The sequence below is a fragment of the Xyrauchen texanus genome, chromosome 27, assembly GCF_025860055.1.
Source record: "Xyrauchen texanus isolate HMW12.3.18 chromosome 27, RBS_HiC_50CHRs, whole genome shotgun sequence".
NCBI classification, from domain to species: Eukaryota; Metazoa; Chordata; class Actinopteri; order Cypriniformes; family Catostomidae; genus Xyrauchen; species Xyrauchen texanus.
In genome coordinates, this window is record NC_068302.1 from 20851660 (window position 1) to 20923748 (window position 72089).

The 72089-nt window shown below is 37.5% G+C and overlaps 4 protein-coding genes and 1 pseudogene across 5 annotated transcripts in view; 3 read left to right on the forward strand and 2 right to left on the reverse strand.

Annotated features, from left to right (window-relative positions):
* Positions 1-431: 431 nt before the first annotated feature.
* Positions 432-16151, reverse strand: tspan36 (tetraspanin 36). The gene is made up of 7 exons (XM_052095147.1): positions 16004-16151; positions 13412-13603; positions 2276-2350; positions 2080-2175; positions 1835-1984; positions 1284-1367; positions 432-1154 (listed from the first exon to the last, which is right to left on the reverse strand). The coding sequence occupies exons 1-7, from the start codon at positions 16061-16063 to the stop codon at positions 1080-1082; spliced, it is 732 nt and encodes a 243-aa protein (XP_051951107.1). The 5' UTR covers positions 16064-16151; the 3' UTR covers positions 432-1079.
* Positions 16152-19754: 3603 nt separating this feature from the next.
* LOC127620662 (histone H1-like) lies at positions 19755-20493 on the forward strand (annotated as a pseudogene).
* Positions 20494-22519: 2026 nt separating this feature from the next.
* Positions 22520-25574, forward strand: mpeg1.1 (macrophage expressed 1, tandem duplicate 1). The gene is made up of 2 exons (XM_052094353.1): positions 22520-23021; positions 23488-25574. Exons 1-2 carry the CDS (start codon positions 22572-22574, stop codon positions 25204-25206), a joined length of 2169 nt encoding a protein of 722 aa, XP_051950313.1. The 5' UTR covers positions 22520-22571; the 3' UTR covers positions 25207-25574.
* A 15788-nt stretch (positions 25575-41362) lies between these two features.
* Positions 41363-54568, forward strand: prf1.5 (perforin 1.5). Of its 2 annotated transcripts, none has more exons than XM_052094569.1 (3): positions 41363-41617; positions 41965-42508; positions 52468-54568. In XM_052094569.1, exons 1-3 carry the CDS (start codon positions 41608-41610, stop codon positions 53489-53491), a joined length of 1578 nt encoding a protein of 525 aa, XP_051950529.1. In that variant the 5' UTR covers positions 41363-41607; the 3' UTR covers positions 53492-54568. The 2 variants fall into 2 exon arrangements, with proteins under 2 accessions (XP_051950529.1, XP_051950530.1); XM_052094570.1 differs by having other exon boundaries at positions 41363-41554.
* Positions 54569-56131: 1563 nt separating this feature from the next.
* The window catches only part of smarcad1a (SWI/SNF-related, matrix-associated actin-dependent regulator of chromatin, subfamily a, containing DEAD/H box 1 a), a 16759-nt gene continuing 801 nt past the window's right edge, over positions 56132-72089 (reverse strand). The window contains exons 2-23 of the mRNA XM_052094056.1: positions 72059-72089; positions 67894-68008; positions 67737-67803; positions 66437-66513; positions 64802-64924; positions 64635-64713; positions 63525-63991; positions 63241-63437; positions 63025-63115; positions 62807-62906; positions 62546-62605; positions 62287-62362; positions 61996-62131; positions 61621-61752; positions 61019-61114; positions 60548-60665; positions 60176-60291; positions 59680-59868; positions 59454-59572; positions 59189-59371; positions 56740-56846; positions 56132-56581 (exon numbers count right to left, since the gene is read on the reverse strand). The exon at positions 72059-72089 is cut by the window's right edge and continues 69 nt beyond it. Of these exons, the coding sequence (XP_051950016.1) occupies positions 56520-56581; positions 56740-56846; positions 59189-59371; positions 59454-59572; positions 59680-59868; positions 60176-60291; positions 60548-60665; positions 61019-61114; positions 61621-61752; positions 61996-62131; positions 62287-62362; positions 62546-62605; positions 62807-62906; positions 63025-63115; positions 63241-63437; positions 63525-63991; positions 64635-64713; positions 64802-64924; positions 66437-66513; positions 67737-67803; positions 67894-68008; positions 72059-72089 (2741 nt within the window). The 3' untranslated portion in view covers positions 56132-56519. The remainder of the gene's footprint in view (positions 56582-56739; positions 56847-59188; positions 59372-59453; positions 59573-59679; positions 59869-60175; positions 60292-60547; positions 60666-61018; positions 61115-61620; positions 61753-61995; positions 62132-62286; positions 62363-62545; positions 62606-62806; positions 62907-63024; positions 63116-63240; positions 63438-63524; positions 63992-64634; positions 64714-64801; positions 64925-66436; positions 66514-67736; positions 67804-67893; positions 68009-72058) is intronic.

Sequence of the window (72089 nt, forward strand, 5' to 3'; positions counted from 1 at the left end):
ACTCATCTTTTCCAAGAGCACTTAACTAGTCACTAACAAAAAAAAAATACTATACATTTTGAATACTATTCTGATGCTAGTGAATCTTTGTAATATGGCACTTTTGTACCACTGTCTCCTTAAGATGATTTGCTTATGTTTTCCTCTTTTGAAAGTCGCTTTGGATAAAAGTGTCTGCCAAATGATTAAAATGTAAATATAAAACATCCAATTTATCTAATGATTTGAGTTCTCTTGAAACATTTCAGAATAAATGAAGATTCAATATAAGGTGAGGCAATAGGACACTTCTGATAATGACAGTCCACACCACACTTTCATAAATGGTATCTTCACAAATGTGTCAGCAAGAGACAGATAACTTAAGTCAACACCTACACAAATTATCTAAATTCACATGTGTATTTCCTCAGAAAGTAACATACTGAAATGTTGATAAACAACAGTCACAGATTTATTCCTCTGCTAAACTAAGTAAATTTAATGGGTATAACAAACATACGTGATTGCATCACAGAAGACAATTTAACATTTAAAGTAAATAGCAATAAAGAATTTGAAAGGCAGAAAAAAGAAAACACTGAACGTAACATGGTGTACAAAGTTATGTGCCTATATCAACTTTAAATTTTGACCTAAAGAAGATTCCAACACATTTGGTAAAGCTCTGTTGTGCTAATCTTTCCTTAAACTTTGTGGGGTTGGGTAGATGGGGAGTATACAGTATTTTGTAGGGGTATTATCGACCTATTTGGCATGAAAACATTAACCATCAAAATTACAGAGGAAATATGAGATGCACTTAAGAGTGAAAAATTGATTCTTTAATTTGAAAAAGACAAATAAATAAAAATTCTTGACAACATACTTCTGTGGTTTCATGTCAGCATTTCTTGATGCATACAAGTTGAACAACAACTTTGCAAACCAAACCAAAGGCATTACAATATGTGGAATACTGGCATACTTCCAAAATATGCCTTTTGAAAACCTATTATCTTCATGGTGCCAATGAGGCTGTCTTTAGCTGCACAGTAAAGAGACAGTTCCAAGGGGATTCAGGAGACTTCATTTTACTCTCATGCATACAGAGGTTGGTAATCATTATTTTTGCTTCTGCAGGTGATGACACAGATGCTGAGCATCCCAAACAACTGCGAAAGGGAGAGAAACAAAACAAGTTTGAAATTCATTGTCTGATAAATAAGGCAAGCCTTAATAATGATTATGTTGGAATGAACATGCAAATCAGAAGAATAATTGAAAAATTAGAGTAGATATACCTTTATGATGGCAAATCCCAGGATGACCAATATTGCATAACTAAGAACATCCTGCAGCACCTGCTCCAGTTTAGATTCACATCCCTGTTGGAAGAGTACAGTGATCCATAAGGAAAATGTGCTTCAAAAATAAAATAAAAAATAATATATATATATATATATATATATATATAAAAACTAATGCTTTTATAATGTAAAAGCATTAGTTTTGGGTTACTGACGCCAATGTAAAAATGCGCTAGTCACAGCAAATCATTAATTTATTCCGTGAGTAAGTGTTTGATAATAGGTGGGTTACATTGATTATGTGATCAACAAATCGGCGCTCATGAGTTGACCCACTCAATGTAAAATAAAATAGCTTTAGGTCTATCAATATGACTGGAGTCTTCATTTCATGTACATGATTTTACTATTAATTTCATAAGGAGTTAAACTTTAAAAAAAAAAAAAACTTACTGAGTGCACTTTTAAAGACAGTTGATTTGGTGATGCTGATCTGAATTCAGTCATGCACAAAAGGTGAAATTAGAGAGTATTGCCGCTCATACCTGTGTGTTCAGAAGTTCTGGTTGGTTGAATAGCCCACTGCATTGTGTAGTGTTGGCTTTACAGCAGGAGTGTGGCACAGAGTTGTTATGTTGGCCATACCATGGTGTTGCTGTCCAGTCGGTGTAGTTCTGCACTCCACAGCACTGCAACTGGAAATGCAGAAGTGGAAAGCAATGTAAAAAGATACAACAGTGGAAGAATAAAGAGAATGAGAAGCCATTTGCAGAAACCTTTCAAGCCTTACCTGAGATTGCAAGTAATCCACTGCATGGGATTCAGTGTTGAGACCATCATACTTCTGGAAGACATCACTCATTGACTTTTCTAAGTCACCCTTAATCTGTAAACATGAAGAACATTGATAATGAATTTCTTCCTACATAAAACATTTTAATGAAAGTTAATCATCAACTAAATGGACTACAAAAAAAGTAACTTACTCTGCCCCTGTAGATGAAGCCAAACACAAAGGCAGTCACCTCAGCAGCGAAGATTACCATGATGATAAGAAGGAACTAAATACACATTTAGAAAATATGCTGAATGTGGGAAGCATTTAAAACATCAAAACTGAAAACATTTTCAAAAGTACAGAATGCAGAAACTGGTCAAACTACCATAAGCCCTTCATTCCATTTGCTAAAATACACTGAAACAAAGGCTTTCGCTATAAAACGTTAAAAGATACATTCAGAAGTGTATAGTAACAAAGTACAAATACTTGACTACGTCAAGAACAGTTTAATAATTTTTACTTTACTCAAGAATGAATTATTGTAATAACTCACTTTTAGTACACTACATTTTGATGAAAAAATGCAATGCTTTAACTGCAATACATTTCTCCAGACCCTTTCGTCACTTTTGCGACTGAACACCACGAAAACACACATCTGAAAATGTAAACTGCACGCAGTTCGGTGATCATGATGTCTGATTTGCAAACTAATCCTTTGACTAGAATAATAGAATAGAATAGAATGGATTTGATTCTTTTGAACCAGTGAAATTGATTCAAAAAGCTTTCAAGAACAATGTGTAGCGAATCGATTCACAAATCTGAATGAAATTTTTAAAAGGAACCGAACAACATGCTGTGTCTCCACTCAGTTAATGTACAGTTGAAGTCAGAAGTTTACATACACTTTAGAACCTTTCATACACAAGTCATTAAAACCACTCCACGGATTTCATATTAGCAAACTATCGTTTTGGCAAGTCATTAGGACATCTACTGTGTGCATGACAAGTATTTTTTCCAACAATTGTTTTGTCAGAAATTTACAATCACCAAGTTAACTGTGCCTTTAAGCAACATGGAAAATTCTAGAAAATTATGCCTTATCAAGCCTTTAGGCAATTAGCCAATTAGATTCTGACAGGCTAATTGGAGTCAATTTGAGGTGTACCTGTGGATGTATTTTAAGGCCTATCCTCAAACTCATTGCCTCTTTGCTTGACATCATGGGAAAATCAAAAGAAATCAGCCAAGACCTCAGAAAAAAATTGCGAACCTCCACTGTTCGCAAGTTCCTTGGGAGCAATTAAAAAATGCCTGAAGGTACCTCATTCATCTGGACAAACAATAGAAAGCAAGTATAAAACACAATGGGATCATACCGCTCAGGAAGGAGAATTTTGTGTGAAAAGTGCAAATCAATACCAGAACAACAGCAAAGGACCTTGTGAAGATGCAGGAGGAAACAGGTAGGCAAATATCTATAGCCACAGTAAAACAAGTCCTATATCGACAACAGCAAAGACGACGCAAATGCTCCAAAACCACCATAAAAAAAGCCAGACTACAGTTTGCAAGTGCACATGGGGACAAAGATCTTACTTTATGGAGAAATGTCCTCTGGTCTGATGAAACAAAAATGTTACCGTTTGGCCATAATGACCATTGTTATGTTTGGAGGAAAAAGGGTGAGGCTTGCAAGCCAAAGAACACCATCCTAACTGTGAAGATGGGGGTGGCAGAATCATGTTGTGGGGGTGTTTTGCTGCTGGAGGGACTGGTGCACTTCACAAAATGGATGGCATCATGAGGAAGGAAAAATATATGGATATACTGAAGCAACATCAAGACATCAGCCAGGAAGCAAATGGGTCTTCCAAATGGACAATGACCACAAGCACACCTCCAAAGTTGTGACCGCAAAGTCAAGGTATTTGAGTGGCCATCACAAAGCCTTGACTTCAATCCGATAGGAACTTTGTGGGCAGAACTGAAAAAGTGTGTGCGAGCAAGGAGTCCTACAAACCTGACTTAGTTACACCAGTTCTGTCTGGAGGAATGGGACAAAATTCCAGCAATTTATTATGAGAAGGCTACCCAAAATGTTTGACCCAAGTTAAACAATTAAAGGCAATGCTACCAAATGCAAACAAACTGCATGTAAACTTCGGACCCACTGGGAATGTGATGAAAGAAATAAAAGCTGAAATAAATAATTCTCTCTCACCTATTATTCTAACATTTCACATTCTTAAAATAAAGTTGAGATCCTAACTGACCTAAGACAGGGAATTTTTTCTACGATTAAATGTCAGGAATTGTGAAAAGTTTAAATGAATTTGGCTAAGGTGTATGTATAAAAGGCTCTCCAAAGAAACATTTATTGCAGGACTTTAATTATGATAAGCGTTGCAATTCCTTACCCTTCCTGTAGAAGGCATCATTGTGTTTGCTTTTGGCTGAGCCATTGTGTTATATGGAGAGGACTGCAGTGGTGCAGATGAAAGTTTTCTCTGCCTGTTATCTGAATGTTTGTTAGTGATTTGGTGGTTCAAAGTGTTAGTACATGACCATAAAGTAAGTTTTATTTGGTTTAAGTTTAAACTGTACTGGAAGTATTAGTTAACTTTATGCACTTTCTCGGACATGCCGCGATTCATGTATGATCGCTTGAACAATAACCATTCATTGGGAATTATGTATTATCACTCAATCTGTGATGGATACGGTGTTAAATATTACAGTTTACTTTGTGATCTGCCCATAACCTGTAACAATGATACTACAGAAAAGTGAATCTGTATTATATTCTGTTGGATGAGGTTTATTTGTACAAACAGTTTGTTTGTACATTGATTTGGGTTTATTGATAATAACATACCAATATTCGAGTCATTCCTTGGAAGAACCTATAATTCTGTGGACCTTTTAAATGGCAAATTCTGTTTGTAAATTGAGTTTTTTTTTTTTCCTGTTATTTAAATGTGAAGGTGAATATGATTGGATTTTGGACTGAACCTTGACAGTAATCAGAATGTGTACCATTTATACTTTATTTGAATGTAACATGTCTGAATGTTGTTTCAGACTGTGAATCTTCTGTGATTTAATACACTTTGGAAAGGAAGCTCCCATCTCCTCATTATTTGTGTCCTGACCGACACACAGGGGTGTTTACTGCTATAGAAGTATAAATGGAATTAGATGAAGAGAATAGGGGAGCAACCAGATACATTTGGGATCGCCAAATACAACCAGTTCAACTCCAGGATTATGAAGTGCAGCATGTCGTGGGCAGACCTGTGACTGGAAGACCAGTCTCCCTGGGAGACACCCAGCCATGTGACACCTCTCCAGTCATTATGGAACTATACTGACAATCTCCATGGCGATGTAGCTCATCACACAGACTCATGTGTAGCATCACCAAGCTTCAGCTATTCAGAGTACAGCAAACAAATACCTCAATCATTTTCCTCAGCCCAGTGGAACAGTTATCCTGCCCCTGAGCACCCTAATAATCTCCAAGCCATCCATAGAGAGAATACCAAACTGCTTCAGTCGCAGGAATCCTCCGTGCTGACCTGCTGGAGTTGAAAGAAATACGTACAGAGTTCAAAGAACTAGTTAAAGTTGCCCAAGCACTTCGAGCAGACCTTCGAACAGACCTTGATACCGCTAAAAGCCATACCACTTCTCCCTGCCACATCGACCAGTATGAGCCAGCTATATCAGCTGATGATAGAGTTTCCTGAACCTCCACCCTGGCCTGAATCCACGGCAGACCTTAGGAAGGGTATAGAGGCTCTAAAGTTATCAAACCCTGGTACTGCTACATACCATGAGGTATCAAGGAGAGACTCTCAAACTCAGTCTTCACTTGAATACCATCATTCTCAATATTACTCTCAGAACCCAAGCAGGCTTCCACCGCCTTCAACACCTGAAGAGCTCCAAGAGTTATTATCTCCAGCTGAGCAGCCCTCATATCAGAGACCTTCACAGGCCCAGATCCCAGCATATTATCCTCAACTTAGGTCTAGGCCTGCCCAGGCAAGTCGTACAGTCCCTGACTTAAAGTAAAGTTAAACACAGCACCTGTAGCACATACATTAGCCTCAGAACACGTGTACAGATGGCCTGAACCTACCATACCAAAGTCCAGTCGGCCAGATCCAAGTGAGTTTGCCAGACTCCGAATAGCCTTAGAGAACCTGCTTCCTTCAGATGGTACAGAACTTTTAAAATATCAGATATTGGTTGACCACTTAAAATTTGATGAGGCTAAGCTGATAGCAGACACCTATTTGAATTCTCACAGCCTCTTTACTGATACTATGGCCCTCCATGAGAAGTTTGGTCAACCTCATCAGCTTGCTCTAAGGAAAATTGCTAATGTCCTGGAAGGCCCAGATGTTAAGCATGGGGATACAGCTGCATTCCAGAAGTTTGCTCTTCAAGTACAGTTGCTAGTGGGCTTGATAAGAACTTTAGGACCTGAAGGTGACATTGAACTGAATTGCGGGTCCCATGTAGCACGCCTCTTGAGTAAGCTTCCTTCCGACCAACGAGCTGAGTTCCGCCACCACATGTTCCGACAACCTGGAATCGCACCTACTTTACATGACCTCTCTAACTGGCTCCGCTATGAATCCTTGTGCCATAGTTTTGATGTAGAGACTGCTTCAAGGAGTTCAAGACCGACAAACATCTAAGTCTGAACATAGTAAGAGGACTGTCACCATTCTTCATGCAGTTGGAGAAGCTCAAAATGTAGCTTCCCTGTCAACTCAAAAGGGTACTACCCACCAGACCAAGTCAGTCAAAGTGAAACGATTCTGTCCCTTCTGTGATAGTACAGAGCATTATTTGAGTCAATGCAACACATTTGCCAAACTCACCACTGATCAGCTCAAGGAATGGACCCGAAGCAACAACCGTTGCTGGCGTTGTGCCGGGTCCCATCATGCTGCACAGTGTGACCTAAAAAAACCTTGCAACCTGTGTCAGGGTAAACACCTTCGCCCTCTCCATGAGGTAAATGTCCAGCCATCACATGAGGACTCAGTCAGTGCTGAAAGGAGTTGTCTTACTAGTTCCTCTTCAGATAGATTTTACCTGGATAAACCTGTTGCTGGGAGCCGAGTCATGCTTAAAATAGTTCCTGTGCACATTCAGTATGAAGACCGCACTTTAGAAACCTTCGCCCTTATGGATGACGGCTCTGAAAGAACCATCCTGCTTCCAACTGCTGCCAAAGCCCTAGGCATACAGGGCAAGCCTGAAAATCTCCCATTGCGCACAGTGCAAGATGACATTAAGAGTAATTCATGGACTCTCTATATCCTTTAACGTTTTACTAACCCATAAGCCTCAGACCAGTTACAAGATTGAACATGCCTTTACAGCAGACTGTCTCAACTTTTCACGTCAGTCTTAACCTATGGATCAATTGCAAAGGAAGTATAGGGGAATTATCACACTACGTCACACTGACGTCACGCAGGTGCAACTGCGCATGTCGGATGCAGAAGCTGGCCGCTGAAACAAACCCGGGAAAATGTCGTGTTGTGCAGTGGGTTGCCAGAATCGAAAATCTGTAAACAAAGGTCTGAGGTTTTACCGAATACCATCAACTCACACTCCTTTTAACGCCAACCGCAGACGTCTTTGGTTACAAGCCCTCAGAAGAATCGACTGGAACGACAACCTAATTAAAAACGCCCGACTCTGCAGTTCTCACTTCATATCAGGTAAGTTGCGCTAAATCACCCACATCACTCGATTTAGTTTATAACAAAAACTCTGATGTATTAAGTACACTTATCTAACAATAGAATAACGAACAATGTATGAGTTTGAGACTAGCTAGCTTAAATTACTAGCTAACTTAACGTTACCTTTGTTCAGTTGCGTTACGTTGTCTTGCTAGGTAGTTAACCTGACAGTTAGCTAGCTAGTCTAGTATCTAGCAAGTGTACCTAGTATTTGGCTAATAACGCGGTTATAGCGAACTCAGACTAAATTTAACCGTAACACTAACAGACCTAACTTTTTGTACAGGAGAGGTGTCCATGGACTTCAGTAGTCCTGACTTTGTCCCGTCTGTTTTTTCCTACTCAACCCAGTGTGAAATAAACAAAGGCGATGCAAAACTTGAGGTAAATATTGTCACTTTCACCTCATTTAGTTGCTCACTGGGATCACATCATTACTCACCATCCATTCTCTGCATGCATTGAAGAGCAGGGAATGTATGGCCAGTAATTTAATGTCACATTATTTTTGCCAAGAGGATTTATTGGACCAGATCGTTTCTGTTATGTCTGCATTTTCTTGTTAAGTCCTTTGAGGGATTCTATGTGATTTACACTTGACTTCATTTGGGGAACTGATAGCCTCTGTGATCTACCAAGCAACTAAACTATTTTGGCCTGACTGCTTGCTCTCTTCTCTGAGTATCAAATTTAAGAGGAAAAGAACAAGAGAGGAAACCACACACAGACCACCAGATCACATCCACCTGTCCACAGAAGTTACAGATGAGGTTGCATCAGAATCCTCAGCTGAAATGAAAATGTCAGAGAAAACAGTATTATCAAAACCAAACTGATATAGTGATAGCAGCTTTGCCAAGTAAAAAAAAGGGCAGACCCAAAACATAAATAAAATAGAAGAACAATTAATACAGATAATCAGATTTTCTGTATACATTTTATATAATATTATAATAATAAATATAAATGTATTTATAATTGATTATATTGGTAATAATTATTGCTGTACATTTTTTTTTATTTGATTGTGCTTCGATGTAAAATACTAGTGTGTATTAAATAATTTGTTTCTATTTACACTTCATTCTGACTCATTAATTTTTGCATTGTTCACAGTACCACTCCACAACCTTTCTCCTTACTCTGGCGCATGTGTAGTGGAAATGGTTCTTGCACTTTGCACAGTCAATCATCATCCCAAAGTCTGGTCTTTCACAGTGTGGGCAGACTGTAGGTGCTTGCATCAGTGGATCCATGCGGCGTGTTAACAGCTCAGGCAAAACACACTGTTTGAAGAACACTTCAGCTTTCGGCAGGACTGCTTGCAGCATTTCTTCATCTCTGTTGATGCGATTGATAGTGACATCTTGCTTTGTCCACACTACGAAGTCACAGTACTGGATGTTGCATACAAACATGTGAAGTTGAACTTGATGATAGTATTCATGATTCCTCTTTAGGTGTAGTGCTTTGTCTAAGCAGAACTGTGTCTCCTCACTGCTCCCCATCAGACCATCACGGTATTTGTATGGACGCTTAATCTCTACAGCTGCTTTCCCACAGCAGGTACAGTGTGCCATTCCATCCGGCGATGCCCCACGATGTGGTTTGTCAGGCCTCACAACAAGACCACAGAGTTCCACGTCAAAGTTGTGATGTTGTGTTTTCATTATTTCTGTGTATTGTCTCCTGGCTGTGTCCTCCATATCTCTTCCCCAAAGTACTGCTGGGACATGGGACAAGTCCTGATTGCTGTAGTGCATAACCTGTTTTACAAGGTTTGTTTTTGCCTTTTCGGTTTCTACAGTGCAGACACGATGTAGGGTTGTGCTTGTTATCCTGCCAGTTCTGTGTGTGTGCCAGGCCTGAGACTGGGACTGGTTTCTAGTTGTAAACTCAAGGTTCACACACTGCTTGTTAGTTAATTCTCGCCCCAGTTTTGCAAAGGTATCTTCACTTCTCTCTTGTATTTTATTTGGGCAGAGGCCTCTCGGTGACATCATACAGAGCTACCAGTGGCTCTGGCAGGTCTCCAGTCTCTGTGTCGGATTCGGATGCAGAATCATTGTCACTGAAGTCCATGCTAGTAAGCACAGCTGCGTTAGGTGTCAAGACTTTCAGATCTGCTATGTCTTCATCTGTCAGCTCTAAATACACATTTATTTTAATACAAATGGCAAATACAGCTGGTTACATATGTTATAAATGGTACCTTGGTGCTGGTTATAACATTTTTATATGAATGACGTGATAGTAATGGCTTAAAAAAAAGTTATAAATATAAGGTTATAAATAGATAATTTATACCTGCTGTTAACTTGTTATATGTACATGGCCTGATCTTGTCTAAATTCAGATTGTGTCTCCCTTTCACATTGTTCTTTCTAGGCTTTGCTCTGGCTGGCTGCAGTTGGGTGTCTGTCCTCTTAGGCTTTCTGAAGCTGATCTTACTCAGTCTGGCTGGCTTCACCTCTCTCTTGGATGAGTGGAGCCACATATTTGTCCCTGAAGTACAACACTTCTCCATCTTTCCCATCCTGACCCACAGCTCAACTTTAAACATAAGGGCAGCTGCATGGCTGCAGCATGACCCTAACCTGCACAAAATGATTTATTCCTAGCTATCTAATGAATGAAACACATTGGTGTAAGTGGTGCATTAGGCTATACATGTCAATAGCAGCTGTATGATTTCAGCAAATAAGCAGTGAAATTGAGTTAGATTATCTTACTGACAAATACTGGGTTGGATAAATAATAATAAAATGTAATATAATTTCATAAATGTCTTATGTTACATACCCAGCCATACAGGTGCAGTTTGCAGTCAGAATACAGTTGTTGGTCTTGTTGACGATAACCCAGGCCTTGTACAACTCCATCTTCTTACCCTGTCTTTGACTAGGCAGAACCTCCGTCTTAAGCACAACGAAGTTTTGAACTTTGTAATCATGAAGTTGTATGTCTTGGACATGACCACACAGAACAAAATTATAGGCATCAAGAGATTTGTACGCTTTCAACTTATAAACACTTGTAGTGTCGATCAGGTAATTATATATTTCTGGCCACTGAATGCTTGGCCATTTCGTTTCGTCGTTTGACCATTGACAAGGCTCTATGGCAAACGGATCTGTAAGACGTATCCCACTCATTAAGGTAAGCTTAGTTGAATAACATTTCTTATCGCTGGGTGACAAGCTGTTGTAGCACGCGGAGAACATTTTAAATATGTACCATCTAATCAATATAAAATGTAATGTTGATATCTAACTACTATGTATAACGTAACGTATTATTTTGCTAGCTAACTCCTCTCCCGCGCTCTCTCTTCTGCAACCATGTTGCACGCGCATCCCGAATGTTTACAAACATATAATTGGCCTATAAACACTTACGAGGCCTTCCTATCCTTCCCTTTAAAGATGCTCAGCCTCTACTTCTTACTGGATCAGATCAGCCTCATCTCATTACTCCAATTGAGTCTGTTAGATTAGGATCCCCTGGTGGACCTGCTGCTGTCCACACACACCTAGGCTGGACCTTCCAGGGCCCTTTATCATTCATGGGGCATCCTGTATCCTCTCCACAATGTCTGCTGACCTCTATTTGTTCACAAGAAGATGAGCTTTTCAAGAATGTCCAGAGACTATGGCAGGTGGTGACTGTTCCTCACAGGGATGAGAAAGAAGTGACTCGGTCCAAGCAAGATCAGGAGGCTTTAAAGCTGCTTGAAACAAAGACCATCCATACGGAGGTGGAAGGAGTTATCAGACTGGCAACACCATTATTACGACATAAATATATGCCACAATTGTATGCCCCCTATAGACGTTATGCCTAACCTTCGCAGTAATGAGAGACATTTGCTGAAGGACCCAGTGAAAGCGGAAACCTATCGAGCAGAATTGGAGGAGCTCATACGGACAGGAGCCATTCAGGAAGTTACCAAAGCAGCAGTAGACTCTGACAAGGTGATGAGGTATATACCAACATATAGCAGTCATAATGGAAAATCTCGCCTGGTTTTCAACTGTATGCACTTTCTCGGACATGCCCCGATTCATGTATGATCGCTTGATCTATAACTATTCATTGGGAATTAAGTATTATCACTCAATGTGTGATGGATACGGTGTTAAGTATTACAGTTTACTTTGTGATCTGCCTATAACCTGTAACAATGATACTACACAAAAGTTAATCTGTATTATATTCTGTTTGATGAGGTTTATTTGTACAAACAGTTTGTGTGTACATTGATTTGGGTTTATTGATAATAACATATCAATATTCGAGTCATTCCTTGGAAGAACCTATAATTATGTGGACCTTTTAAATGGCAAATTCTGTTTGCAAAAAAAATTATTTAAATGTGAAGGTGAATATGATTGGATTTTGGATTGAACCTTGACAGTAATCAGAATATGTACCATTTATACTTTATTTGAATGTAACAGACTGTGAATCTTCTGTGATTAATACACTTTGGAAAGGAAGCTCCCATCTCCTCATTATTCATGTCCTGACCAACACACAGGGGTGTTTACTGTTAATAGAAGTAGAGTTAGAGCCTAATAGTCCAATAGCCTCTCCAACAGTGTATGTCAACTTCTGACTTCAGCTGTAAGTTTTAATCAGTGTTTTTGGTTATAAATTAAGAACGTTTACAGAGTAACAGAATATATGTAACAGGATTACATATTTAAAATACTAAGTATTATTAACTGTATTCCACTACAGTTACAAATTAAATAGTTGTTAATTGGAATAGTCAGTATCTAAAAGTTTTTTGATTACTTAAGAGATTACTTTGCAGTTTATTGTCATTTGTTTCATTTAATATTTAGACTTTTCAGTTGGAAAAAAATTATCCATATTAATAATGCGATCCAAGGAGTGTTTGAACAGCCGTGAAACGGTTGTGTCAAGGATTTTGGGGGTGGAGAGGATTTTGTCTACTGAGGCGGAACGCTGTGTCCTACCAGACACGAGCGGAACATTGTTATGGACCATGCACGACATGGACAAGGCTTCAGGACGCAAGCAGGGTCCAAGTTGGGGTGGCAAAGCTCATTTTTAGGGTATTATTTTCCTTTAAATATATCTAAAAATCCTCAAAACAAGATTGGCTGTATCTTGTTTTAGAAGCAACACGACATGGTACATTTATGTTTTTCAGAGTGTTCATTTTTAACATGTATTTTGTCTTAGAATAATGACAGATTTTTTTAGTCAAAACGAGTGAAAAACCTACCAGTGCTTTAGATTACAGATCTTGAGTAATCTAACAGAACACATTACAAATTACATTTAAGAGTATGTATTCTGTTTCATTTTAAAATGAACCGACCCTACCTACTAATGAAGTTATGAGCGATAAGATTTGTTTCTGTAATATTTAGCCGGTTATAAATCAATGAAATGCTGTTAATATTTACATTCAACCAAGGTACCATGTGTATGAATCAATAATGACTCGTTGAGTTCATGAAAATCATAACATTTGCAAAACTCATGTAACCTGAAATAATTAACTTAAATGTTAGGTGAATACTTACAAAGCCTAAACCAACTTTGGACTCCCTCAGAGTTGCACAGCAGCCAACAGTCCCAATGACAAACATGACCACAGCCACTCCGATTATAATGGCTGCAGGGACGAGGGAGTACTTATCGGCCACAAAGCCTTCAAAGTTGCTGTAGCTTTTGATCACATAAGAACCAACATAGGCAAGGGCCACTCCAGCAGCCTAGAAAAAAAGAAAAACACAAAATATTAGGATAGACTACTTATACCAAACTGAACTGTTGAACGGAGAGAGTGATATTAAACTCCCCTGCATTTACATAGTTCTGTTCCATAATAAAAATGCTTTTATCTCCTACATGATGACATAAGTGGTATTTCGAAACAAGAATGCATTGGACTTCTGGGTTCATTCTAACTCCCTAAATCAGTCTTAGCTCAGTATCACATGATCTGCTTTTTCAGTTATCAGTCACAATGTACAATCACAAGACCATTAGAACATTCCCCTGCTCCCTAATCTTTCCTGGAACTCTGGTCTTGTTCCTCAGCTTGAGTAGGAGCAATAGAGAAAAACAGAAACCCTTGAGGTACGGAAGTTCACATGATAATCGTTATTAATAAGCTTTCTGAAAGGCAATGTTTGAGAGGCGATGCTGCAAGAAGAGCTTTCAATACCCACATTTTAAAGTTGTATTATTTTTTACATTTTCACAGTTTTATTATGTTTGCTTATGCCATGGTCTGTTTGAATTCTCAATGCTGATTAGCTGGAATGCATGTGTTTCAAACCGTTAACTGCACAGGTATTTCCAGTCAGTTTTAATCACCGTTCTAAATTAATGCACCTACTCTGCTGTCCTCCGTAATGAGACATTGCAAGAGTTTTATGCCTCAATTCAAAAGGCCTCCAGATGCGAATATTGTCTCAGAGCTGGGATTAACCATCAGATAACAATACAACATCTAGCCATGCAGTGTAGTCTTAAATTCAACTGTAAAGTGCTACAGCAAACACGGAAAAGACAATAGTGGTCATTGATCAGCCGTGTATTAAATCACACATAGTGCATGTAAGGAAAGTGCAAGGTCATATGGCTATTTAATTCATTCAAATCAATCTTGCAGCCTTAAGGTATACGATGTAGACATCTCAGAGCTCAGTCTACAGGTTTGGAGCATTTTTGATTATTTTTCTCCTCATCATGAACAGTTAGTGCTACTTTAACAACTGTCACGTCAGCAACACTGTTTATTCCTCATTAATGTGAAAATGACAATAAATCGGAATTAAATACAACATGTTCAGCAGAGTGCCAATCCTTCTACATTATGTAGCTATTATTATTTTCAGTATTGAAATTCACAGTTTTTAAATAGTGTTTTTTTCAATTATTGCACTTAGTTAACTGTTTGCACTGTAAAAAAAAAAAAAATCAATGACAGCTGTAACTAATCAATGCAGTAAAGTGACCATGTTATAAATGGGATAATCCACGGCTAGGTGTGCATTAAACAAATTTAAATGCATGATGTGGCCTTGCGTTGGGTGGAAATGCATTTAAAATCGTTCAACACACACCTAGGATTATCTGGATTATCCCTTACTTGACAAAGGAAACATTGTTAATCTATGTTATTTAAAAAACAAAAAACCAAGACCAACATTTATGACTGTAACTTGTACATTAATGGTATTTAAACATACCATTAATGTTTTTCAAGCTACATCCACCAAATTGGCACAGACATTCAGGCTATTCTGACTCAGGTTGCTAAGATTTTTTGTAACTGAATAGAGAGTTTTCACACAGTTGGCAATCAAAAATCCACAAATCCCCATTCATTTACATTAATGTATGGTATGTTCAAATAGACCAAGACTGTTCAAACTACAACTTTCAAAATATTCAAATATGAACAAGGCATTTAATCTGCTTTAACTCTCTTTCTTGCCTTGTTTTTTTTCTCTATCTGTATTTATTTTATTCTATTCTTATTATTTTTTTTTTTTATTAGTGTTAAACTTTTAGACAAGGCTTAGTCAAGACAATGCCAAAGTTTGTCTCAAACTCTACCTACCTACCTATCTACCTACCTACCATATTTATTTATATCTCTAACAACTGCATCTAGCCTAGCTGTGTTACTAAAATGTTAGTGTACATTGTTAAAAAGTGCTTGGCATGAATTTTGAGGCTGCACTGAAAAAGACACTGAAGGCCTTTCATATGTTTTCCTTAAGTGTGTAAACAAAGAGCAAACAAATTACTGTTCCTAAATTAAATTACATCCTGGATGAGATAATCTCTCAAAGGCAACTAAACAGCCTAAACTTTCACTTGGTGGCTGGAGAGGAGAGAAAGAATGTCTGGCTGAATACGATCTAGGTTTATGTTGTTTAACTAAAACTCCTCCTTTCTTCAAATATAGCCGTCTAAAATCAACATTTACTTATGGCAAGAAAGATGTGTGACATGATAGAAAAATAATAAAGTTTAATCATTATAAATATCAATGTTCAATCACACCACTTTCCAGCTGATAGTGGGGGCTACACTTCAGCAAAAACAAAAACAACAGACTACGTTTTAAGCTGATAAAAAAATAATAACAAACTCACCCAAAATATTAAACTGAGAAGTAAAAGGACGGTTTTCGATGTTATGACTCCACAATCCATGTCTGCGGCGTAGAAATGTGAGATTTGAGCCTTTGGATATTTCCAGCAATCTGCGACGTTCACTTTCCTCGTGTTCTTTCAAGGGGATCAGTTCAGTCAAACAGCTGACTACACATCACATGCTTGCGAACTTCAATAGTTGAAACCCCAGGCCCTAAAGCCGTCCTATTATAAAGATTCCCCGCAGGTGTTCGTTGGTTCATTGAGGAAATGCGGTTACAACGACGTGACGTGTGATTACCAAGTTTTGCGTTTACAATGTGACTGTTTTTTTCTTCTTCTTTTTTGTCTTTTTGTTGCACAAATTCAAATAATACAACAAACAAGGCACCAAAACTTTATGACATACATTTCAACTAAGCTGAGTAGACATCAGCATAATAACAAGGATGAGATGGGAAATAAATAAATAAATAGTATAATAATTAAATAAAATACAAACTTTTTGTAAACCAATGTTAGGTCATTCCAAGTCTTTCTACTAAATTAAATAATTTAATGGCATTCTTCTTTTTCATGCATCCCAATGAACTTAAATATAATTGTACTTCGTTCAAAAAAACATTGGTTGTGTCGTCATTTAGCTAGTATAAATATGCAATGTATAATATACTCCTTATCTTTATTGTATATGATAATCCCAAAGAGTTGATATTCTAGTACAGACATCTCCTATATATATATGCAAATGTCTGTGATTGACCCTTAATGGGATCAAGTACAACAATTTACTTACTGACTTATATCACCAAAAATAGAATGTTTATGTATTTACATGATAAATACATTAATTGTTATCATTAAAACACATTTCACATTGTCATCTGATGCTGATCCCCCCGCTGTTATTGTGTAAATGGTGCGGTCGAAACACCTGGCCAATCAGATGTGCGGAACACACACGATGTGCATTGTGCAGCTAATGTAAAGCGGGGACTGACTAGAGAGTCAAAATGCACCATCCTAATTAAAAAAATAAACATCGCAATTTTGCTGTCATGTAGGCAGTAGGGATGCAACTGTTTCAAGGTTTCACTATATACCTCGGTTTTAAAATGGATGGTTATTATACCGTTGAAATGTTCTCATTGACAGTATTGCATGACGATAAAGACAGATTTTTTCAGAACTTTTCTAAAATCCTAATCAGTTTAATTAAGACAGAATCTGCGACATTCACACATCGTCATATAAAATTGGCTAGATACAATTTTAATTGCGCCTTCCTCATATTGCATTTGACTGTCACTCAATTTTAAAGGTGACATGCAGGAGTCGCGAGCGCTGCACATCACGAGCACATTAGAAGTCCAGCACGAGCGCAACATCTACAGACATGTCCGGGCGAGCCTGAACCTTTATTTCCGCTGTCTGGAATTACTTGTAAAAGACCCACGAAGCACCATCAATGTTGATGGTTACCCAGTCTGTAAAGTTTACTTAAAAAATGATCGGCTCAGGCGGGAAACACTTCAAACCTTAAACACAATCTCCGTGAGCACCATCCCACGGAATTTGCGGAGATGAATGTATGTGGAAATACAGTAGGCTACACAGGATAATACATTATAGCCCGTTTCATAAAAACACAAGATTCAATGTAGTTTTGCATGATTTTGTAATGACTAGTTAGGCTAAAGTTATGTTTATGCTTTCTGTCACATTCACAAATGCAGCAAACGGATTTAAACCTCGTTCAACTTTACGATGTGCCAACTCTTTTGCCTAAGTGCAGCGCAACAGCAGGCCAATGTGTTTGATAATACTAATAATATGTTTTATTTGTAAAACATTGTACAAAATAGGGTTTACAAAATGCATGGCTTTTGGTGTTCAGGAAATTGACATTGACAATATGCATGCAAGACATTGACCGTGAAACTGTGGCAGAAATTGTCAGTATTGGACAAAATGCCAATAAATAAACTGCACATTAATAATATATTTTCAGTATTGTAGAATTGAACTAAATCACAAATGCAATTACTGAATGCATGCAAATGCATATTTAATGCATAGTGTTAACCTGGGTAATAATCATTACAAATGATTACAATTCAATTTAAAAAATCATAAAATAACACTAACAAAATTTTTAGTTATAATCATCTGACATCCTGATGTTCAACATCAAAATATAAAGGATTCAAATTGAAGAAATCCAAAATAAAGTTCAAGAATTGGTTATAACCGAAATATTTATCTGTGTGTTTATCATAAATAGCCTATTTTATAACCAAATATTGAACTGCTTTTAATATTATCAATGCACCTAAATACAGTGAAACCGTAGGCCTGGTAATTGTTGTGATCACCGTTACACTATTAGGCAGCAAAGACGGTGACAGGTCCACCTGCACTTGACCCACGTGTGCGCAGTTTGATTGACATCAAACACAGTCCCTTGATGACAGCCATCCCTGCTTTCTTCACAGACATTGGATACAATTATTTTATTGACATTTTAGATTTGTTTCCAGTGAGATATTGAGTTTATATAGTGACTTTGCTGTTGTAAACATTACTGTTGCTACTCTAGAAACAACATTCTTTAAAAATAATAATATATTTTTTTAGCAATTATTTAGTAAAAAAAAAAGTTAGACGACGTTCTTTATTAGAATAAAGTATAAAGTTAGACGAAGTTTTTCGTATTCAGGATGGCACGTACAAGCACTCCGCACAGTTACCCCCCATTTGGAAAATGTGGTCCCCCTGTCCATAAATCCTGATGGCGGCCCGGATTCTTAGACAAAATACTAATTTATAATTTTCAGTTTTGTTCAAGGTGATTCAAATCAAGTTTTTAAAATAACTGTCCTTAAGTGAAAGGGTAGTATTTGAGGTAAAAAGCCCCCCTGTTGCAGTGGCTTATTGCCCACATAAAACACACTGTTTTTCTTGGGGCAAATAGATTTTTTAAAAATGTTCAAAGTGGACCCACATTGACTCCAATCACAATGGAGATTATTTTGTTGAATACTTGAGAAGTTATAAAAGGCCAAATGTGATTGAAGTTTACAGAAAACGGTTAACCCTTTTTCTGGTTATTTTGAATAGGCTGCTTAGCCTAAACCTTTAAAAATATGGCCAGCAAAAAATACCTCTTTGGAAAACATGTCGTTTTATCATCCTTCAGCAAACTGACGTGGCACCAAAGATAGGGCTTTTTTGTGGTCTGGAGGCCACTTAAACAAATGTGATTTTTAGGACGATTAATTTTTTTTAACTTGTCAACCACATAATTGAGTGGATGTAATGGATGACTAGCCCACCATCTCCGACTCCTACTTTGACACATTTGAAAGTGTTCTAGTAGGAACAAAAAAAAGGATGTTACAAATAAATTATCACAGTAATTGCAAGTTTATTAATATTTGCAATGTGTCACTGTTATTTGCGGGGATATAATTGAATAAAACTGAGAATTAAGGAAATGTGTTTTAATACACTGAAAATGGCATTATTTGTTTAAAGACAAAATATTCTGTGAGCTATTAAATTTTTTTATTCCTGATAATATTTCATATGATCCAGTCCTATTGAGAAATGGCAGATAATAAGTAAATAATAGTTTTAAAAGAATGTTATTATAAATTACTCAAGATTAAAACAGCATGGAACAACAATTCTGCATATTTGCATAAGAAAAGAATATTGTAAGTGGGACTCTCTACATTTTATTATCCGTGATCCTTGTCGTAGGATTTTCAAAAAACATACTGTTTCATTTGCTAAAAAACACCAAATATTCTCGTCGCTGAAATCATGATTGCATGAGTCTGCACGGTTCTCATAATGACTATTTTTGCATGCGTCAGCCCGCTGTACTCTATCAGACAACTTCTTTCAGCTGATCGTCCAGAGCAAATACTAAATTCTCATTCATGTCCACAGGCGTCACATCAGTATCATCTTCTGCTACTAAAACGCCAAGGCGAAAGTCCAAGGCCAAGAAGTCAGGACCCACCGTCTCTGATTTGATCCTCAAGTCAGATCCATTAGTCAGACTTTAAGGAGCGCATTGATGTTTCTCTGGTTGCTTTAAAGAAACCACTTGCTGCTATGTGGCAAAAAACAACTCTTGCATCAAACTGGCAGTGAAGCGGCTGTTGGCCAAAGGTGGCATGACTCAGACCAAAGGCACTGGCGCGTCTGGATTATTTAAGATCAGCAGCACAATAGCGGTTACAAAACCAAAGAAGCCAAAGGCAAAAAAGGCAAAGAGGAAGACTACTAAGAAACCTGCAGGGACGAAGAAAACAACAAAGAAGAGCAGGAAAAATCGAAAGAGTTTTGAAAAAGCCAGCGAGACAACTGCAGACAAGAAGACCAAAAGACCCAAGAGAGCCAAACGTAGAGCTGCCAAAACAATCAAAGCAAAAACGGCTAACAAATTAGATTATGTCTGTTATTCCTACTCTTTTTAAGGGATTCTCAACTTTGATGAGTTGTAAAAATTAAATAAAAATAACTATGCCATGCCTCCCCTGTATATGAACATTTCACTGGGTGTTTATATATAGCCTAGAGAGAGAGAGAGAGAGAGAGAGAGAGAGAGAGAGAGAGAGAGAGAGAGACAGAGGAAGAACGAGTCTGTGCTCATTGTGACACGGGTAAGGTCGAGACAGAGACACACTTTCTCCTTCACTGTGAGAAATTTACAGAGGTGAGAGAGAGATACCTCCACAAACTCTCAAACCTCATGCCACAGTTTTCCAGTTTGGCAGAAACCGATCAGATGCTGGTGTTACTGGGGGAGGACCATCATGCATCAGTGCAGCTAAATTCATTTTTGAGCTGCACAACCTCAGAAACCAATCACTCTCTTAATGTACTTAATTCACAGTACTTTTATTTTCTTATGTTCATAATGTCCTATTAAATGCATATTTTATTTTATATTGTATAGTGTAGCCTATATTGTTATTATAGTTTTTATTTAATTTGATTAATTACCTGGCACCTTATTTTAATTCTATCTTATTATTATCTGTTTTGTGTATTAATGCTTTGGCAATATTGTATGTAAACACAATCATGCCAATAAAGTACTTTTAATTTGAAATTGAAATTGAGAGCGAGAGAGAGAGAGAGAGAGAGAGAGAGAGAGAGAGAGAGAGAGGGGGGGGGGGGGCGGGGGTGTAGAGAGAGAGATTTTGAATATAAAAGGGAAAATAATAACAACGGACTGGTGTTGAATTATTGAAACGTCCGTACAGTGCCTAATCTAACTGATAGGATACTTAGACGACTGAAAACGTTTTAGGCTAGCAACATTTGATTTACATGCGCTGAAATCAAATAAACCCAATTTTTATATGGGCAGATAACACCGCCTAGTGGAGTAACGTGTAAAGCTCGTGTTTTTGTTGTGCGTACTTCACAACACTGCACCCACTTCGCCGGATAAGCAATGGACATTAATGGTTTAATAATATAGAAAGAGCCGATTTCAACATATTGTTGAATTTCCTGCTCGGTTTATTCTTTGGTCACCAATAAATCTAACCTACAGCACTGGTGTAATGGTAGTTTCATGTTAACTGTGACAACTTATCTCATTTAATAAAAAACTAGCTCTGCTATTATGGCATGTTGACACAAAATATCAAAGTGCCCCATCTGAAAACAAAACAAAACCTAAGCTGGTTCGCTTGTTGCCTAGCAGGGGTGTTAAATTAAGCATTTTTCCTGCAATAAGAGTGGACATGTTCTATATCTGTTTTAAAACTAAGTGCCTATGCTGCACAGAGTAAAAGGTAAAATAAAAATATCCCATGCCTCCCCTGTATATGAACATTTCACTGGGTGTTTTTGGCCTCATAAGGGTGACAGGAAATATATAAAAAAGTTTGTGTACGTTTTGGTTCTTTGGCAGTTCAATAACTCACTGGTGCATACAACACCTGCTCATACTTTATCCACTTATGGTTAAAAATGTAACATACAATCCACTTTCTCACTTGTTGGGGAGTTCCAACAAGTGAGACAAAGACTTTCTCCAAGAGGATTTGAAAATGTCTGATGAGAAAACAAGAAGCAGCAAATAATCTCATTTCCTCTTATCAGAAACGAATGAAAAAAACAAAAACACACTCACCCTACATCATAGAAAAAAGTAGAGAAAAGAATTACCTGTCACAAAAATATAGAGGAACCACATGTAAAAGATCCTAAAAAATAATAATAATAAAAAAAAAAACTGTCCACAATCCAAAATATCAATCATCAATATCAATATCAGATTTGTTTTCTTCCAGTCCTCAAAATAACCCTTCCAATTAACTTTTTAAACTCAAATTGTTTGGAGTTTGTCTGTATGTCCAATGTATACTCACTATAAAGAGGAACTAGTTTATGGTCTCATGACTCATGGATGGATGTGAAACAGAAAAGTGGTTACATTGAGGAACTTACTAAATGGCAGATATAATGTTTTGAAGGTCATACATTCTGTGCTCAAGCAAAAGGAGAACACTTAGTGAGAAGCACACAGCTGGCCATCATGAAGCCAAGAACATTCTGTCTGCTGATACTCTGCTGGTTTATTAATGTCTGCAGTCTTCATCCACTAATCCGTCCCAGTAATGGACTTCGTGAATGTCGCAAAAACTTAAGTTTAACAGCTCTGGAGGTGCTACCAGGTGGAGGCTGGGATAACCTGCGCAACTTAGACATGGGACGGGTGATGAACATGAGCTATTCCCAGTGCCAGACCACAGAGGATGGCGTTTATCTCATTCCAGATGAAATCTTTGTCATTCCACAGAAAGTGAGTGGAGTAGAAACAAACTCTGAGATCATCACGTCATGGTTGGAACAGAAAAGCTCCACTTCAAGCTCCATTAATGCTGATGCTTCCTTCTATTCCATGGTCAATGCAAAATTCTCAACAGAAAACCAACGTATGAAAACTCACCAAGTGAAAGAGAATTCGGTAACAGCACGGGTTCAAGTGAGTAAAAAGTAAAAAACTTGTTTCAATATGAGAAATAAAGTGATTGTATGAGATTGTATGGACTGTGTGTAGAAATAGCAGGAACATGCAATAGATTTTCAAGTAATTTTTAAGTAGGATAACTGATAAGGATAATTTAAGTAATAAAAAATGTAGGCCATCACAAAATACTTCTGTTAATGTTGAACAAACTGATAAAAAAATTCTTACCCTAAATGCACTTTAAGTCACTTTGGATAAGAGTACCTGCCAAATGCATTAAATGTAAATGTAAACATTTGTCCTACAACCTTTTGTTAATCTGACATTCAGAAGGCATTTTAACACTCTTTTCAATATCTATATAAAAAATGAATAAAGCACTAACTTATTTTTTAATTGATTAACTTTTATACAATTGAAGGAACGTTGTAATCCTGATTATCTCACTTCTTGGCTCAAAGTCTCACATGATCTTTTTCAGGTACGTAACCATCTGTACACAGTAAAGGCGTATCCCGATTTCACACTGGACTCCCGCTTTGCTCGCCAGGCAGAGGAAATTGCAGATGCTATTGAGAATAATCAAACTCGTCAAGCAACTTATCTGTCAGAGAAACTCATACTTGATTATGGTACCCATGTCATCACAAGTGTTGATGCTGGTGCCACTTTGGTGCAGGAGGACTATATAAAAATGTCTTTTGTCTCTAACAGTCAGTCAGACATGTCTTCTGTATCTGCATCAGCAGGTGCTAACTTTTTTGACAAAGTTAAATTTGATATTGGTGGCAAAGAATCCAAAGGTTCCTCTGAAACCAGCACTTATCAGGGTAACATCACATATTCCATGATTTTGAGCCACGGAGGGGCTTTATTCTACCCAGGTATCACACTGCAGAAGTGGCAAGCAAGCACGCTCAATAATCTGGTGGCTATTGACCGTTCTGGGCTGCCACTGCACTATTTTCTTAATCCATCAACATTTCCAGACCTACCAGTACCAACAGTACATAAATTGGGTTTATCAGTCCGTCAGGCAGCAGAGCGTTACTACAAAGTAAATACCTATCCAGGGTGTGTAAATCCAGATTCCAAAAATTTTAATTTCCAGGCAAATGTGGATGATGCATCCTGTGAGGGTCCAGTCACCAATCTTAGCTTTGGTGGCATTTACCAAAAATGTGATGCATTGACATTAGATGGAAATGCCATTTGTGATGAGCTAGCAAAGAAAAATCCAGACACTGGTGATTATTCATGCCGTCAGCCATTCATTGCCACTCTGTTACGTTCTGAGACAGTAGAAAGAGGTTACAATCATTATGAGTGCCACAGACACTGTCATTCATGTGGTTTCTTATGGTTGTCTACTTGTTGTGACCAAACATGTGGTGATGCTTACAGTGTCCGTCGTGCAAAAATGGACACTTACTGGTGTTCCACAACAGAGAAATCCTCTGAATATTCTGGGTATCTTTTTGGAGGTTTATTTGGATCGTCTTTTCAAAACCCACTGACCAAATCTCATGGCTGTCCTCCAAATTTCTTTGCCCAAATGTTTTTGCCTAATGGCATGATGGTTTGCCTGAGCAATGATTATGAGTCAGGAACAAGATTCTCTGTGCCATTTGGGGGTTTCTTTAGCTGTCAGTCTGGAAACCCTCTTGTAAAGGGCCAATCTCGCTGTCCACCTCAGTTCAGCCAACATCTTGCTGCCATTAGTGATGGCTGCCAGGTATTATACTGTGTCCAGTCAGGTGTGTTCACTGGTGGTCAGTTAACACCTGTCCACCTACCACCATTCACAAAACCAGCACTGGTCAGCATGATTGCGACAAATACTGTAGCTGTAATGACTGAAGGCGATCACTCCTGGGTGAGAGTTGGAGAAACTAAGATGTGGCGACTGGCAAAGCCTGGTGAGATTAGTCAAATGGCAATATCATTTGACAGCACATCTTCTCAGATGTCCGGAGGAGAAAAGACTGGTGTAGCTGTTGGTGTAATTGTTCTGATTGCACTTGTGGTGGCTGGAACAGTGTTGGTAGTGAAAAGAAGAAGGAGATTTTCTGGCATCAAGGTAAACAGGGGGTATGAAGAGCTTCAGAATGAAGGCCAAAGTGAAAGTGTTGTAGAGATTCAGAGAGAACAACAGAACGAGAATGTAAATGAAAACCCCTCTCAACCTCTGTTAGCATAATAATCTCTTTACTATTCAGGGATTTGCAGTTAAGATGCATTTTAATAGTACAATAAGTATGATTAATAGTAGTAGCAGCAGTAGCAATTACAATAGTTACAGTATAGTGACCTCTTCCACTGAATTTTCACTAAAGAAAATAATCACATTTGTTTTACAAAAATCTAAGCATCTGAATAATAATTTCAATCAAACCACACATCTTTCCTACTTCTCTTATTGCTCTGCAATATCTACAAGTAAAATAATCTAAACTCATATTAGTGTTTCATGCCCATTTATTTATTTATTTGGCAAGCAGTCTGGTAATAAGATGAATAATGAGCTGTCCCACAATTATTTTCCCCACAAAATAAACAGTAAAAGAACTCATGTGTCTTTATTCATTTATTTGGTTAGTAGCTGTGTAATATGAGGATAATGTGCAGTCAGCCGGTTGTTAACGCAAAATAAGCCACTTAAGGGTGATACACGATATATTTATATATAATATATTGTGAAAACAACCGGCTGACTGTACAGTATCCCTTACATACAAAAGTCTGGGTTTCTCGTTAGAGGTAGTGATGTTTCATTCGTAAAAGAATTGATCTTTTTAAGCGAATCTTGAAAGTGAATAAATCATTCTCAGTCACCTCCATACACTTATTATTTTATTTGTTATTAGCTTATAGAACCAAACATAGCATAGCACATTAATATGTATATAGATATTACAGTGTAACAAGGGAATTGAAAATTATGTCATAGGGTTTTGGACTTTTTGTTTTTAACATTCTTAGTGAAGACATATAGCAGTCAAATTCAAAAGAAAACATCTTAATCGTAGGGGATGAATTAATATATTTTGCTTATAACATTTTCCATTCAAATAAAAAGGTTAACAATGTATTTTAAGTCTTTGTTACTTTTGTTTTCATAGAACAAAATAACATCCTTTATGTAAAATTGTAGTCAATATTCACTAACTTAAAGATACATTTTGCCAGTTCAACCCAAAATCTGTTGACAACTTTACAATCAAATAACAAATGAGTCAACAACTCTTTCTCACTTTTGCAAAAGCAACATAAATCATCAATCAGTATATTTTGAGATTAAAGATTTAACAGGGTATGCCAAATTTGGAAGCATACTTCTTTTACTTTATTATTAATACAATATTTAAAGGGGATTAACCAAACATCCTTCCAGCTAATATTATCAGTTATTGAACTCCAATAATATTTTACTCTTGGAGCAATTTTATGATTTTCAAAATTGTATTTTTGAAGAATATTACAAATATGTTTGTTATTGCATTTTTTTCTCAGTTAGTTCAACACCGTCTAATATTAATTTTGGTTTTGTCACTGTTGAAAAGCTTTAGCAATTATGAATTTTAACAAGCTGATTAAGGGTTAGAGGAATAGCTTTAATGACTTTAATAAAGTTTAATAATTTAAACTCCTTAAAATGTACGGGGAAACTGTGATTAATCATGAATTGTTCAAGTTATTGTCAAGCATTTTTATAATATGATTAATGTCTCTGTTAAACCAATTTCTTACAAATAAAGATTTATTGCAATAGTTATATTAGAATTGTTCCAAATGAAGGAGGTGTGAGGAGAGAAATAGTGAGAGTAGCAAATTTTCCAAGCAAGAAGAACTTGCTGGTGAAATTTTGATAATATTAGAGGGATATTTGAAATATGTTACATGTTAACAGAAATGTTAAGCCACCTATTTGATTAAACAGGCTATGTGGGATGCGGTTCCAAAGGGAATTAGGGGTGATCAGATATCTTTTAAGCCATTTGATCTTAAACGTTTTATTTACATCATCAAAAAACAGCATCTCCAGTCAGACCCGCTTCAGCTTTCTTATTAGTGAGTACCCTTTCCTTAAGTCTTTGGGATTTGTTTTTCCAAATAAAAGAGTAGAACATGTTATTAATATCTTTACAGTTAGAATCTTTAACATATAATGATAAAAAGGTATAAACAAACCAAGATAAGCCTTCTGCTTTTGATAATAAGACGCAACCATAAACTGAAAGGTCACGTTGTAACAAACAATTTAATAATGCTTTTTTCTTCTTTAATCTAGAGGAAAAATGTAAGTTTTGTCTTTCTGGAACATCTTTTGTTACAAAGATTCATATTTGACAGAGTGTTTCACTGGAATGTTCATAATAACTAGACCTGTTGAACGACTGAATGAGAGGAGGCACATTGTTCGTTCAGTTCAGCATGTGAGTCAGTTGTGTTCAACAAGGGGTGAAATGCAAATGCAATACATGTTTATGGTTATTCACTAAACATAATCTCCAATTTATGAATGTGTAAAAATTACTAAATAGAATACAGTTAAAATGACATGAATTACAAAATGAAATGTTTGTTGAAATGTGTCATTTATTTAGGATTTTAGACTTTTTCTATATCTTTGTCGAAGTTAAATACTTCCTCCAAATATGGAAATGCACCTATCTTTTACTTACCCTTATGCCATCCCAGATGTGTATGACTTTCTTTCTTCAGCAGAACACAAATTAAGATTTTTAGAAGATTTTCAAGATGCAAGTAAATGGTACTTTCACGAACCCCGCTCCTCTGCCCCATCCCCGCTTCGTCGCACACACACTCACTCCTCAAGCTCGCGCTCGCTCCACCCCTCGAGCTTTTCACGCTCTTTTTGCTCGCTAGAGCCCTCACGCCCACTTTGCTCCTACTCGCTCACATGCTCATAGGTTATCTCCCTTCCTTGAGTTTCTCACGCGTTTCCTATCCCCCAGAACATTATGACCACCTGCACTCGCGTCATCTGCACTCCTGCACATTAGTTTCACCTGCACTCGTCTCATCACCTATCATTGTTTACACCTGCACTCGCCCCTATATATTTCACAACCCATTCGTCTCACTCCTGTTGGTTATTGTATTTAGTTTCCCGTGTCTTTGCCCCCCGCTAGTCTCGTCTAGTTTTGAACTCCTCTTGTCCTCCTCTTAGCTTGCCAGCTCCCCTTGTTCCCCTGTCTTTTGCTCCCACTAGTCCCGTCTACTCTGATCCTGTTTCCCGGCTTCGACCTTCCCACTCTCGTTGACCACTCTCTCCCGGATTTGCCCCTTTACTCGACTTTGTTTCCCCGGCTTTTGACCCTACGCTACCCTGACCATTCTCCCTCTGGATTTTCCGTGCTGTACTTTTGTTTGCCTGCAAATAAACGCAGTTTTGACATACATTGTGACTGTCTCTTCTTGTGTGGGTTACAGGTACCAATATTCTAAAGCTCCAAGAATCACATAGGTCAGCATAAAAGTAATCCACATGACTCCATGTCTTCAGAAGCAATTTGATAGGTGTCAGTGAGAAACAGATCAAAATCTTAGTACATTTTTACAATAAATTCTCCTCCCTGCTCAGTCAGTCTCCAATTTAACTTTCACTTTCACGTTCTTCTTCTTGTGTTTTTGGTGATTCCCATTCTTTATACATATGCCCCCTACTGCGCAGGGAGAAGAATTTCTAGCAAAGATTGGCTTAAATATTGATCGCTTTCTTATTCACACCTATCATATCACTTCTGAAGATACAGATTTAACCATTGGAGTCTTATGGATTACTTTTATGCAGCCTTTATGTGCTTTTTGCATTGCATTGTATGGACATGGAGCTGAAATATTCTTCTAAAAAAATCTAAATTTGAGTTCTGCAGAAGAAAGAAAGTCATGCACATCTGGGACGGCATGAGGGTGAGTAAATGATGAGAATTGTTTTATTTTTTTGTGTGAACTATCCCTTTAAGCCCATCATTTGACATAACATAGGAAAATAAGACTGAACGATAGGAGTTGCATGTTGTTCGTTCAGTTCATCAATCTCGTGCAACAAGAAATGTGGCCAGATAAATTATGAATAAAAGTGGGTGATGACCACACATTACAATTACATACGGATGTTATTGAAAATCATAATTATTTTGTAGCTTAGTATTGTTGTCTTTTTTTGTATAGCTTGATAAAAAGTTGTGCTCAGCTGTTCACAGTATGATAGCTATGCTTTCATTTGTGGGGAAACGCTTATTATGCTTAAACACTCTGCAGTGCTGAAGTCTGTTAGTGGAATTGTAGACACACACATTTTATTCAAGGGTAATTAGAGTTCTGGTGGTGAATAACTGCTTTTGGTTCAATGCAATTACTTAAAGATGGTCATATGGCACCATCTACAGGTGCAAAGGCATAACTTGCTGAAATGGTCAATGAACTAATCTAAATGGACCATTTGATGAATGGAAAAAAAAAACGTAGCCACTGAAATTAATAAAAATCACCACCACTAGTTAGAGGCCTATATGTTTAATTTAATTTGCATAAGCATTCATGGTTTATTATTTGCAATTATTATAAAACAGATAATTCTGTCCTGTCGGAAGAATTGTTTATTCTGATAATTTTTTTGTTATTAACAATTTGTATTGATTCCATTCATAAGACAAACAAACACAACATAAAATACAGAAACAATTATATGTATTAACCCCACCCCCACCCAAAACAGACACGCACTACAGTGGTCACCAACAATTAGAACATAAAAAATAAATAAAAACAACATAAAAAAGTATTCTTTCAAAAAACAACAAGAAGGCACATACACATCTAAACTAGAAATCCCTCTCCACTGCCTCTCCCTAAGAACCCTCCAAAAAAGCCAAATATTCACCCCAATAAAAATCAAATCCTTGAATGCCGCCAACCCGCCCATCTCCCCGCACCACTCCCGAAACGAGGGTGCCTCAGCCGACTTCCATCCCCTGAGGATAATTCATCTGCCGATCATAACTCTGGCAAGGACCCAACTTTTTAAATGACTATCCCCAATATTAATGACCGCCCCATCGCCTAAGATACAGAGTCTGGGGCAAAATTAAAATTGAGTGTCCAATACGTCACACATAAATCTCTGAACACTCAACCAAAATTCTTGTATCTTTTAAAAAAAAAATAAATGTTATCCCCTTTTCTCCCAATTTGGAATGCCCATTTCCCACTACTTAGTAGGTCATCGTGGTGGTGCAGTTACTCACCTCAATCCAGGTGGCGGAGGACAAGTCTCAGTTGTCTCCGTTTCTAAGACTGTCAATCCACACATCTTATTACATGGCTCTCTGTGCATGACACCGCTGAGACTCACATCAAGGGAGGCTCATGCTACTCTCCGCGATCCACACACATCTTTCCACGCACCCCATTGAGAGCGAGAACCCTTAATCGCGATCACGAGGAGGTTACCCCATATGACTTTGCCCTCCCTAGTAACCGGGCCAGTTTGGTTGCTAAGGAGACCTGGCTGGAGTCACTCAGCATGCCCTGGATTCAAACTCACGACTCCAGGGGTGGTAGTCAGCGTCAATACTCGCTGAGCTACCTAAAATAAAATTATTATGACCACATTCCACATTAGTGCAACAATCAAACACTGAACCAAACAAACAGAAAAAAGAAAACCGTGTCATTAACCCTGTCTAAACTCCCCTCTAATCCAGAGGCGTTTCCAGCATTGAAGGACATCTGGGGCTTAGCCCAGACCATTTTATTTTCACACTAGCAACCACTTCAAAGCTGGTGAGAGGATATTCTTTGATTTTTGCTCTGGCTGGGCCTGTTTCTACAGTTCCTAAATCTTCCACTCAAGTACTATCCTCGACTATCTCATCCTCTCTCCTCTACGAATCATCTGTGATGCAAAAGAACAGATACAGCACATAACTTATTGCAAATCAGCTTCAAACAACTAATTCATCAAGTGCTACATATTTCAAACTGTAGACCAATACCATTGAAGAAAATGTATTGGGAAGAGCAGATCAGTGGGATTGCCCTAATATCTATCATGATTCTTGAATTTTCATGTACATTAACATAAAGTAATCACAAAAGAGTTATATTATAGTAAGTAAAGTGAGGTAAAACAAATACTTAATATAAGAAAATGTAGATTTTTTGACATAAATAGTCAAAATGATGTATAAGATCCTAAGTTAAAGCAATACATGAATGACTTTAGTCTAAGTTCATTGACACACTATGGCATCGAACTGTATATAATTCTCAATGTTCATCTGTCAAAATCCATTCATTAGGATCATTAGGATCATTGGGATAAACAATGTTTCACTTTTAACTTTCTCTAAAGTAAACTGACTTATTAATTGTTACCAGTTTCCATGCCTGATTCTGGCACAGCTGCTGCTCCTCAGTCTGTTGCTCATCTTTGCTACACTCTACAAAACCATTTAATCAAATCAAAGTGTATATTTCCTACAAACTAATATCACAAAACAAGTCACACATACATTTTATGTTAATGCTTATTGGTTATCCTTAGAGAAAACAACACCTGATAAACAGTGGTACAATGAATGCAAACTTTAATACAGTGAAAAAGACACTCAATTAGCACAACATAACATGTATATAAATAAATAACAATTTCCAACATTCTTTTGAATGTCCATGTACTAAAATAAAATATTTGATGCCATGAGTGAACCTTCATTTACTATTACTATTATTTTGAATGGCCATGGAAAATGAAGCAATGTGATAACAATTTTACCTGGTCAGAAAAAGAAGTCTGTTAATTTACCTGATAAACTTTCACCTTTTGCTGACCCTTTATGCTTCGCAGAGCTGATGTGTGCTTCTAAATCACATGCACCTTTATTAGCAACTGACACGTAAGTGCAGCTTTACATTCTGCTTCCCACTGATCTCCACCTGGATGAAAGCATGGGAATTTTTGTGCAATTCTTCTGTAAATTTGCACTTTTCTTTGGGCATTGTTTCCACTCATCTGTCATTTGCTGCTACTGACAAGCAACTGTTTAATGCCGAACACAACAGCGCTTCATGCATTCTCGGAAAGATTGACAGTCAGGAATTTGGCCAATAGTTGCTGCAAGCCTCTTATAATCACACACTCAAAATAAAGTATTAGACCAGATACACATCATAATGCAACTACAGCCGAATCCCTGACATTTTCGCAAATTTTGAAATCCCGGCCGGACGCATTTGCTTAATTTTTGCTGTCTTTCCTGCTAATTGCCGTTAACTCGCCACTAAGCAACGTTAGTGGATGTCAACGACTGTGCTAGCTCCTCCCCTACCTGCTGCATATTCAACAGAGAGGAAGAAACGGAGTAGCCCTTAGGCTACCGACAGCAAAGAAACTTATTCTATAGGCTAGATTATTTTTAAGACCTATCTCTATTTTTACAGGCTGTGTGAAGTATGTGCAAAGCCAAAGCACAATGAAATAAGGCAACTTATGATTTCGGGGTTTTACATAGGCTATTGTCCGGTTTCATATTTGTCTGTAAACTTTTCAAAATACATTCGGGGCTACAATCAAAACATTCGGGGCTGAGGCCCCGGCAAAATCGGCTGACGCCGCGTCTGCTGTAATCTCAAACAGTCCATGTATGCCTTTGAGAGCCCCTGCGACAACGTTTACATTGGGGACATGTAAATATTTTACAGCCTTCTCAATTTGGCTGGGAACATCAGTGCAAAAGCGACCTTCAGTCGAGGTAACAGTTTCTTGCATTCCTTGAATCGATCACGTTTCTTTCTTGTCGAATTCACAAAGTCTGGAAACAAGAAAATCATGTGGTTCTTCCGAGTAAGCCTTCCTTTACTTCTCACCTTTATTGGATGATCTCAGAAATTTGGCCATAATTGACACTTCTCCGGCCAAATCAACTCCCTGGCTCGAGACCTCAAGAGGGGTGTCAGCTTGAGCATGTTATTGTCTGTTAATGTCTCCAATGCATGAGGATTTTGAATTCAATGACATGTTGTCTTCCTAGAACAGTTATGCAGTTATACAAAAAGCATAAAAACTAGCAAAGTGTGATAACAAGACAAATAAACTAAACCAATGACAAACTAGAACTGATAACAACCTAATGAAACAATAAACAAATGCAAACAAGACACATGAACATGGAGGGAAACAGGTTGTTCACATGACTAGAAAACAGGAACAAAACATGATATGGATCAAGAACAAACACATTAAACATTACAGTAAGTTGGAATGACATGTTTAAAATGTAATTTTAAAAAACATGTTTCAAGTGTTTTAGCCCTGTGTTGGACTGGCCACCTGTCCAGGGTGTTTCCCTGCCTTCAGTCTTAGGTTCCAGCACTACCTGTGACCCTCCATTAGACAAGAGGTTATAGAAGTTGGATGGATGGATGAATGTGTCAACTATAAAAAGAAATTACATGTTTTGGCTGTTCATTCAAAAAAATATTTTAATTTAATATTTGTTGACTGCATGAATAGAAATAACATTGTTAGACCATTCATAAAAATGTTTTTGCTGTAATTACTGTGCCTCGCCAACAAATACATCTAAGTTTTTTAACCTTAAGAGTCTAGGTTTGCTACACTATGCATTTAGGCTCATCTAGACGTATTAATTTAAAATCTATATACTTAAAATTTTAGGAGCTTTTGAGCTCAAGCTCAACTCTTCACCACAGTGGTAACACTCAAAACTTTGCTAAATCTCATCATAACATTAAATACTTACAAATCTCTTGCACAAAACACATAAAATAGCTCTTAATTTCAACATTTACTCTCCCCATCGAGACTGGGGGGAAGAAATATATTCTGTAAAATTACAGTTCACCACTGTTTATATTATTCAATGTCATAAACTTAATATATTAGCTTTATGGAACCACAAAAATCAGTTGTTTCACTTCATCTTCCTTTTTTTATTTTTTTTATCTGTATTGTGAAATACCATCAGAAGGTCACATGATGACTTAAAGTTCATAAAGCCTTCCTTCCAGGAGCAATAATTAACACACATGTATAGAGACAGAACAAAGTGTTTCTCACAAACACAAAACACCAATAGGGTAGTGAAGGGTGAGGGTCAAAATCCCTTGGCTCTTCAGATATATCAATACATATATATATACACATCCTTTTATATCAATATCTATCTGTATTCTGTTGCTTAACTTCTTTAATAAAGTGATGAATTAACTATATGCATGATCACACAATCAATTCTATTTTCTTATGCATAATTGAAATATACTTTGAATCATATGTGTGTTGAATGTTAATTAGTCTCTTTTAGGAACATTCCAGCGTCTCTCTGTCCTGCCGTCGGCTGAAGGTCTTTTGGGGGATAAGCTTATTTGTGACGCTCTCCAGCCTCTCAGGGGAGGGGGTCAGGGGGAATGCGTTAAACATGTGTTCCAGATGTATTCTGTGTTTGATTGTTACCTTTCCATGACTAATTATATGGTTTAAAGTCCTATGTAATAATACCTGAATAGTAGAAGTGTGATTTTCTTTTATTATTTCTTTAGGAAAGAAATGTATGTTATTTCAACCCTCTCCTCTGCCCGAGGAGTGAATATTTTATCTCTCTGTTTTGGTTCAAATGGCCTGATAATGTGTGCTCTAGCTGTCTTGTGCCCAGAGAAGGACTGTCGTTCGTCAGTGTTTTGTGTGTGCGTTTGACCTTCTACCTAGGTTTTGAACCCGGGGTGCACACCAGGCCGACTCGAAGACGCCCCACGACCATCTGCGAGGTCACTTCAGACGTAAATCTCGGGCGCGGACGACAAGTGCGCTGATTAATGTTGATAGGCCATTTAACTATCTATATGTTGTGACTTTATGTTCTTTTAGCCAGTCAGGAGTAAAATAATGGAATGTACGTCCTTGCAAATGGTATAATTGATGTAAGATTTTGTGTAAGTTACGAGTTAGCTTTCGATCTCCTCGTGAGACTTTGTCGCTGGCTCTACCAATTTCACTGCAAACTATTCTTCAGTAAATTTTGATTCTTTAATTGAATTTCTCGACTCCTGGTTTTCTTTCTCCATATCTGGTCCGGGTCATAACTGTTATACCCCCAACAGTAGCAAATGTGACACTAAAATAATGCAATATGCATTAACTAAACTACATTAAATATAACATAGAACCCCTGAATGTACATAAACTATATTAAAAATAAGAAGAAACTATTAACTATTCCCATAAAATATATTGAAATATATTTTGTTTTTCACCTTAATTTTAACAATAGTTTACCGTAAAAGTACATGTATTCTCTTGTTAGACATAATATACATTTTACCATTAATTAAATGGTAAAATCATAAAAATTATTTTATTTTTTTACAGTAAAATTATATGTAATGTCTTATTAAATATTATTCTTTTTTATTGTAAATGTTAAGGTAACTACCTCTTAACCAATTAATGTGTTTTAGTTTTTTACTGTAGCATTTTTACATAATGTTCTATTAAATATCCCCCACCCAGTTTCAGTAATACAAAATACAAAAATATTGATGTTTTCCCAACCCAAATATATGAAGTAAACTTTTGAGATATCTAAGTGTATTTAACTGAGAGAAATTGCATTTTCATTTTAACGAAGTAAATTGAAGGAGCAGTAAAAATATGTTTTACTAAACTACAGATTAATTTTGACACTCAGAATTATTTGTTGTGTTTTGTCATATTATGAGTACAGCATAAACTCTAAATCATGTGTCGCAAATGTAGTGTAAAATTTTGAAAAGTTCAAAAAAACTTTATAAGTAAAATCTTTTTTGTTGTTGTTGTTCCAATAAGCTATTTTTCTGAACATTTAAATTTAAATTTGGTGTGGATACATAAATTTTTAGGGGGAATTAACACTTCTATTTAAATTTTTCATTAATGTTAAATTATACTGTATTTTCGCTCTAAAAAATATTTCATTTTACACTGGAATCTTTTTTACATGTGAAAAACATGATATTTACCTTTATTTAAAGGAGAATTCCTGTTTTTTTCCTGTAACATATAATTAGTTACGTAACAGGGAAAATATGTGGTGTGAATAAATGTGTTTTAGTGGAATTTTACACTTTTATTGAAAAATGTGGAATGAATCTTAAATGACAATTTTTTTTACTGTGCAGATTTTTACTTTCTGACAATTTATCTGTCTGTCTGTCTGTCTATCTATCTATCTTATATGCAAACAATACAAAGGTGTAATACTTCAGCTGTGATATTTCGCAACTGTTTTATAATACAAATGTGGGGAGTCATGTGACGCCACATGAGGATCGGACGTCCCTCTTGAAAGGTGAGCTCTGCGCACTTTGCTAGTTTTAATATCTTTTTATGACATAAACTGGTGAGATTCGATACACTCTGTTCCATAACAGTTCTATGAGGACAATATGTCAAAGAATTAAAAATCCTCGGGCTCTGGAGACATTAAAAGACACTTACATGCTCAGACTGACACCCCAGAGAAGGCAGCAGACCAGGGAGTCGATTTAGTTGGAGAGTTGCAGGAAACATGATGAGAGATTTTGAACACGTTGGCAATGCTGACGAAGGTCGTTGCTGACTTGGAGGATCTTGCTGTGATACGTCGATCGATCTCTGCCATGGAGGCGAAATTTACTAATGTGGTCACAAGAGTGGGGGATGTTGAGAAACTGGAAGGAGAGAATATGGTGGAATATCTGGAGTGGCTCTTTCCGAGTCTGCTCGACATAGCAGGCCATAAACTGGAAATCGAGCGAGCTCAAAATTCTGACCAAATTTCTGAGAACATCTGATAAAGTTCTTGTGTTACGTGAGGCGAGTAAAGGAAGGCTTTCTAGGAAGAACCAGTGCATTTTCTTGTTCCCAGACTTTGCGAACAATCAGAGAATCACGGCCAACAAAGCATGCCAAACAAGCCTACTCTCACCACAACTGTGAATGACACAATCAAGTGAACTTTACACACTCAAACTACTCATAAATTTGTGTATGAATATTTTGCAATATATTTAAAATTTATTGATGCTCATAATCAATACATTTAAATCAATTGTTTATATATTTCCATTGTTTTTAATTTGATTATTTCATTTTCAATGCTTCACAGGATTGACGTGCATGCTTAGATACTAATACTAACTTGTAGTGTAGTTGTTAGGTTCGGTTCGGTTCAGTACACATATGTGGAATTTATAAAAATGCAGTTGTCACTACCTACATTTTTTAATAGTTAATTTGGTTGTCAAATGTGGTTGTCACTCCCATAAATTACAGAACTGTGTTTGTACAATCAGGATTAAACCAAAATAGTGGAGTGACAACTGTATTTAGCTGCAGTGTAGGTGGCATTTGAATATTTCTGGTCTCTAAGAAAACTTTCAAACCTGAAAGGAGAACTCAAAGCAAGAGGCAACAAGAATCTCAGTTCCTCTAAACAAATTGTAAAAAAAAAAAAATATATATATATAAATAAAAAACACTCCTACGTCATCAAAACATTTGAGAGAAACTGCATATAAAAATTTATAATAAACCATAACTCATAATGAAAATCAAAAGTATGATTAAAATCAAGTCATTAAGTCCACAAAGTTGTCCTCCCAATTAACTTTACACACAGGTTAGAGTTTTTTTTTTCTGTCTGGATCTCCAATGTAGTCAAAATCATATAGAGGAACTAGTTAATGTTCTCAGGACTTTATTTATTTTCTGCTGGAGAAGTGGTGTTTTTGAGGAACTCGTTAAATTGTAAATGTTTCCATATCTAATTTACTGAAGGTAATACTTTCTGTGGCTGAAGCAAAGGGAGAGCTCATTACTGCAAATTAGTGAGAAGCACACAGCTGGCCATCATGAAGCCAAGAACATTCTGTCTGCTGATACTCTGCTGGTTTATTAATGTCTGCAGTCTTCATCCACTAATCCGTCCCAGTAATGGACTTCGTGAATGTCGCAAAAACTTAAGTTTAACAGCTCTGGAGGTGCTACCAGGTGGAGGCTGAGATAACCTGTGCAACTTAGACATGGGACGGGTGATGAACATGAGCTATTCCCAGTGCCAGACCACAGAGGATGGCGTTTATCTCATTCCAGATGAAATCTTTGTCATTCCACAGAAAGTGAGTGGAGTAGAAACAAACTCTGAGATCATCACGTCATGGTTGGAACAGAAAAGCTCCACTTCAAGCTCCATTAATGCTGATGCTTCCTTCTTTTCCATGGTCAATGCAAAATTCTCAACAGAAAACCAACGTATGAAAATCCATCAAGTGAAAGAGAATTCGGTAACAGCATGGGTTCGAGTAAATAAAATGTAAAGTAAAAAACTTTAGATTTTAGACTGAACTGTTCAGTTAGCCTAATAAGACCAATTTCTCGAGACTTGTGTCTCTGCAAAACAAAAATGGCCATTTCCCAGCCATTGGGCGATTTCAAATATGAATGGGCATTTTGATTTGTCTACTATTCCCTATTTGATAGTTAAGGAACACCCATCTTGGATTGGAAATGCCCACTGTTTATTACATTGAGATTCCCTACTTTCATTGGATAGTTGACTAACACCCATTCCGGTTTAAAAACACCCAAGATTGAGAAACGCTTGTTATTGTTCCACAGAGACCTACACTTCAATTTCTCTCCCTCAAGATCTAGGGAGAGAAATTAGCTAGCTAAATGTTAGAATATTGTACATTGCAATCCTGATTATTTCAATCCTTGGTTCAGTGTCTCACATGATCTTTTTTCAGGTACTTTACCATCTGTACACAGTAAAGGCATATCCCGATTTCACACTGGACTCCCGCTTTGCTCGCAAGGCAGAGGAAATTGCAGACGCAGTTGAAAACATTTATGCATTTTGGCAGATGCTTTTATCCAAAGCGACTTACAAAGCCCTTATTACAGGGACAATCCCCCCGGAGCAACCTGGAGTTAAGTGCCTTGCTCAAGGACACATTGGTGGTGGCTGTGGGGATCGAACCGACAACCTTCTGCTTAACATTTTAGTGCTTTAGCCCACTACGCCACCACCACTAACACACAAAACAATCAAATTCATCAAGCAACTTATCTGTCAGAGAAACTCATACTTGATTATGGTACCCATGTCATCACAAGTGTTGATGCTGGTGCCACTTTGGTGCAGGAGGTCTATATAAAAATGTCTTTTGTCTCTAACAGTCAGTCAGACATCAGTGATGTGGCTGTTTTTAAAATCAAAGATATTTTAACTTTTTCTTCCTCACATTATTACTCCTCTTTCTTAATAGAAGTGGTAGGAGTAGTAGCATGTAATTGCCTTAAAATTAATCAGATTTACATTCAGTACCTTGTCAACTGTTTTTCACAGAATAAGTTCTTGATACATTCACAGCAATGTTACAGGATAGGTTTTTCATCAAATAATTGAACGAGTTTGAATTAAACATGCATAACAGTAGTAACAACAATCAGCACTTATCAATAAATTCCAGTCTCAATTTCTGTTCTAGAGAATCCTTTAAGAGCTTTTTCAGTCTTAGTTCAACCTAACAATTCTTTAAATATGTTGTCATATGATTGTTCTTTGCTGTCTTCATAATTATGTAAATAAAAAGAAAATGTCTTAATGCACACATATTTACCTGATTGATTGTAAATGTACTGAAAGAAAGTGGGATCATAGACATCCCTCGAACAAGAAGTTTTGCATACTGCTCCCAGAAAGAGGAAAATGAGGTACATTTGTGGTGAATTTCAAATTTCACAAATAAATTAATAAATAAATGATAAGGAGATTTCACCAACGTTGATTTGCAGACAAATACAATTAGACCCACAATTAAATTTAAGGAGTTTACCAAAAATGTATTCGATTAAAAAATAAATGTACATTTCACAAAACTTTAATGAATACATATAAATAATTTTTCACAATTTTCACATCTGTGGAGTAGCACGCATTCATATGTGGATCTTTTCTTGTGCATTTGTGCATTCACAGAATGCCTTTTCTCTTATTTTTTTTAGCAAACTCAAAATAATTTTTTCTTTCTTTTATGCTGCCTCTTGAGAAGAAATAATATTAAATAAATAAAATATGTAGGACAGAAAATTGCACAATTTTATATTTTCATAAAGAGATTATTTGGTACATTGCACAATTGTGGTGTACCATAAATATTTTGTTATTTTTTTTTTTTAAAGCATTAGGCCCAAACATATTAAACACAATGAAAAAAAAAAAAAAGCATTAAAAGCAGATGCTTCTAGCTACAAAAGCTTGATTTTGTGCATTGTTGTGTTTCTAAACATCAGACCTTAATTTATAACATAACTGAAATGCATGTTGCATTCTCAGCATTGCTGCGAGGTTAGCTTTTTTGTGTGATCTGTCCACTTCTCCCTTCTACAGTAAGTTTTCTTTCAAGTCAACTACTGTATTGGCAAACAACATTTTGGAAAGAATCTTGTTGAACAAGTTAGTCAGTATATATTTGTAGCAATTTATCTGAAAATAAACGGATCTGGTTTAAAGACATAGACTTTTTAAAGGCTCTCTCTGCAAACATGCAAGAAATGAATCACATTTCTTTTTTTCTCTTCTGGTAATTACCATATAACCTAAACCTAAACATCTGTTTCCATGCATCCCTTTTGAAAATCTGCCAAATTGTTTCCTATGCTACAGTATATGCAAATATCTAAAAAAGGTTTAAACAAATGCATTAGTTTGATTATTATGACTCACATTTTCTGATTTGCTTAAGGCCCATCGCCAATGTCTGATCAATGTCAGTTCATGGTTTGTAACATATTTAATTGGGAGCAAGTCTATTTTGAATTGAGTATCAAGAACTATCATCACCGAAAGGTGCTTAGACTGCCATTTAGTCCTTCTCTAACCAATTCTTTTAGCAAACAAAACACTGGAAAAGCTTAATCATCGTTTATTTTTATAAATAAACCCAGGGAAAGATTTTGCAGGGAAGTACTTTCTCACAAAATGATTTGGTTAAGTGGAGGAAAGAAAACACTGGAAAACACATTTTTATTTAGTAACCACACTAAAGAGTATGCTATTTTGTGTGTTTGCAGTTACAGACTTACAAAACTCAGCACTGGATTTCGACACAATATGAAGACAAAGTAAAACCCTTGTATCAAAATGAAAATATATGGTCCACATTGTTATTCATGTGTCCTGCATTCATCTGATAAATCATGACCTTGCACTTCATCCTCACTCCTTCATGCGGGAAAAGTCTCATGAGAACCCTCCCCCACTGCACAGCTGGTATTCAAAAATCAAAACAAAACCAGTGAGCGAATAAAATCTGTCTGACACGGAAGAAGAAACTTCTTGCAGCAAATAATAAAGACTCCAGCTTAGCGCAGCATGCCTTTTCAGCATTAGTATTCCAAAAATGCAACTCTACAGCAAAAACATTTCATGAAGAAACAGTGGTTTTGAGAGGACAGAGAAAAGGACTTTTCTGAAGTAGGTCAATATGGAGGTTTAACACAGCAGGACTGTTGATAAAAGACTTTTGCATGCTACTTGGTGGGTGATATTGAACTTCAAATAATATTTTTATACAGTGCTCATTCTAAATTCTGATATTTAGTGAAGTGTACTTTAAATTTACAAAAACAACAAAATAAGGACTTTCTGTCAGTGTGAAGCATGAATTAGAAAAAACTATTATTTCAGACTGTCAGAATGCACATTTTCAAAGTTGTAGCAACACCTTTCCACTTACTCTGTATGTGTTGTTAAAATAATACTAATATCTTTCTGGCTGCAAAATTATGGACATTTGAATCCTGCATGAATACTGCTTCCTTAATTATGTTTTTCCATCTAAATGGAAATGAAAAATTAAACCTGAACCTTCTGTAATTTTCCAGACATCATCATGGATACAAAACACAGCAGTGTTTGCTACATGTTTCTCTGTATTTCTATGATGTTGACACCCTGGGACAGGAGTTCAGCTTGCCACTCAGGTTCTCCTGTAGAATGTGAGAAAGCTCCCTTTGTGCCTGGCTACAATCTGGCAGGAGAAGGCTTTGATTTTGTAACAATGCGCCGTAAAGGTGCCTTTTTGATCAATGTCAAGTCACACTTGCTGGACAATGTCACTTGTACCATCTGTAAGAACCGCTTTCAGGGTGGGCAGATGCAGAAACTTCCCTCAGCCGTCCTGGACTGGCGTCCCTTTAGCCGCTGCAGCAAACAACTTTATAGTGCTCTTCATCACTCCGTTGACTCCCTGATGAAGAGCTCAACTTCACTCATTAATAACAACTGGGCAATGGAACTTAACCTGGATGATCAAGGCAAGGCAATTTTGGGAGGGAGCCGTTCAGATATTGCTATATTTGCTCAGTCTCAGAATACAATGGATAAAGCAACATTTGCTCTACATGAGATCAGCTGCACATATTACAGGTAAGTCCAGATGACTTTCTTCAAATCTTGCTCACTCTATGAATCTGGTAATGGCCCTTTGCAGCGGGACAGTCGCACTGGGTACCACAGTATAAGGGGGCCCATATCGATCAAGCTCTCTCAGTCTTTGAACATGCTGACAATCAGGAACATGCATGGCAGAGGCGATTCTAGGGTCAGAGCTTTAGGGGTGCTGAGCACCCAATGAGCCCCACTGCCACCACCCACCCTCTTTTCATACAAAAATAAAAAATATGTCTATTGAAAAATAACTTTATCATTTTAACATTGGTTCAACTAACTCCAAAATCCAGATTTTTTTTATTTTTTTAGACCTTTTCAGAGCACCAGCTTAATTGTGAGAGTTCACACAGAAAGCCCCCTGTAACAAACACAAAACCTTCTTCACTCAGCTGGTTTTCCTGACCGTTAACTCCATGTGCCTCCTTTTGTATCAACAGTCATCAGATTGGTTAGATTAGATTCAACTTTATTGTCATTGAACAAAGTAACAGGTACTTGGACAACAAAATGTAACTCATCCTCTGTAAATTATTTACAAAAAATGGTTCTTAAAAGGCTCTTTTTTTGTGTGCCAAACTGAGTATGAGGGTATTGAGACAGCTTAAACTGTTTAGGACCAGTGTCCTTATCCCTAAGTCTGAACAGCTCTCTTCTGTCTCTGCTGCTTTGGCTTGGTGGTCTCTATGTTGCACTCCCTCTGTCTCTTCATTTCTTTCACTAGTCAATTCCCTCTCATCCCTTATGGACCCTCCCTGTTGTTTTCCTCCTCCTTTATTATGAAAAAATGTGGTGTAAAATAATGTTACAAAAGTAAACATAATATAGGCTACTTAATGCCAATAAGTTAGTATAGGAGTTACTGTTTTGCTTGCCACTATTCACTATATGTCAATTTATTGTTGTTGTTTCCTCACCTGGTTCTTCCTGCATGCTCTCCATTTCCCTTTCACCTTCTCCATCTCCCTCTCTTTCCCTTGGCACTGACAATCATACACAAATATATTGTAGGCAGGAGAGTTGAGGTCAGTTTGTCATGTCACAAAAATTTTATGGAGACCATTTACAGGTTCTCAGGATATGATCAAAAGGCACACAGAGGCGTAGCATTTTAAATGTCTTTATTATTATTATTATTGGGCTTAGAAACTTTTTTAAATCACAAATTCCTTTCACAAGAGAAGCTGTATTCTCCATTGTAGGTTTGAAATAAATAAAAAAAAATAAAAGCAGGGGATTGCCTAGATAAGTAATTTGATACAACAACAGATAGCTGGTTTGCATTATCTGTTACTTTAGCTTAACACTTTTCAGAGGAACAACAAAAAAAAAAAAAAAAAAAGAAGACAGAGGTCATTATGGACTGTCTCTAGTCTCTCACCTGAATCTGTCTTTTTTCTTTTAAAGAACTGTCGTATGTCCATTGCTCACTGGCAGGCCACACACACACACACACACACACACACGCACAGAGAGAGAGAGAGAGAGAGTAATGCTAGGAGTTCAGGGGTTAAGCCTGGTTCAGGTTAAATCCTCTGTGTGTGAGGAATGAATAAATACAGCAAAAGAAAAACATTAAACTTTCTTTTATTGTCTAGTTTGATAGTCAGCCACAACTGAAAAATAACAGATATAAATCTAGGAATTAATAACAATTCATTTAAAAAGCCACAGTGAGTGTTTTCACACATACTGGTGGTATACAGTTATATGTTTGTTTTCACTCTGGTCCAAACGCCATGGATTCATGTTTCCATGACGACTGACCAGAAAAGACGCACGTGATGTCATGTTTACATAACTCCCGATTGTTAAAATGAGTATCAAATTAACGATAAACTTTACCAACAGAGACACACGTACGCACTACACAGGTACGAAGTTTATTTGTCGCGCTGCTGTTTGTTTTCACGCTCTAGCATTTAATAAACAGAACTGCATGCGTCTTGTGGAAGAACATTGTAACCGGCGCTCCTTCTCTCCGTTTATGACTATGGACGAGTCACCCAGGCCCTGTGCTACTCCACAGCGGTGGCGATCCGCTGGACTAAAACAGTCCGAAAATAAACACTTATTATAGGTGTATCATGGTGATTCAGGATACTGACTCAGTACTCACCGATATGGTTTCAGAATCAGAACAACTCTAGGTAAATGGAAAGAAGTGTGAGACACAGCTTTGGAGCAACTTAGTTGATTCACAACACTACATAACGGGTTCTCCCTCTGCGTGTGTTTCGCGCTGGATGACGGTCGTGCTGAGCACATACATTTTAAACCACAAACTACGGAGTATGTTTTGGACATTATTTAACCTTGTCAAAGACGAACAAAATTTTTAGAATAACAACATTTCTTACTCCAAGTTTTAAGGGTGCTGAGCTCCTTTTTAGGGGTGCTGAAGCACCTCTAAAAAGGGGCTAGACTCGCCCTTGATGCATGGACATTTTGGGGGGGAGGTGCTCAAGTGGAAAAAAAGGGCACTTCTCATAATTACTAATAAATTTTTTTTTTTTTAAACAAACGTTAAATATATTAACACAATTCTGACTTCCTAACCCATTTATTTAAATTCCCTCACACTCACGCAATTGTTTCATACTCAACAGATTTCTACAAAATAATCAGTTCACACAGAGACTATGGTCTTCTTTAGTATTCACTAGGTTTATCACAAGAGTATAGGCAACAGCAAAGGAAACTATGCCACAATGTGCATGTTTTCTATGTTTCTAGTTTCAACTTTATATTTAGAATCAATGACTGCACCATGGAGAGGGACATAGTTTCACTAATAATTTGTTTATTTTGCACAAGGTAATAAATCGTTTTAATTATTTTGGTGTTATTGGAATACATAACACTTCAATGTATGCAAATTAGCACATTTTAATTAGTTAATGCCTAATCTGCATATCAATGTGGCGATTGTGATGACGTTATTAGACAAAGATTTTATTGTATTCACCTGTAGTGTCTCCATTAAGCAGTACATTAGCCTGTATGGCCATGATATACTGCCTTAGCTAAACTTTAGCTAACTTATTGCATTAGCTAGTAGCTCATGAGTCATGCATGTTAGCAAGACACAAGATAACTATATTTGGCTTTTGGCTAATTAGCTGTAAAGTTGAGGCACTAGTAGCTTAGTCTTTTATTCATCACCACTCACCTCACTCACACAAGCCAAGAAAAACACAACTGGGATAGGAACTGGGAGGAGCTGCTGCCTGCCTGTCTGTGTCTGATGTGCCGATGTGTGCTGCACTGCTGCACAGAGATGCAGAGAGGAAGAGAGGGCATCGGAACTGCCGACAACCCTGTTCAAAACTGTCCCATACACTATGACCACTTATCCACAGTGGTCAGTACTTCAAACTCCAAGAACTCAAATGACATCTAAATGAGTCTATTACACCCCTCTTAAACCTCCTCAAACCAGAGCATGACTGCTGTGTGCATTTTCAAATTCCCTTTTTGAGTTGTAACTAATAGTCCCAAAGAAACTTGCAAACCATAAATACATAAAACATTCTAGAGTAAATAGTTTTCCTAAAATATTGTTCATATACTGTATGTGGACAGCGGGACTAAGTTGTGAAATTGTAAATAATACCAAGCTATAGAATGTCAGATTTCCTTAAATTGTTTATCTTTTCCAAGAGTGGTTATTCATGTTTTTGAGACTTTACAGACATTTAATTAGAAATTAGCATAATTAATTCTGATTAGAACTAATGGCCAGCATCATCCAATCACTGCCAACCATGTTAAAATTAAATGATACATTATACAATCTGAATCTTTGTACTTATTACCATTGTCCCATGTCTGCCAAAAATGTTGAGTGGTCCAAACATCATCTGCAGCCTGAAACTAAACTTTTGGTCAGATTGTAGGAGTGAATACACCTAGCTGCAAAGAGTGCTATGATGCTCCCAATTTAGTGAATTACTTAACCTCCAGTGTTCCGTCTGGTCTGCATTGGACTGGCACCTTATATTCATCCTAACTCCAAATAAAGCCTCTGAAAGTATTTTTTTTTTTAGCTTTTGGATGAACCCATTGATTGCACAGAATATATAGGAAAGCATTTACTAATGTTAATAAAAAAACAAACATTTTGTACAGTGATAAAGTTTACCCTACTTAGTTTTCTCATAATTAATTAAAGTGTCTTGAAAGTACCAATTTGGTTGAGATATATTAAGCAGCAATACAATGTTATAGTTACATATAACATTGTTCATTCTTGTAGGCTGTGAGAGGGTGAGCAATGAGCACCCATTAAGTGATTTTGCAGTGGTGCCCACAAGATCCCAGTCACAACACTGTGCAATGACCATGTAATGACCAAGCTTCTATGAAAATTACACTATCATTAAAAAATTTTAGAACACAAAAACATTTTTTTTAGAGACATGGACGCAATACATTTATTTAAAAAAAAAAAAGTAAAGAAGTTCCACCTGAGATGAATTGCTACTAAATACCATTTGTTTGCAGTGAGGGACGGGGGAGATAAAAAAATGACCCAGTCCACAGAGAGAGAGAGGTAGGGAGATGGAGAGATGGGGGGAATGCACACCAGAGACAGCATGTCCATTTTCAGAGTGTGTTTATGCTGAAAGCAATATTTTGATTTGATTATGCTGAAAAGCAGTATTTTGTTTCATTTATGCTGAAAATCTGCTTTGTTTGTAATAAAAGTGACTCACATGGACTGTTGAAACTGGCTCCTGCTTCCTCCTTTACAGTCACACAACGAACCTTGTCACAATTATATATTGAAATGATTACAAATTATAATTACTATTTGAAATAAGTGTTTTATAAAAAATTTTAATTAAAATGTTTTGGAACTGTTGAAAACAATAGGTTACTCACATAACCCCGGTTCTCTGAAACATCGAGTGGAGAGGTCCACCTATGTGAAGGGCATCCGTACCTGACCTCTGCAGAAGCATCCAATTGCACCAAATCTGGCTAGACAGACAGAAGCGTGTGACCTATGCTAAATAAGGACCCACCCCCTTACCTAAGAGCATATAACGACCTGCACACGCTGCTGCTCCTCAGTAAGTATATTCGCTTCTCGTGCAGCAAGCGGGGCAAGCTTGGTGGATCTCTCTACTCAATGTTTCAGAGAACCAGGGTTACGTGAGTAACCTATTGTTCTCTTTAATCATCTCGTGTTTGAAAATCACCTATGGGAGACAATAACAGCTCCCCGATTGCACAATACATTTACAGTGAGGTCCTGCAAGCCAGTTAAGGGAACGGTCGCCCCAGAGAGGCGGTGCTTGACACATCCCATAAATCACAAACATGGCAACCCTGAAGCACACAAGTGAGAACTGTGTACAGGTAGAGCATAAATAACATGTTAGTGGCACAAACATAAGAATCAGCCTAGCAGCATAAAGTAAAGACAACACCTAGGTAGGAATGCTAATGCATGCTTGGTGACATGAATGTGCACGGCCAACTAGCCCATTACCCCTCTCTCCCCCTCTCTCTCTCTCTCTCTCTCTCTCTCTCTCTCTCTCTCTCTCTCTATATATATATATATATATAAAAATAAAGAAAAGGTGCTAACAGGGGAGGGGCTATGAAGAACCCACCCCCAAGCTACCGGGGTCCTGGTAACATCCAGCCGGTAGTAACGTACGAAAGTATGGGGAGAAGCCCAGCTGGCAGCAGAACAGATGTCCTGCAATGAAACTCCCCTGAACAGAGCCCAAGAGGCAGCCATGCCCCTTGTGGAATGGGCTGATGCCTTTCTGGAGGCAGCACTCCCCTAGATTCATAAGCCAAAATTATAGCTTCCACAAGCCAATGCGAGAGGCGTTGCTTAGAATTGGGATTCCCAGAGTGAGGGGGGGCCCAAGAGATAAAGGGCCCAAGCTGATTACTCTTCCGAAAAGCACTGGTCCTATCCAAGTAAGCCCACAGGGAACGGACTGTTCAGCCTCTGATCCTCCGCAGATGAAAAAGGAGGAGGGTGAATAGCGGAAAGCTCGATTACCTCACACGAGAATGCTGGGAAGTATTTTGGCATAAAGGCCGGGTTAGGCTTCAGGAAAACCTTATCTCTACTAAGAGAGAATTTAGTGCACGAGGAATGAACAGAGTGCATGCAGGTCACTGACACGTTTAGCTGATGCTAAGGCCAGGAGCAACGCTGTCTTGAAAGACAGCAATTTTAGGGAAATACTTCCCAGGGGCTCAAAAGGCGGCTGACATAAAGCCTCCAGCACCATGGAGAGGTCCCACTCAGGAACAGTTCTCCGAGTAACTGGGAGAGAACATCGAGCACCCTTCATAAATCTACGAATGAGGGGGTGCTGCCCTGCCGTTGAGCCGTCAAACCCAAAATGACAAGCGGAAATAGCCGCCAAGTAGACCTTAATAGTGGAAAAAGACCTGCCATTGTCCATAAGGTCTTGTAAAAAATACAAAATATCAGAGACTTAACACTGATATGATGTGGAACCATGTCCATCACATCACCCTTCAAACACTTGCCACTTACAGTCATATAGGGGCCTTGTGGAGGAGGCCCTAGCATTCTGTATAGTGGCAACTACCCGTGGGGGGAGCCCCACTGAGCTTACATTTGTCCTCTCATGGGCCAAGCCCAAAGAGCCACCCTATCCGGGTGTGGGTGATATAGCTCCCCGTTCACCTGAGACAACAGGTCTGTGTGTAGAGGGAGGTGCCATGGTTGGGCATGCAGAAGAGGAATTATCTCTGCCAGCCATGGTGCTATGGGCCACATGGGTGCCATCAAAATGAGGGACAGGCCCTGCTCTCTTACCCTGGCCAGGGTAGGTATTACCCTGCACTTTGGGCCACAGGTGGGCTAGTGCGTCCACGCCAAGGGGCGCATCCTCGTCCTTTAGTGAGAAGAACATAGGACAATGGGAGTTATCACGCGAGGCGAAGAGATCTACAGTTGCCTGTCAGAATCTTTCCCACAACATGCCCACTATCTGGAGGTGGAGGCGCCAGTCTCCGTAGAGCGGGTTCCCCCTCGACAGAAGGTCCGTGCCCCTGTTCAAAATGCCTGGAACACGGGTCACGCGTAAAGACAGGAAGTGCCACCTGCTCCACACTAAAAGCCTGTGAGCTAGGGCATGAAGCTTGGGCGAGCGCATGCCGCCCTGGCGATTGATATGTGCCACTGCTGTGGTATTGTCACAGCAAATGAGCACATGATGCCCCTGCAAGTAGCTGTTGCCATGAGACCCTGTGATCTGAGACATGTGCGATATGGCACTTTCGTCCCCTCCTTGAATTTACATTTATGCATTTGGCAGACGCTTTTATCCAAAGCGACTTACAGTGCAATTATTACAGGGACAATCCCCCCGGACCAAACTTGGAGTTAAATGACTTGCTCAAGGACACAATGGTGGTGGCCGTGGGGCTCGAACCAGTGACCTTCTGATTAACATATGTGCTTTAGCCCACTATACCACCACTTGTTGGAATTGTGATAGATAATTCATTAGAGAGCGAATGCGTTCTTGTGAAAGGCGCGCACGCATGGAGATTGAATTCAGATCCAGACCCAGGAAAAATTGCTCTTGTTCACATTCACCCTGAACCCGAGTGATGTGATGTGTGTGAGCACACGGCGAGTGTCTTGCACCACTTTCTCCTTGGAATTGGCTATGATTAACCAATCGTCTATGTATGTTAGGATCCTTAGACATTAACATTATTTTCAGCGGTGCTAAGCTGAAGATAATTTCTTCAGCTTTCTTCTTTTAGAATGAGAGCAGCGCTCTTTTCTGTGTGAGAAAAGATAATGCTGCCAAAAGTTGGGGGTTTCTTGGAATACTGGTGTCTGTACCCATTCACCATAATGAATGGGTACAGAATGGGGCGCCTGCCGCTTTCCTAGGAAGGCATAATTTAAGCGCTTCGTCCTCCTTTTTCTTATCATCGCAACGCTGTTGCAATAAAGTGACAGCAGGGCCAAAGAGAGCCTGGCCAGGCTCTACAGGGGCACCCGCAATGCGCCGCTTCTCACTGTCAGGGAGGCCCGACAGATTAAGCCAAATCGCACGTTCTCCGGCCACTAAGAAAGCCATAGAGCACCCGCAGGCTTGGACGGCCTGACGGGCATTACGGAGAACAAGGTCATTGACTGTGACAATCTCCTTCCACAGAGAGGGTGTGGGGGTCCCTTTCTCTAGTTGCTGCCCCATGTCGACCAGGAGTTCAGCCTGGTATGCAGAGAGAAGGGCCCTGACAGCCAAGGTCTAGGCTTTGAAAGAGGCCTGGTGTATGTCCGGTCCATTTTGTTGGGGAGAACAGGCTTGGGGGGGCAAGTAGGCCACCTTGAGAGGGATTAAAGTGTCTGGCAATAGAGGGCTGTCATATCCTTCACTTCGGGTCCCTCCAAATATACCTCATATGCTTAGCACATGCAGGGAGGATGGGGAGAATGTTTTCTAGGGCCGGGAGGGGGTCCCAGGAGCAGGGGGAGTGGTGCGAGAGAAAGGCGGGCAGCCTGGTGGTAGTTTAAGCAAGCGTGGATGGCTTGCAATAAACAGTAAACAGCTAACCTGGCTGAAACAAGACAGTCACGTCTGGCGGAGGCTGATCTGAGCGATGTGTCCTCCTGTAGACAAATTAGTGAAAGTCAAATACCAACCGAGGTGAGAGAAAAAAACAGAGGTCGCGAGAAGCGAATGTCAACTGAGCAGCAGCGCGTGCAGGTCGTTATATGCTCTTAGGTTAGGGGGGTGGGTCCTTACAGAGCATAGGTCACGTGCTGCAGTCTGTTTAGCCAGACTTTGTGCAATTGGATGCTTCTGCAGAGGTCAGGTACGGATGCCCTTCACATAGGTGGATCTCGAACATAAGATGATGAGAGAACTGTTGTGCTATGTGCTGAAGTGTGGAAATCACAACACAGTATATTTTTCCAATTGGCCAATTGTACTTATATTTCTTACAAGTTTCTTTAGACTTACAAGACAAATTTTGGTTTAAACATGGCCAAGGAACACATTTCTCCTGAAATTCACCAGCCTGTATTTTGAGAGATAAAAGCTACACATACACTACTGTTTTAAAAGAAGAAAGAAAACTGTACAGAGGGAGAAGTGGATGGCCCAGAGGCACAACAAAAAGACGACAAATTGATCAGTCTCTAGTTTAAGAATCAGACTCCTCAAACTAGCAGCTTCAATGAGCAGTACAGTACGGAGTGGTGGTGGTGTAGTGGTCTAAGCACATAACACCACCATTGTGTCCTTGAGCAAGGCACTTAACTCCAGGTTGCTCCAGGGGAATTGTCCCTGTAATAAGGGCTTTGTAAGTCGCTTTGGATAAAAGCGTCTGCCAAATGCAAAAATGTAAATGTAAATGCAGTACAGAAGCAGTACAATGAGTATTGCTGCAAGAAGATTCATGGATGAACAAATTTGAATAAAGCATTTATTTAAATAGAAAATGTCCTTTGAAACATTATAAATATCTGAACGCTAATTCCTGATCAATGTATTGCATCCTTGGAGAACATAAGCATAAGATTATTAAAAAAAAAAAATTCTTATTAGTGTTCTAAAACATTTGAACGGTAGTGTATGTGGACATCAGTCAATTTTTTTGTAAGATCTTTCATGGGAGAAAGTCTGGTGACTTCTTTAGAATTGTGTATCAAGAAGAACCATTATCTCTATAAGCCGCTTAGATTGGCATTTAATCCTTCAGCAAAATAACAGTAGAAAGTCAGCCAAATCATTATTTTATTTAAAAATAAACCCAGGGAATGCATTAAGTAATTTCTAATTACTTAATGCAAAAAGTAATTATTTGGTCAAGGGGAGGAAAATTACACTGGAAAACAGTCAGTCAAATCGATTTTATTTAGAAACCACACTAGAGTTTGCTGATAAATATTTTTTGTGTATTTGCAGCTACAGACTTAAAGACCACCCAGAACTCAGCACAGAGTTCTCAAAACATCTCCAGCGACTTCCGACACAATATGATGACAAAGCAAGATCCCTGTATCGACGGACTATAGATACATACGGCACTCACTACATACGTCAAGTACATCTGGGAGGACGAGTGAGACGGGTCACAGCTTTTCAAACTTGTCTTGCAACACTGAAAGGCTTCTCTGAAACCGATATCAAAAACTGCCTGAACATTGAGTTAAAAATGGCTTTGGGATTCTTACCAGCCAATATCTCTCACTCCAACAAATGCTCTGGAATCCTTAAAGATAACATGAGCATGGGATTTCACCAGGGTTTCATGACACACAAGATTGAAGTGTTGGGAGGCGAGAAATACTTCCCAGACCTTGTTTTCAACCAAAACCCAGCTGAAGCATACTTGAGCTGGATGATTAGCTTGCATGACAACCCTGACATCATATCATATGCAATTTTTCCTCTCCATCACCTGGTGGCTGATCCTGAGGTGAGCGCCAATCTGAGAAGAGCACTAACCGAGTACATTGAAGAGAACCTTCTTATCATAGATAACAAAAAGGACCAAGAATGCGATCAGGCACCAAATCTGGACCACAACTGCTGCCCCCTGCGAGCTGGCCATGGCACGTTAGCAGTTTTTGTGCAAAAAGCTGCAGGCTTGAATGCAGATCATTTTACACCCACTGATGGTTATGTGAAAGTTTGGTACAATCTTATGTACAAGGAGACTGAGGTGATTATGGACAATAATAACCCAAAATGGAACATCATCTATGATTTTGGATCAATTGAGTTTGGTCATGAACTTATTTTTGAGGTGTGGGACAGTGATGTATTTTTTGATGACATGTTGGGGAGATGTGTGGTCAGCCCTGAACATGGAACTCACTCACACAGCTGTAAATTAATGAGAGGCATCTTTTACTTTACCTATATTGCTTCATGTGATGCTCACCTCACAGGCCCAAGGTGTAGCAGATATTCTCCAAAACCATAAAACCATGCCATTGTACAAAGTATATGTCTGTAATCTGGATTACATTATAAGGGTGGGACATCAAAGGCTGGTGAGATTAGACAAATGTCTGATGTCAAATGTCTTTAGATGTCTGGAGGAAAAATGGCTGGTGTAGCTGTTAATGTATTCGCTTGGATTGCTCTTGTGGTGGCTGGAATAATGTTTTAGTGAGAAAAAATTATTTTCTGACAAACACAATACAAATGAAAATCTCACTCATATACAGTATATATGCAATCAGCTGAATTCTAGAAATTAAATTTGAAGTGACATAGACTGATGTGTGGCTGAAGGGTTTAAGGGCTGTTTTTAAAATCAAAAGATATTTTAACTTTTTCTTCCTCACATTATTACTCCTCTTTCTTAATAGAAGTGGTAGTAGTAGTAGCATGTAATTGCCTTAAAATTAATCAGATTTACATTCAGTACCTTGTCAACTGTTTTTCACAGAATAAGTTCTTGATACATTCACAGCAATGTTACAGGATAGGTTTTTCATCAAATAATTGAACGAGTTTGAATTAAACATGCATAACAGTAGTAACAACAATCAGCACTTATCAATAAATTCCAGTCTCAATTTCTGTTCTAGAGAATCCTTTAAGAGCTTTTTCAGTCTTAGTTCAACCTAACAATTCTTTAAATATGTTGTCATATGATTGTTCTTTGCTGTCTTCATAATTATGTAAACAAAAAGAAAAATGTCTTAATGCACACATATTTACCTGATTGATTGTAAATGTACTGCAAGAAAGTGGAATCACAGACATCCCTCGAACAGGAAGTTTTGCATACTGCTCCCAGAAAGAGGAAAATGAGGTACATTTGTGGTGAATTTCAAATTTCACAAATAAATAAGGAGATTTACAATACGTTGATTTGCATACAAATACAATTAGACCCACAATTAAATTTAAGGAGTTTACCAAAAATGTATTCGATTCAAAAATAAATGTACATTTCACAAAACTTTAATGAATTCATATAATTTATGAGATTTGCAACTGATTTTCACATTTGTGGAATAGCACGCATATGTGGATCTTTTCTTGTGCATTTGTGCATTGACAGAGAGCTTGTTTTTTGTCATTATTGTGCGTGATGACATCATGCCTAAAAAAAAGTTGCATACATTTTGGTTTAGCGCAAAAGAAATCTGCCCTGAAGCTGTTTCCACTCAGAAATGTGTGTTTATCGCGAATTCGCCTCCCAAATTATTTTTTTCCGAAATTTTGGTAAAATGGGGAGAGTATTGAGGCAATTCATTTAAATTAGTCAGCTAACTGTCATTTTAAATTTCACAAATAAAAGCAATCAGAATTGCAATCAAAAGGGTACAGTTGCCCTTCTGATAGGACTGTAATATTGGTCCTGGTGTTGCACCTATCGCAGGTTGGCACCGGTTCTGACCCGAAAGTGGTTCTTCACGGCCCTGTTCAAGCTGGTAACCTGCCGGCAAAAGTAGTGGCGGAAACGTTCTGTCTCAGTATAAGGACCATCAATCGATGTGTATATGCGGTGTGCAGAACTATTAAAGAAACATTGATGCGGTGTTATATCAGGGTTTACATACGATACATTCCTGATATTCAATATTTGGAACAATCATGTAATCAAAACATCGTCATCACAACTGCATTATGTCCCGCATATTTCTCCAGCAACTTTTAAAGACCAACTGAACTTGATTATCATCTCAAATTTATTTTAGCTTCAAAATGCAAATGTATATTTTCTGAAGAAGCAGTAAATGCGATCTGAGGTAAATAGGGTTAGATTTAAAATATTTAAATGTTTTAAAATGTTCAAAAGCTTGCTTTCTGAAAGTGAACTCAGCATTGGAAAACTCTGATAGTGAGCATCAATGTGATGCTCACCTCACACGCCCAAGGTGTGGCAGATAGTCTCCAAAACCATAAAACCATGCCATTGTACAAAGTATATGTCTGTAATCTGGATTACATTCTATGCAAGCATGGGATGTCAAATGCAGAAATTAATTGAACAAAAACTAAGGCATTCTCTTTAACATTGTCATAATTTTCATAATTTCTGCATCAAGCCATCTTGCACAGAAGCTGCTTCTGCAGTGGCATTTAGGTGCATTTACACTGTTTAATGCTGCTCAGAGGTGGCATAAATGCATTTACACAGCAATTATCAATTAATAATGTTACGAGATTAAGGTTATAAAAATTAATAGCGCAATATGAAATAAAAGATTTAAATGTTGAATTTCATGTTTTCAAACTAAATGATAAGCTCCATGACAACACAGTTTAAGGGTGAATTTAATTAACACAGAACCAAAGCATCATCAGAGCTGCCTTAAATAATAGCAGATGAGGTGGGTCAGAGTGGGCATAATTTAGTCTGGCTTTTAAACACCACAGCACCTTACACAGTATTTTCAGCAGAGACAGACAAACCTTAACTCAGATATGTAAAAATAGATTTGTAGCCCATTAAATGTAAATGTTACATAAAGATGATTTCTATAAGGGCTGCGTTCATTAAAAAACATTAATGGACATGATCAAATGACTTTAAAATATGAGCTGCAAATTCTTCAAATAAATGGAAGTATTCATATCTTTATTTAGAAAAACAATACAAGGACATACACATTAAAAAAATCAGTCACTACAACCAGCTCAAAATAGATTCATACATGTTAGTTTATTTACAACAGTGCCTTCAGTCTAAGGTCCCAAATATGTACCCAATCCCCCGATCATTTATTTGCAATTTGGACTAAAGTGTTGGCAACTGAAGTACAGCACACATTTTGCAGATGGCACGTCTGAAATATATGGACCTATAGTGTGGAATATATAGTATTTCAGGTGATCCCTGAGCAATAGAACCATTTAGTAAACCCCCTACTGCATGTCCATTTCATCTGATTATGTCCAGATCAGATTAAGGTTTCAAGTTGCTTTGTTTCTACATGAGTGAATGGTACCATACAGGCATCTACCACTCTCAAATCAATGTTCTTCAGATTTCAAAGGCCCAGTGAGACTTTGAGCAACTCTGCCATTTGTTCAGTCATAGCACCATCCTCACCTGAACAGAGCAACAAAAGCTTAAATAAACAGAACCTCGACTATATACTGAAAATAAATAATCTATACTACAGTTGGTAGCATAATACCACTGAGATGTGGGATATAGGATTATATTATGACCCGTGGGTCTAAAAGTGGTTGTTTGCGGACGCTCACCCCCATCAGTGGTCATATCCTGTTCCAGTTTCAGCTTCTCCTGTCCCACCCGGAGCATGCAGGCTTCAACAGAGTCCTTGCAGATGAGCTTCAACACCTGGACGGTTCTGCAGAGCAAAAAGATAAATCAAAAAAACATTTGGTTCATGCAAATTTCTTTCATTTACAAGGTTCCAAAAATATTTTCCCAATGATTTTCCATGACTTCATGTTCATGATTAAATAAGGACATTTAAAAATAATTTTACATGGATTTCACTCAGAGCAATATCAAGATTAGTTAGAAGTGAGCATAACTATAACATTTTAGTCACTACAGAAATTAGTGACTTAATGGGATAGTTCCTCTAAAAGGAATCATCATTTACTGATCATAATGTTCTAAACCTGTATGATATTCTTCAACCTCAGTCACCGTTCACTTAATATTGCATCTCCCCCCCCCCATACAATTAAAAGTAAACTGAAACTGAGCCTAAAATTCTGCCAAACAACTGACGTTCAACAGAAGTCAGTCATGTGTTTGGAACCACATGAGGGTGAGTAAATGAAAATTTAAATTTTTGGGTGAACTATCCCAAGGCCTTTCACGATAACTACATTAGTTGGACGATACATTTTCCCAGAAATAATTGCGATAAAATGACAATAATATCGTTTAAAGACCATTTTATGGCACTGATATAATTATAATATAATAGCATAACAATGAAGGTACACCCTTTCAAAGAGCAATGGACTTAAATTCTTTTCGGGAAAATATATATACATATATAAATTCTTTTGCCGTTTTTTTTTCTAAAATTAGCAGGAAAAAAACGTTTTAACGTTAACAAAATGCATTCAAATGCTAACGAATCCTGAGAAAGTACCCTGTTCATTTAATACTGTATGTGGATCGTTGACAAATAACAACTGAAATTGTATCAAGATTTCTCAACATATGAAAATGAATCAACAACCCCACACCTTTACACAAAAAAAAAATTTAAAAAAAATAAATAAAAAAAAAACACCTGAAAGTTGGCATATCCCAAATGTCATATGGAAACACCCAAAAAAACAATTCATGACAAAAAAAATAATAGTATTTGTTCAAATTACTTTTATCTCAAAATACTCTTAATAAATAAGTTTGGTGTGTTCAAAACCACATGAAACCAATATAAATAGTATTACTTACAGTTCTAAGAATGTTTTATTTTAAGACTATGTAGATTTTTTTGGAGAACCTTATTTTTGACGGACCCATGTATTTTAAAGACAGATAATAGATTATGTATATTGTTAATATTACCATTTAATTTTTATGTTTGTACATAATTACATATTATAAATCACTGATTTACATGGCAGAGTATACCTGTATAGGTCAGAAAGAGCTCCAGAGAAAAAGAGATGAGAGATTTTAGCTATTTCTACAGTTCTTGTCAAAGGTATTGTAATATGACTTATGACAGAGCGCCACGATATAAAAGGCAAACCTGGATCACTCTGACATTATGCGCTTGCAACGTTGACAGCTATGTTGTTTATTAAAAGGTGAGAGTTTTATCGCATTGCTCTCTTAACACAGATGACATTCACATGTTGAATAAAATAAAAATAAAAAAAAAGTCCACTTTAAGCTCACAACAAATTCAACAAGTGCTGCTGCACGAGAGGGGGAGAAGGACATGCAAACGCTGATGTCGTGTATTCACGCAGATTCTGGAATTAATACAAAGACAATACTCAGAATCCTGTGCAGAATTTCAAGCACTGCAGATTATATTCAACAGCAGGATATCATTTATTTTAATAAGTGATACAGGCATACGCAAAATCACAAATAATAAAAAGGTTTCAGTCCGGCAACTTTGACTTGCCCTTGCAAAAATCCACTTGTGGCAAGCGTTTTATGTCGAGCAGAGTTGTTTTTAAACAAAGTGGACATACCGGCTCGTTCACGTTATAGGGCTCTCCTCTCATTTGGTTTTAAAAACAAAATGTTCCCACACTGGAGCTGTGGCTTTGAAACAGTCCATTTGGACTTATTCTTCCAAACTTTCTGGCTGGAATTATGCAGTCGTCAGGAAAAACACCCATTTGCCTATAGTATTCTTCATCTGTCGCTGTCTGCTCTGTGTGTGCGTGTGGAGGAGCTGCCTGAGCCCTCGCCTCAGACACAGAGCAGACGAGAGGACAGAAGCAGCGTGACTGGCTAAAATGTTGGTGACATTCATTATGTAATGAAACACAATAGAAATTATTGAGGTCAAGTCCATAAATCGTACGTATGTCCATACCATAATTATCATGACAAGCCTAACTATCCCTTCAAGATTGTATTAATTTCCATGACTTTTCCAGGACTGGAAATCACTACAAAAACATTTACTAATATTTTCAAGTTTTCCATGACTGTGGGAATCCTGAGTTTCATTCCTACATTCATGTGGTTACTAACCTGATTTGTCCCATTCGATGACAGCGGTCCTCTGCTTGTTTGTCGTTGAAAGGATTGCAATCAATGTCATGCAGTATCACTGTGTTAGCAGAGGCGAGATTGATGCCCTGGCCACCAGCACGGGTCGACAGAAGGAACACAAAGATCTCAGAATTTGTGTTAAACTGGTCGATAAGACCAATCCTAGAAAAGCCAAGAGGATTTTGTTAGACTTGTTGATATGAAGTATTCAAGATAGTAATAATAAAATTATTCACCAGTTCACCTCTCTGCCATGGGAGTAGACCCATCTAGTCGAACAAACTGATGTCCAAGGTGTTTCATCAGAATCTCCACAATGTCCAGCATCATTGTGAACTGACTGAACAGTACAACCCTATCACCCTTAGGGGAAAAAAAACAAACAACTGTTTCAAATTCATTAAAATTAAAAAATATGACACCAAATTCAATAGGATAATCAGAGATTACAATAACTAGGCTCTTGTTACCTTTGCTTTTAGCTTGGAGAGTAATTTGGTTAGCAGTGCAAACTTTCCAGAGTCTAAGATGAGCTTCTTCTCCAGCTGAAAGTTGCTGATAGAGCTGTACTGCTTGCATAAATTATGTAGTTCAAAGTCAGACATCACCTCCATGTCCTCTTGGATCAGCACAGGGTCTGCATCAAAATGGGTTGGCTCCTAATGGACATCATAGAATACATCATCTTGCTACATATATGGGTTTTGAGGACACAGAAGGCTCCATCACTACATTTCAACATAACATTCATAGTGATTTCGTTGCATAAAACATGACATCTATATTTACATAGGTGTCTGTAAAACTCACAAAATTGTGAAGATGTGTGAAGACCATAGAGAATTGTTTACATGCCGAAAGAGCATGTAGGTTATGGTCATTTTTAGATGCATATTTCAATATTTATGAATCCATCAGAGAACACATTATTCAGCCTCCCCAATTCATAAAGTTCCCTATCCTCACCTTAAGCATGGCCTTACTCATGGCAGCCAATTTGTCACTGGTATAGTACTGACGATGTAGCAATGGATGATTTGCCATCTTTCTCAGCTGCATCATCACATTGCAAAGCTCCCGCTCTGAGGCAAAAATAAAAACAATGGAAAAAGGAAGTGCTGAACGGATTCTCTGAGAATGTAAAGGCACTGTTCTTTTGTTTGATAGGGAAATATGATTCATTTAAATGGAAGCAGCTTGATTTTTCCCCACAAAGGTTTGAGAAAACCAAGCTGGGAAGGAACTAGTGGTACATATACAGTAGACATTTTCAAAGTAACAAAATTATATATAGTCAAACCAAAGAACAGAATGCTAGTATAAGATTTGAGCACATACTTTCTCCATTCGTAGTCTTCTTGAGCCTTTTGAAAAGGCTGTCATAGAGCTTCTGCTGGGCATCACTCATAGGACACATTTCAATCTTCTCCACTTTTGGTGGAAGTTGTTTCAACACCTTTGTATGACAATCACAAAGTCAAACAACCAGGGTGGGTACACTGTTAAAAAAGTACAAACTACTGGGCAGGGAAGCATCAATATTTTATTTTTTACAAGTGATAAACCAATATATTAAAAGAAGTGTTAGCTGTGTGAGTTCCCAGATCTATTGACAACCTTGTCATTGAACACCCTAAATTGGTCAATCAGTGACCACTAATTTTCAATACAGAGAACGTCAGGTAGATGCACTTTAGTTTGAGGAATTCATTTTTGTGAGCCCTTCTTAGTGATCGATCAGTGCTGCAATACAGTAATTTATGTGCCAAATGCTTCAGTTGTTAACAGATCGGACAATGAAAGATCTACCTCAATCTTGACTCGTCTCAGGATGAATGGCTTCATAATAAGTTTGGCCTGTCCTATTCTTTCCTTATGAAAACTGCTTTCTTCCTCTGATGACCTCTGAAACAAACCAGCAGGGCAGAAAGTGAGAGAACAATTCCTCTTGGTTAATAATGATTGTGTCAAACTGGGGAACATTTAGATTTATTTTTGAAAAGCATTTGGTTCATGTAAGCAAAAGCATGTTGGGGCATGCCTAGTGCCTCCAGCCAGGTCTCCAACTAAATTGGCCCAGTTGCTAGGGAGGGTAAAGTCACATGGGGTAACCTCCTCGTGGTTGCTATAGTATCGTTCGCTTTCGGTAGGGCACGTGGCGAGTTGTGCATGAACGCCACAGAGAATAACGTGAAGCCTTCACACACGCTATTTCTCAGCGATAACGCGCTCAACAAGCCACATGATAAGATGTGTGGATTGACGGTATCAGACGCCAAGGCAACAGAGATTTGTCCTCCATCCGGATTGAGAGTCAAAACACCACCACAAGGACTTGAGTGTATTGGGCATTCCAAATTGGAGAGAGGGGAAAACAAATTGTAATTGTTGGGTACTGTATGAAACCGTACCGTGGAGAACATCTTTGAGATCTGCGAGGTGCTGCTGGAAAACATGGAAGGCATGATGAAGTTCAGCAAGGACATGAGCTCCAGCAGGTTGTTCTGTAAAGGTGTTCCTGTCAGCAGCAATCTGTGCTCAGCCTGTTGACCAAAAACACAAATTACCTTGTACTTCCAAGACATATTTTGAAATACAAATTCAGATTTCATTACTTATCTCCATTTAATAAATTCTGTATGTATGTATGTATGTATGTATGTATGTATGTGTATATATATATATATATATATATATATATATATATAAAAAGGCATAAGAAAAACATTTAGGAAACAGCATTTATTTCAATTGTGTTTGCAGCACATGAGACAGCTTGCACATACATTGACAGCCATAAGGTGGCGGTAGCGTAGAGAGTACATATTTTTCAGCATGTGACCCTCATCAAATATTGCATACTTCAGCCTCAGCTTACGGAAAAGACTGCGGTCATGGTCATTCCCTATTGTAAGGTTGTAACTAATACAGGTGAGAGAAGGAAAACAAAATGACAGACAAATTGTTAGTGAATAGAATTAACCATTTATAAATGTTAATTCCAGTGTTTTCTACAACATTAAGAGCAACAATTAATAAGAATTGGTTCAAAATACAGTCAAGCATCCTATACTTACGTGGATACTATGATGTTAAAATCGATAAGGTTGCTGAGAATTTCTTGGCGTAAGATTTTCCGGTCCTCAACAGAGCCTTCAAGAACAAAGATGACAAATGATTAAAAAAAAACTATTGGCTATATATTAATGAGCATACAGATATATACTCTATTGTCATGAAGTTAATCAGAATTAGTATATCTGTAATATTTTGATATGATCCTTTGCAAAGAAAGAATAGAAAAGAAAGCTGCAGATATAAGACTTCCTTATTCACCATAGTAAACAAGGACTTTAAGACTCGGACACCAAAGACCCAGCTCACGAACCCAGTTATCTGCAAAGAAAGAGTGTGAATTTTATCATCTCAAACAGTACTACAAAGCATAGTTGTATTTTATTTTTTTTGAAGGGCAGAGAGATAAACAAAATTATGTTTAATGGAAAAACTTGGTACATAAATTCAGTGTTTAGAAACACATTATTTCTTACACTTTCATATATATAAAACAAAAAGTTTTGAGTTTTAGAGTCTTACCCAGTGTGGATGAGGGCACAGTAATAAGATGAGGGCCAGTGATGCCTTTTTCATACAAATGAGCTAGGAAAGCGATGGCCTGAATTGTTTTCCCCAGTCCCTGTGGAAATAAATATATATATATATATTTTTTTTTTTTTACATAGTAGTATAGCACCACTAGAGGATTATAAAAACTACAAGAAAGAAATAAAGTCCAAAACAGAAAAGAGACTCACCATTTCATCTGCTAGGATTCCACTGAGTTTATGCTGATGCAGCAGTATCAGCCACTTCAAGCCAATCAGCTGATATGGTTGCAATTTTAACCTACAAGTACCAAAAAACAAACAAAAAAGACATATGAGAGAGAAAGGAGAAATGATCAAATTATTTGACATTTCCACAATAAAATAAGATTGATTAACTTCAGATCTTATAGATAATCGGCTCACTTGCTATTCAGGACTTTGGGTTGCTTCATAGAGCCCATGCCCAATTCTATGACCTGGGTGACATCTTTAGTCATTTTTTGTGCAATCTTCTCACATCTGCCCATGAGGTCTCTAACCACCTGTCTCTCCTTAAGCACCACCTTGCAGCCATGTACCAGGTCTATGGACAGTCCATTATCCTTAAAGAACTGCTCTTTCTTGAAGGAAAAAGAGAAACATACAGCAGAAAAAAAATAAATAATAATAATTGAATGTGGCAGAGCAGACATTGTTTAGCTTCTTACCACATCCTTCCAAGTGTTGAAGGGCCTCAGGGAAATTATCTTCTGGGCTTTTTTGTTTGAGCAGCCAGATATCAAAGCAAGTTCATCTAGGGAAGCCTCCTGGAGGAACAGAATAATCTGGTCTTGGAGTTGACCAGAGATGCTGTACTCATCCTCTGATTCCAGATCATCAGAGACACTCTCAACCTCACTGTCAAGCTCCTCTTCATCCTCAGAGCCACTGACGCCATCTAATGGGTTTTCATCTTCCCTCTTCCGTTTAAAGGATGAATCCTTTGTTGTGTTTTTGCTGCTGGCTGATTTTTGCATTTCAGGAGCAGACAGACTGGAGAATTTTCTCACTGGTGAGTGGGCTGCTGTCAGCCACCTTGACAGACTTTCAGGCTTCTGCAAGCTCTTGCCAGTTTTTTCCTTAGAGTGAGATGATTTTGCCTTTTGTTTTCTCTGCTCTTCAGGGGAACTGGCATCTGCATTAGTGACAAGCACAAATTGATTTCAGTTCTATCGATTCTAACATAAAAATGTATATTTCGGCAAAGTGTAGATGAAATAATAAATCTAAAGCTATTGTAAATGCGGCCTGTCATTCTGACAGCTAAAAAATAAGGACCAGACTTGCACTTAACAGTAGGGTTACATCTAACGATTATTTAGCGGCGAGGCGTTTCCTTTAAAGACGCTCTGACATGCAAGATTTGCTTCAGTGAAATGGCAGCTCCGGCTCTGCTTTTTCCACAACAAGAGTGCTTCTGTATTTAGTTATTTTGTATTTTTTTATAAATTCCTCATACTTTGCAATCTACATCACCTGAAGTTGTTTGGAAAGTTTGGAGTGCGTCTGGACTGTAAATTGTTTTCTCTCCCCATTCTGCCACGAGTTGCAGTTCTCCTCTCGTGCACCATCATTATTTTCATATCAGATCTCATGTTACATTAAATTAGATAAATTAGACAACAAAAATGTTTGTAGACAATATTTTATTGTCAACCTTGTCGATAACGTTGACAAATCATTTCAGCTCTACTTGTCAGTTGCACACGATTTTGGTTTCATAAATTTTGTTAGCTTGTAGCCTTCTAGGACCTTGATGGGCTTTGCGTTCATCTCACCTGTTGATGAAAACACAAGCAGCGATCCAAAAGCATTTTCATAGTCCCAGTCATGCTCTCTAAGGACATCTCTTAAGACCTGTTAGAAAAATGTATGCATAAACCCTCCAGAACCATCCAGATCATCATTAACTCAACATAGCTTCATTATAAGAACTCTGACAGACCTCCTTTTCTAAATCAGGCAGTTTCTTCATCAGCTTCCTCAAAAGAGCCTCCTGCCGCTCTCTGCTTGGCTCCTGGCTCTCATTTTCAGAATCTTCTTCCTCCTCCTCCTCTGAATCGGAGTGCTAAATCATATTCAATAGTAAACAGTTATTTAAAGAAAAACACTCCATATGACACGTTTTACACCGCAAGCTTCAGCGCAACTGCAGCATAAATATAGCAGTAGTCTTGAATGGGCTATCACAAAGAAAGCGTTTTTTTTTTTTTTTTACAGCATTACAGATACGACTTTATACAGAAAATAGTGATTTCAAATGTAGAGTAATTATTTTACAAATAACCATAACTTATTGGTTATCTCCTGCCATGCTCTGACGTTCTGCTTCAGCTTCCAATGTGAATGCTCTAACCAGCCCAAAAAAAAAAAAAAAAAGCTCCTCTCATGCTTGCGATGTGAAACAGGGATCAAGGCAATAATTGCAGACAGTGACAACACTGGGTGTCATTAATTAAAGGAGCAGAAAGAATGAGTGTGTAAATCTACTTTTAAATAAATTGTCATTGTAACAGTTGATGTTAGAATGGTTTCAATCAATTAACACAAATCTGCTCTACTTAAATGAATAACAGGGTTCATACAGATGCTTCAAAGCTAAATTCAAGGACTTATGGATAAAACCTTTATAAAAAATGAATATTGTATTCATTCAGTTAATTAATTTTTATAAAACGAAACAAGTTAACACTAATGAGGGTTAAATGGTGTACAACACCAGATATGTTTGTGTGAAAATATGAATTAATAACTTCACAAGCTGGGAAAAATCACTATATGCATATTTAAAGCAGCCTCTGAACTTTGCCCTTAAAATTATTTTCCACAAATGTTTAATTTAAAAATTAAATTAAAACATAAAAAGGTTTTATCATTGATAACACAAACATTATTTTTAAATTATTCATAATAAGTTTTAGCTTTTTTTTTTGCACACTTGTTTGGCCTTCCACTAATGCTTTTATTAAAAAGTAGTACAAAATAAAAACATAAATAACTTTAAATGTCATAGAAGTGGTGTACCAGATGAAGGAGGATTTTTTTTTTTTTTTTCAGGCAATTGATAATTTCAAATATATTTTCTACAAAACTGAATCCTTCACTGATCTGCATTCAAATAATTTTTGCAGAGTAAATTGTTAATAAAACTTATAGGTGTAAGGATTCATACTTGTTAAATCTGCAACAGCAGTATCTATAAAAAATATCTTTTAAATCCTCCAGTAACACTTGATTGTGATTGGCCCATTCTGAACAGCGATGCCAAAAGTAACAGGTGCCACGTGACAGCACTGTCTATGCGCTACCTGCTTCAGCAGTGGTCTAGCTGTCTGTCGTTGTGTTCTTCCGAAAATAAATAAATATATTTAATTTACAAAATTATTTAAGCAATGCATTTTACAATTTTCAATCATTCAAGAAAATGTTAAGCACCTCTTGGTAAAAATTGCTATTTTCAAGGGTTTTCCTGGACTTAAATATGAAAAAGCCAAATTCAAGTACTTCAAGCACCTTGTACGAACCCTGGAATAAGGCCCCTTGGTTTTAAAACATCGGAAAAAACCAAGTGACTTCTCACCATGATTTTTCTCCTCTTTATTGGTTGAGTGTCAACATCTTCATTATGACCCACCTTGCATTGCCGCCTGTCTGAATCTGCATACATAAAACACATGGAAGTAGAAGCTTTGATATGAAAAATTGTTTACGGCATAGTGCACATTTATTATCACAAAATAAAACCTAACAGAGAGACCTTGATGCAAAGGACATTCAAGATTAGAAATGAAATACACAATCAAGTTTAAATTATTATGCGAGAAGAATAAGTAGTAATGGGAGACACAAGAAACTAGCACAACTAGTAAGGAAATCTGTTGCCTGGGATAATAATCAATTCTAAAGTTCAGTGGTCACTAAAGAGATGTGAATGCTGCAACTGCTTTCTGGAATGTTTAATTCTGATTGTTCAGTGTAATATAGGGCAACAATCTGCTTCTGGAAGTAAAAAAAAATTAATTGGATTTCCATAGATGCATTGATTTTCAATGATAACTAAAACCTTTAAAGACAGACCTACCAAGCTCATATGCTTCTGTTGAATTCACGCATCCACATTATTTCAACTTCATTGTTTAAAAATTGTGTTCAATAGCAGGATTCATGGTAAACAACTACATTTCCCCATGGTCCAGCATTGAAAGCTTCACCAATCAGAACCAACCATGCCTCGGTGCAACTGCTCACTCGCATGATGCACTGTGAATGACATAATGGAGTAGGGGTCTCTTCAACTTAAACTACTAATATAATATTAATATATATATATATATATATATATATATATATATATATATATATATATATATATATATATATATATATATATATATATATATATATATATATATATATATATATCTCAGAATATTTTGCAATACATGTAATATATTGTTTCTATACTTACAATAAACAAGCTAAAATCAATAGTTTTACATATTCCTATAGTTGTTTATTCAATAAAATAATTTGCAATGCTTCATGGGATTGTTGTTTGTGCTCTCAATAAAGATGTCAAGTACACAGTCTCATCCTTTTTTTGTTTTGTTTTTTTGCCCAATTTTCAAATACAAAATTAAAAATTTGTGAGGTGATTTACCTCGGAGCTGGTTGGTTACATCTTTTATAAAGAATTTTATGAAAAGTCTATGGGAAAAATACTTCCGGAACCCACAAGGCTGTTGCACTCTATAATACCACTTAAGAATGGCTTTTAAATGCTAGACAAATTCTAAAGGTAGAGCAAGTATTAAATGTTTTACATATGCAGGTCAGATATATATTACACATAAAAATAACAAATATAAAATCATTGTTACCTTTATCCCCATACAGTATCAAACATTGTGCCACAGCTCCCTCCAGTGTGCTGGTACTCTCAACCACCTGTCACAACATAAAACATTTAATTGAACAAAACAACTACATTCACCTGGTTCTTAAGTATTGATATTGCATCAAAGAGAGATGTTTTACCTCCAGCAAATCACTCTTGCTCTTCTGAGGAAACATCTCAATTAGTTTGGTCACTCTATCTTCCATTTCTTTGTTTATCTGGTGCTTAGTCTCTGCTGACTTTGATGGAGAATCCCTGCAAAGTAATAGCAGTTAATCACTTATTTTTGAATGGAATGGATGTAAACTGAAATTTTAGACAGTTAACTTGTGCAACCTTCTGGACATTTTTGTCTTTTTGATCATTTTGGCTTTAAAATGTTTTAAATCAAAATTTGTGTTAATGCCAATGCATATTTTTAAGGGAATTTTGATATTTCAACCACAGTTCGTTTAACACACTAAAATACTGATTAATCGGTCAGCCGATTTTTTTACATAATCGGCATCAGCCAATATCCAAGTATATCAAGCCGATTATTAGGCAGGCGCATCTGTGGGCAGCCTAGTGTTGTTTTGGAACACGTGTTCGACGCACGCTGCCCCTAGAGTCATTTTCCAGCAGAGTAAGCAGAGCTCATCCAGTGCCTAAGGAAGGAGATAAGTTCCTTGGAGAAAACGGTAAGGATTAAATTTGTATAACTCCTTTATATATAATTAAAAACTTTTGATATGTTACTGCTAACTTCAAGAAAAAAACGCGACAAACGCGATAGGCGACATGACGTTTGGCTACTTTGGATATTGATAGCGTAGCTGAAGCTGCATTATCACAGCAGAAGGGTTGCTATCATGTCACAATAAGCAAGAATTTTGCAATTACAGACAGTGAATCTGAGACTTTTATTTGTTCTGTTTGTGTGTCTTATATTTGAGAGGGTTGTCACTCAATTCAGAGAAATAAGTAATAAAAAAAGATACCAACGCACTATAGGCTAGTGAAGGACTGGGTTTGGTAAGCTCGGACGTTATCGGTTCTGCTGTCGGTACTGGAGAAATTAAGAAAATACATTTATTATTGCTATAAAGAGAAAGTTATTTTATCTCGCCAGCCATTTCTATGTATAATAATATGAAACCATTTGTCTGTGATTCAATTTATCTATTCGGAGAGAGAGAGAGAGAGAGAGAGAGAGAACAACTTTCTTCTCTTCACAGCGGTGCACTGACATTTCTCCCTAAAACTCAAACTTAACATCAGAATCAGCATGATCGGTGATTGTTGTAAAATGCAGTCTAGCTACTGTTGCTAAATTTCGGGACGCGTTTAATAAAAAGAGCGCAAGAGATACCATTCCCAAGGTGGTGCGCGCTCCGAAACACACTGCAAAGAGACAAGCAAACTATAGGCTACTTTGGGTTTCATTTGCGCGTCTAAACGATCAACTATACACAAAAATGTGTCAAAACGACCGGCTTGGAGATTCACTTAAACACAGTTTATGTCTTAAATGGACGTAGTTATGTAAATAGTTGGGAGAAAATATGCTGCATCAGGAGCCTATTAGACTCGGTCTTAAAGGGGAAGCGGTCTATTAAACATGCTGACGATTGAGCCATTACTGCGAATCAAACAACAAAAGGCAAAGAGAAAATCACTTACAGCTCTTGAATGAATAACTTCTGCATTAATAAGCATTAATCTATGATAAACTATGCAGTGTTATTTTACAATTGATTACTTTTTAGACCACACATGAACAGTAATGTTAGTAGACCTTCCTGAAATTAAATCACTGTGCCTATATAACGTTTATCTTTGTGTGTTTATCTTTGTTTAATATATATATATATATTTATTAGACACACACACGCTCACCTAAAGGATTATTAGGAACACCATACTAATACTGTGTTTGACCCCCTTTCGCCTTCAGAACTGCCTTAATTCTACGTGGCATTGATTCAACAAGGTGCTGAAAGCATTCTTTAGAAATGTTGGCCCATATTGTTAGGATAGCATCTTGCAGTTGATGGAGATTTTTTGGGATGCACATCCAGGGCACGAAGCTCCCGTTCCACCACATCCCAAAGATGCTCTATTGGGTTGAGATCTGGTGACTGTGGGGGCCATTTTAGTACAGTGAACTCATTGTCATGTTCAAGAAACCAATTTGAAATGATTCGAGCTTTGTGACATGGTGCATTATCCTGCTGGAAGTAGCCATCAGAGGATGGGTACATGGTGGCCATAAAGGGATGAACATGGTCAGAAACAATGCTCAGGTAGGCCTTGCATTTAAACAATGCCCAATTGGCACTAAGGGGCCTAAAGTGTGCCAACAAAACATCCCCCACACCATTATACCACCACCACCACCAGCCTGCACAGTGGTAACAAGGCATGATGGATCCATGTTCTCATTCTGTTTATGCCAAATTCTGACTCTACCATCTGAATGTCTCAACAGAAATCGAGACTCATCAGACCAGGCAACATTTTTCCAGTCTTCAACTGTCCAATTTTGGTGAGCTCTTGCAAATTGTAGCCTCTTTTTCCTATTTGTAGTGGAGATGAGTGGTACCTGGTGGGGTCTTCTGCTGTTGTAGCCCATCCGCCTCAAGGTTGTGCGTGTTGTGGCTTCACAAATGCTTTGCTGCATACCTCGGTTGTAACAAGTGGTTATTTCAGGCAAAGTTGCTCTTCTATTAGCTTGAATCAGTCGGCCCATTCTCCTCTGACCTCTAGCATCAACAAGGCATTTTCGCCCACAGGACTGCCGCATACTGGATGTTTTTCCCTTTTCACACCATTCTTTGTAAACCCTAGAAATGGTTGTGCATGAAAATCCCAGTAACTGAGCAGATTGTGAAATACTCAGACCGGCCCATCTGGCACCAACAACAATGCCACGCTCAAAATTGCTTAAATCACCTTTCTTTCCCATTCTGACATTCAGTTTGGAGTTCAGGAGATTGTCTTCACCAGGACCACACCCCTAAATGCATTGAAGCAACTGCCATGTGATTGGTTGATTAGATAATTGCATTAATGAGAAATTGAACAGGTGTTCCTAATAATCCTTTAGGTGAGTGTATATATAAATAACAAAAAGAACCGTTAAGAATATCGTTGAAGTACCGGATCGATAAGCAGTATCGGTAAGAGTTGTAATACCATTAAAACCTTAACGATACCCATCCCTAGTTATGCCTGTACTTCTCTTGGATGCTCTGAATATTGGATTACGTGTCTGGATTGCCCCTTAATTAAAGCTGCATTTGGATCTCAACCTTCGTGTCTCGGAGCAGTTCGTAACACCTTTGTTTAATATATTTGTTATACATTAATTATACAATATGTTTTTACATTATACATTTTTAATTTAAGTGTACAAGTGCAGATTGGTCAAGTGTTCAATAAATGTATTCGTTGAGAAATTTTGTCTATCTTAAGTAATTATTTGTTACATTTTATCTTTCAAATAAAAGGTTCAAATAAGAGGTTAAAAAAAAGCACATATCGGCCAAAAATAAATCGGCAGCATTAATCGGCCATCCCGGATTTCAAAAGATCGGCATCGGCCTGAAAAAAAAACCCATATCGGTCAACCTCTACCGACTACTGAAATTTTGGTACCGTGACAACACTATTATAGAGCACTGTGTATTGAGAAATGTGTGTAAAAAAAAAAAACCCAACAGTGGCATTATGGTAAACTGGCATTTAAAGGGTTAAAATCCTGAAAATGAATGTATATCTGGTAGTTATGATCAGGACTGATGCTGGTTAAAAAAAAGTCAGTGACCGTGGCAAATAATATTAATATATAATATTTCTATGGCAGTATTTTTTATGCAGACATTTTTGTCCTCCAAGGTCTTGAGTGTGAGGTTTTTCTTTTTACTCTGACACTGCACAAAAAAATAATGCATCAAAATCAATGTTGTTTCTAATCACTGACATATACCAGACTGTGATTAAAAAAATTATATTAAAAAAAATCCCCTTAGCATTTAGTATATGGATTTTTTTTTAATATCAAAGACAGTGGCATTATAAAGTGGCATTTAAAGGGTTAAATCCTGAAAATGAATGAATACTTGGTAGTTATAATCAGGACTGATGTTGGTTAAAAAAATTGCTCATTGAAAGTGGAAAATAATATTACTATATAACATTATGGCAGTTTTTGACCCAGTCATTTTTGTCCTCCAAGGACCCCAGATTAACTTTTTTTTTTCACATTGATGCACAAGCAGCTCAGTGAAAACATGCAACAGTTTTACCTCTGGTCTCACTTACTTGCCCATCCTGACAACTTTGTCATCAGCGA

Bases quoted from the DNA above. Each gene is read 5' to 3' on its own strand.
- prf1.5 (XM_052094569.1), top strand. The intron at 42,509-52,467 runs GTAAGTCCAGAT...GTGTATTTGCAG, and splicing joins ATCAGCTGCACATATTACAG to CTACAGACTTAAAGACCACC.
- tspan36 (XM_052095147.1), bottom strand. From the start codon at position 16,063: ATGGATTGTGGAGTCATAACATCGAAAACCGTCCTTTTACTTCTCAGT. The intron at 13,604-16,003 runs GTGAGTTTGTTA...CTTTTTTTCTAG, and splicing joins TTCTCAGTTTAATATTTTGG to GCTGCTGGAGTGGCCCTTGC. The intron at 1,155-1,283 runs GTATATCTACTC...TCCCTTTCGCAG, and splicing joins TGGGATTTGCCATCATAAAG to TTGTTTGGGATGCTCAGCAT.
- mpeg1.1 (XM_052094353.1), top strand. From the start codon at position 22,572: ATGAAGCCAAGAACATTCTGTCTGCTGATACTCTGCTGGTTTATTAAT. The intron at 23,022-23,487 runs GTGAGTAAAAAG...GATCTTTTTCAG, and splicing joins CGGTAACAGCACGGGTTCAA to GTACGTAACCATCTGTACAC.